The sequence below is a fragment of the Hyperolius riggenbachi genome, chromosome 1, assembly GCF_040937935.1.
Source record: "Hyperolius riggenbachi isolate aHypRig1 chromosome 1, aHypRig1.pri, whole genome shotgun sequence".
Classification (NCBI taxonomy): Eukaryota; Metazoa; Chordata; class Amphibia; order Anura; family Hyperoliidae; genus Hyperolius; species Hyperolius riggenbachi.
This window is the reverse complement of record NC_090646.1, coordinates 516,111,948-516,172,895: the sequence shown is the minus strand read 5'-3', so window position 1 is coordinate 516,172,895 and position 60,948 is coordinate 516,111,948. Positions and strand designations below refer to the sequence as shown.

Genomic DNA, 60,948 nt, shown 5'->3' with positions numbered 1-60,948 from the left:
TCACCCAGCCATCCTTGGGTGTGCAGAAGCCTTCAGGAGATGATGGCAGGCACATGAGAAGGGCTCTGTAACGGATCAGAAACTGACCTTAAGAGCCAAAGTGATCAGGCCCAACGGGTCGGCAACGGATCTATTTACCTTAAGTGCCAATATAAACCAGTCCTCACACTTCTAAAACTTAGTATTTTCATATATTTATTTATACACCCTTCACTTTGTAGACAGAGGCATGAATCCATATGACTGGCTAGAATATGTCAGTGGCCTAAGAATTATACAGAAACCTGGGGAAAAAAAGTTTGGTTTTGAAATAAAGCAGGATACCCTCATCCCTCATTCTTTCCTGACCAGGATGTACACCGTGCCAGCAAAAATAGTCCCATTCTGATGCGTCATCTGGCCTTACATCTTTTAAAGATGTTAAATTAAGTGTCTGAACCAGCGAAGATATTTCTGCAGTGCTTTTAAATCAATTACAATCCATAAGCTTATAAAAAAAAAAATAACTAGCAGCAGACTGCTTGATGGAATATTAGGACAAATGGTTAAAATTCTCTCAGAAACTGTGATTAGCATTGACCTATTTGCTGCTGTAAAAGTCAGCAAAGCAGCTGAGTGTGATGCATGCAAATGCCCCACCATACAGGTTACATAAAGAGAAGATTATGCAGTGATTGCTCTTTGCTGACATCCATCTTCTGCTCTCTTTTATTCTCTTGCAGTCACATTAGCTGCTTTGAGCCCATACGTCACAAAATGGCTGTTAATACTGACAAAATCATTCATCCGAGACATAAACCCTGATCACACTGCGTGCCTCGCACCTTTACTAGGGGAGCTAAGCAGAGCCTTTTAATGGCTTAAAATAATTTTAATTGAAGGATTTTATGTACTATAGATCATTATTGTCTTTTTGTACTGAGAGGAAAAAAAAAGTGTACAGCAATTCAGGCTCTGTGACAGATTACTACTTCATTTCAGCATTGCCTGGGCTCCCCTGAAGGGGTGCATTGTGATGGCAGGTGGCAGAAATTATACAAAAGGGCATTGAGGATGCATCCTCCTCTCTGCAAGGCGACCATCTTTTTCTTCCTACAGCAAAAGAAATTGTTCTACATAAATTATGTATGCATTTAATACTGTCCATGTGACAATTGTTTCAGCCCCCTGACTCCCCAATAATAATCACTCCATTCATTTTGTCATAAAAATGTGAAAACTTAATATAAACTGAATGAGATTAGCATGTGGCATGTTAAAGTTGGAGCAAAATTAAAAAAAATATATATAAAAAATATTTATATTTTTTTTCTAAGTTTTGTGTATTTATTTTTTTTCAGCTGTTAAAACTGCATCTTGTATGTCAGTTAAAAAAAAATACCTAAAAAAAAAAGTTTTAAAAATAAGGCGTGCCACGCCATTGTACACACTTTGTATTCACACTTTCAGTTAACTCTTAACATCCTCTTTGTGAAAAGAGAAAAAAATATCTAAAGTGTATAAATCCCGCCGTAAAAGGACTGCTTGCTGCATTGCTTGGGGCATTTAGCTCCCTGGGGGGGTTTGAGGTGTCCCGGGTCGCTGCCTGGAGCCCGTGGCGGGCGTCTGGAGCGGTCCTGGCATTGTGGGTGTCAGTATAGAGTGACGCCATATTTGCCGGTGCCGTCGCTGTAAACAACAAAAAGTGTCTGTGGGAGACAGACAAGAGACGCTTCAGTGGATTTCAGGACATTTTATTTGTTGTTGTGGGTGAATTGCTCTCCTCTCGGCAGTCATGTCTCTAGGAATGGCTTTCAAACCTAACCAGCAGCTCGCTGGCAACCACGGCAGCCCGGGTAAGTGACTGGGGAGGCAGCACGGCAAGTTATTAGCAGGGGGGGCGGCCGGGGCCCGGCGGATTTAGGGGAGAGAGCGGGATCCGGGCGGAGGATACCTGGGGAGAGTTCTGCTGGCCGGCGGAATAAGGTCACATCCTGCCACGCTTCGGCTTACCCACAGGCGGCACGGGAAGCGCGGCGCATTCGGGCGACTATACGGGGGGATTGGAAGGGCGGATGGGGGATCGTGGCCCCGGTGACAAGCGCGTCATGCACGGATCAGCAGGAGCCCTTTGATCAAGTCCGTTTCGGCGCCTCCATGATCGGCTCCCCAAGGGCTGCTGATTGATCTGAAACAAGCGAGCGATGCTGAGACCTCTAGCGGAGGCTTGTGTAAGTGCAGGATGCTGACTGGTAGGGAAGGATTACATGTAGGCTATTAGCTTGCAACAATTTATTATTTCTCTTATTTATAATTCAGTAATATGAAGTAGTGTCAACATTTTCCATTTTAAATAAAATGTATTGATAAAATTATAAAAAAAAGAAAAAAGTCATGATAAAATTATGACTGTTGAAGCATAGCTAAACCCAAAACTGAGCAAGACAGATTTCTAAACCATAAACCTTGATTAATGTATGGTATAAGTGGTAACTTTGGAAAAAAAGCTTTTATTTTCTCTTTTGAGGCTAGGTTCACAGTGGGACGTTGTGTTTCCTGTGCTAATTGGACCATGCCTTGTAAGGGTTTTTTCACCTTCCTCTGGATCAACAGGGATATGTGAGGGAGCAGGCTGGTGTTGTACTTTAAAAACAGGGAACACCAAGAGCCCCAATAGTGTAATTCGTACTGGACAAGGTGGCAATAAGTTTGTATTGCTAGATACTCACAAGTCAGGGTCACCAGCAGGCAACCACTGTAAAGGCAGGTGGGGAGATTGTCCTGACCCCACTCAGGATTAAGAAGTCGCTCTCTGTAGACAGGAAGAAAGGGTAGCAACCCTCCACCAAGGGTGGACTCAAAATTGTATACAATGAACAGAGGCGCCAAAAGTATAAGATTAGATTAAATGAGCTTAAAAACCAACTTAAATGGCAAAATTGAAGGAGGAAGTGGTGGTCTTACCTCCCTCAAGCAGACACGACAACGACGGTGTTTGGTGTTGTACTTTGTACTGGTTGAACTCGATGGACGTATGTCTTTTTTCAACCAAAATAACTATGTAACACGAATGCAACAATTCAACAGAACAAAAAAGTCATACCGCGCATTACCGCTGTGTTACTTTGCATACAGTGAAGCACCCATACAACGAAGAGTATGCTTCCCTGTACCTGTTAAATTGCGTGTTTAACGGTATCTCACTGCAGCAGTGCGTTACTATAACGCAACACGTTACACCGCAATGCTAACATTGCATTGTGAACGTCACATAGACTTAACATTGCAGTGCGTCCCACTGTGAACCTAGCCTAAAGCATTGTGTAGCTGCAAATCTTTGAGTACACCTGAAGCAATAGAAGGGGAAAAAAAAAGATTCTTTCCTCAGTAGGGAGTCTGGATAGCCCAGAGGCTTCCCCCATCATCCTACTCCCTTCACAGCATTCCGGTGCTGAGAACCTTTTCACAATATTCAATACTGCACAGTGGGGTCGCACTTGTATATGGAGGGGAGTGCAGCTGCAAGAGAAGAAGACAGTTCTGGCTGACAGTGGAGGGGTTGTGGAGGATCAGAGAAGGCTCTGAAGCATCCACTGACTACTGTTAGTACTGAATCTCGCTCCATAAATATTTTGATACAGGCTAAATTTGAAGGGCAGCTGAAGTGAGAAGAATGTGGTGGCTGCCATGTTTAGTTCCTTTTAAAGAATACCAGTTGAAGGGCAGCCTGCTGGTCTATTTGGCTCCAGTTGTGTCTGAATCACACCAGAAACAAGCATGCAGCTAATCTTATCTGATCTGACAATAATGTCAGAAACACTTGATCTCCTATGCTTGTTCAGGGTCTATGGCTATAAGTATTAGAGGCAGAGAATCAGCAACATAGGCAACTGGTATTGCTTAAAAGGAAATAAATATGACAGCCTCCATATACTTCTCACAACAATTGTCCTTTAAAAGAAATCAATATGTCAGCCTCTGTATTCCTTTCTCTTCAGTTGTCTTTAAAGCATAACTGAAATGAGGGGAATATGGAGGCTGACATACTTATTTCCTTTTAAGCAATACCAGTTGCCTGGCTATCCTGCTGAGAACCCCCTAGAATTTGCATAAGGCTTTTCTTTAAAGGGAACCCAAGGTGGGAGGAGTATGGAGGCTGCCATATTTATTTCCTTTTAAACAATACTAGTTGCCTGACAGTCCTCCTGATCCTGTGACTAATACATTTAGCTATAGACCCTGAACAAGCATGCAGCAGATCAGGTACTCTGACTCAGGATTTACTAGATTAGCATTATGCTTGTTCCAGGCTTTTGACTTAGACACTACGTACGCCAGAAGATCAACATGGCTGCTAGGCAACTAGCATTGTTTACAAGGAAATAAATATGTCTCCATATCCCTCTTACCTTGGGTATTCTTTAAAGGTTTGCCTAGTGTTGGCAGTGGAACCAGCTGATTCCAAGTAGAGACAATCATTTGGACTGAATGCCTAAAACCGGCCTTTTTTCTTTTAAATCAGTTGATGGATGAGGAGTGGTGTAAAATCCTTATTGACGGAGCAGTTGTCTATTTGAGCAAAGTGATGAATAGTGGAGGGTTGTATAGATTTCAATCAAATTTCTGCTGAAACATCAAAGTCAGGGCTGCAGTGTGGTGCATCAGTCAATACTCCCTGACTGCTATATCAGTCCAGGAATATTAATCATGAAAGGGAATATTCAGTTCTTGGCCTGGGCGTGATCAGCTTAATTTCACAATAATCTCAGATTGGTCTTGGGTTCTCTGATCCTGGTATTTGTAGTTATCCCCTACAGTAGTGCTCATCGGTTAGCTTTATACATACTGATGAATAATGCTGATGTACACGAGCAGATGTGCCCATATTCACTCAATATTTATAACTAGAGTACTACAGTGCATGAAAATAACTATTTGGGCCTGATGCACAAATTGTACTTACAAATGGGGAGTGGCTGGATGGCACAGATAGATGAGGCACACAGACAAGGCAGAAAAGGTGGCACAGTTATAGGCGAGTGCACCTGTGGAAATGTACTTGCAAGTTTAGCTTAAAAAAAACCTGTACTGAAAAAAGTTCCCCTGGGGAGTACTCACCTCAGTAGGGGGAAGCCTCTGGACCCTATCGAGGCTTCCCCCGTCCTCCTGTGTCCCACAGCGATCTTGCTGCAGCCCACGGAACGCACAGGCGACAATTGTCGGGCTGTGCAATATTTACCTTTACTGGCTCCAGCGGGGGCGCTGTTGCGGCTCTTCGCACGGAGATAGGTGAAAATAGCTGATCTCCGTCGGGTCTGCTCTACTGCGCAGGCGCAGGAGACTTGCGCCTGCGCAGTAGAGTGGCCCGACGGAGATCGGCTATATTCACCTGTCTCTGTGCAGAGAGCGGATACTGCGCCTGCGCTGGAGCCAAGAGGTAAATATTTACATCGCTGCTGCTCCGGTAGGATTTTCGCCGCCGCCGTGGGACCGAGGAGGATGGGGGAAGCCTCAATAGGATCCGGAGGCTTCCCCCACCCGAGGAGAGTACCTCCCAGGGGAGTTTTTTTCATTACAGATTTTCTTTAAAGTGTACTTGAAACAAACACATCACAGGGGCTTTTTCCAGTGTAGTCCATCCAGTCCCCTCTGTTCTCCCCCAGTCTGCCCTGTTAAACTCCCATAGCTGAGAGTGTTTTGCACATTTGTAGTTTGCTAAGAATGTAACTACGCTTGCACAGAATGCTCCTGGACATGAGAGCTCGACAGAGAAGACTCATGACCTGGAATGGCGCATACACTGTGGCTGGATTTACCATTAAGCACTGTAGTCGTGCCTACAAGCGCCTGATGGAAGGGCTGCTCACTCCCCTCCCCAAGCGTCTCTCTCCCTCCTTCCCTATGCAGAGTCCCGATGAGAGTGCAAATGGGAGGTTACTCACCCTGGTCTCAGCATTCCACTGATGAGATCTCCCTTCAGTCAGGAGCACCACTAGGCCACTGAATTCTTCTAGCTACCTAATACTGGGGGCACATCTAGTTACTTAATACTGAGGTTCTTCTAGCTACCTAATACTAGGGGCACCTCTAGCTACTGAATACTGAGGTTGTTCTAACTACCTAATACTGGGCAAGGGAAGTAAGAGAGAAGTGACAGCTGGGACAACCAGCACACTGGCAGTTCAGTGTGGATTTTTAGGTTCATAAAGGAAGAAGTCTGAGGTGCCAGGACATCTGTGCCTATAGGCTCCTGTGCAGTAAATCCGGGCCTGGCATACGCAGTGACCCACAACCCAGCAGGGGGGTCATGGACTTCACAGGAGGACAGGGAGGGAGCAGAGGGACTACAGGAGGCTGGAAGAAGCCCCAAGTATAAAGCCTTGTGATATGTTTTTCTCAAGTTTCTTTAACCTTCCTGGCGGTAACCCCGAACGTAGTTCGGGGTAAGCCGCGCAGGAGGTTTTCTCAGGCCCTGCTGGGCCGATTGGCGCAATTTTTTTTTTTTGCTGCAAAGTGCTAGCTGCGTGAGCACACCGATCGCCGCCGCCCCGCGCTGATTCGCCACTATCCGCCAAGCCGCAGAGCCCCCCCCCCCCAGACCCCGTGCGCTGCCTGGCCTATCAGCGCCAGGCAGCGCTGAGGGGTGGATCGGGGCTCCCTTAGACGTCATGACGTCGGTGACGTCATGACGTCGGTGACGTCATCCCGCCCCATCGCCATGGAGGGAAGCCCTCCAGGAAATCCCGTTGTTTGATCGCCGGAGGCGATCGAAGAGGGTAGGGGGATGCCGATGCCGCTGCCCTAGGCTCGCTACATGATTTAAAAAAAAAAATAAAATTCAAAAAAACGGCTGCGCTGCCCCCTGGCGGTTTTTAATAGACCGCCAGGAGGGTTAAGAACAAACCTACCGTAGTTTCTTCCTTGTTTGTTACAATAATGTAGATGTGGAGAAATGTTCAAATTACTTTAAGAATGGCTTTAAAATGTGCCTCTATTGAATTTTTCTAAGCTAAATTAATACTAGAATCTTATTGAAGCATTTGCGTATGAAAATATTTTTTTCCTCATCTTTGCAGCCTCTTCTCCTGCACAGCCAATACGCATAACTGCAAGTTTTTTAAAAAAAAATGTGCCAAGTACCTTATTCTCGCCCCTTATTGCCATGGTTGCATGACTTGTGCAGCAGTGCCACTGTGTTTCACAGGGTGTGGTCTATTGTCACCCACCCTCCTCTCCATCTACAGAGGGGAGCATGGTGTTTTTTTGTTTTTTTTTTAACAGATTGCCTTCTTGGATCGCTGCCACTTAGTTTATCTTCTTTTGGGATGTACTGAGAGGAGGAGCAGCCATGTGGAGAAGAGGAGGGGGAATGTACTGTATATAAGTAGGAATGATCAATGAGATGCAATTTTTTTATGCAAATGTATGCAGTTTGAAAATGGACCAATTAAAGGATTACTGTGCGGTGGGCTGCGTTACAGGCTGCTCTAACGTCCCACTGTGAAAGCAGCCTAAAGGATACCCGAACTGACGTGACAGGATGAGATAGACATGTGTTTGTACAGTGCCTAGCACACAAATAACTATGCTATGTTCCTTTTTCTGCCTGAAAGAGTTAAATATCAGGTATGTAAGTGGCTGACTCAGTCCTGACTCAGACAGGAAGTGACTACACTGTGACCCTCACTGATAAGAAATTCCCCTTTTTACCTCTTTCTTGCTCTCAGAAGCCATTTTCTGCTAGGACAGTGTTTTATAGTTGGAATTTCTTATCAGTGAGGGTCACACTGTAGTCACTCCCTGTCTGAGTCAGGACTGAGTCAGGCACTTGCATACCTGATATTTAACTCTTTCAGGCAGAGAAAGTGGAAAAAAAGGAACACCGCATAGTTATTTGTGTGCTAGGCACTGTACATACACATGTCTATCTCATCATGTCACGTCAGTTCGGGTATCCTTTAGGCTGCTTTCACAGTGGGACGTTAGAGCAGCCTGTAACGCAGCCCACCGCACAGTAATGAAAAATTAATGGGCTGTTCACAGTGCCCACGTTGCGTTACATTGTAACGCTAGACGTCAAGAGAAAGTACTGCATGCAGTACGTTATAGGCGGATAAGCCGCGTTAGACTGCTTGCACATGCTCAGTAATGTTGGGGAGGAGGGGAGAGCGGCCAGGCACATGGCTAATTAATATTCACTGCACTTTGTGACGTGCAGTGTTTACTTCCTGGAGCGGCCGCTTTTTGCAGCGTTTGGCTGGTGGGACCACGTGATGCCGCATGTGTCACAAAGTACGCATCACGGACGCCAGAGTGAGCTGCACAACGTGGCTCACTCTGGCGTCCACATCCAACACCACCAGGTGTTGCGTTAGGGGCAAGTTATGCGACCTTAACGTCCCCTAAAACGCAACGTCTTGGTGTGAAAGTAGACTTAGGCTTCTTGCACACCAAGACGTTGCATTAGGTGGCACGTTAAGGTCGCATAACGTGCACCTAACACAACGTATGGTGCTGCAAGAGCCGACGGTAGAGTGAGCCGCGTTAGGCGGCTCGAGTCCTATAATGTCTCCCAGAGTGGCGCTGATTGGCCAGCGGGACCACGTGATGCGGAGCGAGACACTCCGCATCACGTGGTCCCGCCGGCCAATCAGCGCCCGCCAGTGCAGTGAATATTAAGTAGCCATGTGCGCAGCTACTGTAGCTGGCTCTCCCCGCCTCCTCCGCCCCCCACTGCGCATGTGCAAACAGTCTAACGCGGCTATAGCCGCTCCAACGCCGTAGCATGCTGCACTTTGCACAGAACGTGCAGCGTTACATGTAACGCAACGTGGGCTGTGTGAACAGCCCACTTGTGTTACATTGCTGTGCGTTGGGGGAGCGTTACAGGCGCACTAACGTGCGCCTGTAACGTCTTGGTGTGTAAGCAGCCTTAATGTAAACCCAGGTATAAATTAATTGGTCAATTTTCAAGCTGCATATATTTGCATACATTTGCATAAACTCTGAAGAATTTGCATATCTGTGATAATCCCTATTTATAAGTATTAGTACATCTGTGAGGTTTTCTTCTGTGTTTGCTTCTCGTTTGAGCTGATTCTGCTCATCTTCTCAGTCCCGGTAGGGATGGCCCTGCCTAGGAGAACTCATTGAGAAGCATGTGATCAGTTTGATCTTTTAGATTGTAAGCTCACAAGGGCAGGGCTCTCTCACCCTTTTGTGTTTTGGATTTTGTTACACATTTATTCATAATTCATATCAATTATGTCGCTGTTATTACCAATTCTGTACTTTGTACCAACTCTGTATTTTGTACACTAGTGTATATCATTGTCTGTATTATTTTGTACCATGTTTGTTTCTTAGGCCTGGTGCACACAAAAACCCGCTAGCAGATCCGCAAAATGCTAGCAGATTTTGAAACTTTTTCTTATTTTTCTGTAGCGTTTCAGCTCGCATTTTGCGGTTTTTGTGAAGCGTTTTTGGTGTAGTAGATTTCATATATTGTTACAGTAAAGCTGTTACTGAACAGCTTCTGTAACAAAAACGCCTGGCAAACCGCTCTGAACTGCCGTTTTTCAGAGCGGTTTGCGTTTTTCCTATACTTTAGATTGGAGGCAGAAACGCCTCCGCAATCCAAAAAATGCCTCACCCCGGGAGTATGCGTTTCTGCAAAACGCCTCCCGCTCTGGTGTGAACCACCCCATTGAGATACATTGACCAGGCGTATCCGCAGCCGCAAGCGGCTGCAAAAACGCCGAAAAACCCGCTCGGTGTGCACCAGCACTTTGTACAGCGCCAGAGAATATGTTGGCGCTTTATAAATTAATAATAATCAGCTGATAGATCTGTAAGGTTCTGATTTGCTGCGATGACTGCCTGGTTTAACTTATGATCATGACCAGCCAGTCAGGCTAACAAATTTATCAGCCGATCAAACTGATCATGTGCTTCTCCGTGAGTTTTCCTAGGCAGAGCCATCCCTAACTCCCGGCCCTAGTTACAAGGTCTCCAGAAACAAGAACTGAGAGAAAATCTCCCTGTCTCCCTGAATTGGAACATAGACAACAGTAAATCCCTGACCTGTTCTAACCTCCCACCAGGTTCGTAGCAATAGGGGGTGCAGAGGTAGCGACCGCATCGGGGCCCTTGGGCCAGTGGGGCCCTCCCTTAACTGTAGTGTTGGCTCTCTATTGGTCCTGTGCTCATAATAATCACTCCTATAGATACTTTGAATAGTGGTAATCATTAACAAACTGTTTCCCATCCCCCTTCTTGCACCTCTGACACTGTAGTTTTGGTGTGTTGTATCAATTGTTACGTATAGAGTGCTTGGGGCGGGGGGCAATGTAAAACTTGCATCAGGGCCCACAGCTCCTTAGCTACACCACTGCCTCCCACACTTTATGTAAAACTCACCAAACATTCTGGCTGGAGTTGCACTTTAAGCAGACATTTCAATAAGTACATGAGATATGTGCTCACTTGAAATGCTCTGTGCAGATGCTTTATAAGTGCATGAGTCTAGAAGCTGATGAAAGCATGTGCTTATTCAACTTGTTTTTCCATTTCTACTCTCTCAGCATGGATATCTTTCCAGACCCACTGGCTAAGCTGAGCACCATGGAAACTATGCTCCATTGTGATGGTTTAGTGGAATGACAATGATGCATTTGTTCTTTCTGCATGATATGTCTAGTAAATGCTGCTTTTTCCATATTTTTACTGTTTGATTGTTTTTTTATATTTTTTTCCCACAGCTGTAAGTGTAAGTGCTCATTCTCCCTCAACTAGCATAGCATCCTCTGCACAGTACAGACAGCTGGTAAATGACTATGGACCCCCTTCTTTAGGGTATACACAGGTAAGAAGGGTTAAAATCTGTTTATTTCTTTACCACAAGTTGCAATTTTGCCTGGCTGTCAGAATGAGGCATAGGTGTTTTGCCTATCTAATTTAGTGGCCTCCTTTACTAGAAAAATAATCTATTTCCTCTTGGCCATGAGTCAGATACAGCCATTGCCTGAAGCAGGTATATGACTGGTGGGTGTGGGGAAGTGACACCTGTTCTAAAGAACCGCACTGTACAGAGTCTGAAGAACAGCACAGCACAGACATCTAGTGTTCTGTTTATTTCATCAGCATGAGATGCACCTTAGCTTGGCTCCCAGGTGCAGCCTGTATGTGCAAGAGCCTCTTCTTACTAACAGTCCTCTCTAACATACATAGCTCTACACACGTGAAACAGCCTCTCCTCAACATAAAACAGTTCCCATTTTCACATGCAGCCCCCATTTACAGCAGTTGCTCTTCCACATAAAACAATTCCCTCTACCATGTAGCCCCCTCCTTTGGGTAGCGTCTCCTCTCATCCACGTGCTTAACATGCACCATTCCTATTCCATTTTTAGCTTCCTTAGTGTGCAGGATCACCCTTTTGCAGCCCTTCCCCTGGATAACAGCCTTTGTAGACATCTATCTCTGCTGCAATAATACAAATGATTAATTACTAACCTTTAGCAACCCTTGCTATATTATGCTATGACCTTGATCAGAGTTGCAAACTTGTCTGCTAATAATACACTCTATGTAAGTAATCTAGGCCATGCTCTCACACTGTTTTCGAGCTCTGGGAAGCCTTGAAAAACAGACACTTCTGTTCACAATATTCATGATTATTTTGTCTGAATCTGCCGGCAGCTAGACAGTTCATACACTGAGCTGCTTGTGCTGTCCTGTGTACAGGAAGCAGGAAGCTCCCATCAGCACCAAGGAACAAAGCTATGGGCTGAAAAGTTGCTTCAGTATGGATGAGTGCAGGTGACAGGAAATGTGTACATGAAAAAAAAGTGACCAGAAATAGACGATAGTAGAATATTGGTAAACTTATTGATAATATACTCTTGCAGTGCCAATGATGATAGTAAAATATCCGCAATAGATACCGATATTTTACTACAGCTAAACCTAACCCTATTCTCACACTTAACCCACCCTCTACCGATGCTGAACCGTAACTCCCCCCCCCCCCCCCCATATGTCTAGCCTTAAATACCCATGCTAACCTAGAAATAAAAAAACACATAAAAATACGCACGCACGCACGCACACACACACACACACGTACGTTCTACTTGCATAACGTGTATTGTGCTACACACGTAATGATTCCTGTGAATTTTATAAAGGAAAAGAAGAAAATCCTATTCTAGACAGTGGCCATCTTGGCTAAGCCAATACTGACATCATAACCTCCCTTACTCTTGTCCCCCCCCCCCCCTCTCTTGCTCATTGTGTATTCATTAGCTGCCCTCCTCCCAGAGTCTTCAGACACTCCCACTGCAGCAGCAGATAAGCAGATAGGCAGGGAAATTAATGGAAGAGGAATATATAATCGTCTAGATAAAAAGAACCCCCAGCATTCAACTGTTTGGCACTGACTACTAAAGGGCCAGTGCTCCTTAAGTATGTGATAACTCCTAATCATAACAGCTGGGACACAGCAGCATGTTCTCTGCCTTATGACATACCTCTGTGTCCTCACACTGGCGCTCTCTGCCCCCTCACCGCTGCGCTATAGCCCCCCGATATTAGCGACAATATTTGACACTATCTTGGAGGTAAACACAGGGAGAGGGATTCCCTGTTCAAAACGTCCGCCAGGGGTGTTCCTGCTGGGTTTCCACAGCTGCCATAGGGCAGCTCTCTCTCCCTGGCTGCGCCCCCTGCTGCTCCCCTGGCCTCACTGCATGCTGCGAGAGACACAGTCTCTCCTTGCAGCGTTGTGACCTATAGGTCAGGAAAGTGAAAGTGAGCCAGTGCGGCGGGGAGTGGCTACCTGATCCGCTTACCCCTCCTCCGCCCAAGATCAGGTAGCCTATTTATTTATTTATAACCCGCCTCGGGCTCTCTTTAACGTCTCCCCATATATAATGTCTTGTCAGTAACTGTCCCTCAGGGGAGTTCACAATCTAATCGCTACCATAGTCATATGTCCGTCATAATCTGGAGCCAATTTAGGGGGAAGCGAGAGCTATATGGAGGCTGCCATATTTCTTTTTTGTTAATCAATACTAGTTGTCTGGCATCCTGCTGGTCCTTTTGGCATCAGTTTTTCCTGGATCAGACACGCTATATTTATATAGAACCAACATATTATGCAGTGCTGGACAATAAATAGCAATACATATAAAATTAACAATGGGTGTCGGAGAGGTAGCACAATGTTGTATAACGTAGCACAAGGTTATACATGCAAACCGGGTATAAGATGCATGATTATGCGATTTGGCAGCTGGTTACAGAGACCCAACTATTAATATTAACTATGCAGTGAATCTTGTCAGATTTTTGTCAGAGACATCTAATCTGCATGCTTTTTCAGGGTCTATGGCTAAACGTATTAGAGGCAGAGGCTCAGCAGGACAGCCAGGCAATATGCATTGTTTAAATATGTCAGCCTCCATGTTCCTCTCACTTTATATTCCTTTTTTAAATAACATATTCAGTTGCCTAGCTGTCATGCAGATCTGTTGTCTTAAGTCATTTTTGGTTTCTACCTCCAACAAACATGCATGCGTCAATGGTGGAACATGCATGCGTCAAGTCATGGGTGGGATCAGAACACCTGATGTCCAAATGCCATTCAGCTCATTGACTTATATATAACTATACTGGCTAAAGACTCTGTGGCTCCTGTTATTTTAATTATTGATATGTTTAGCACTAACATCTTCTGTAGAACTGTACCACTAAATAATATATAATGATCATTATTACCGTATTTAGTATTTATATAGCACCAACATCTTTGTTTATTGTATTATTTATAGGGCACAAACAGCAACCAGGTACCCCAAAGCAAGTATGCAGAACTCCTTGCCATCATAGAAGAGCTGGGTAAAGAAATTAGACCAACCTATGCAGGCAGTAAAAGTGCAATGGAAAGACTAAAACGAGGTAAGGATGTATGTATGTTATGTAAATACAGCGGAATCACATAGATGGCATTAAAGGGACACTGTAGGGGGGTCAGGGGAAAATGAGTTGAATTTACCCAGGGCTTCTAATGGTCCCCCGCAGACATCCTGTGCCCGCGCAGCCACTCACCGATGCTCCGGCCCCGCCTCCAGTTAACTTCTGGAATTTCAGACTTTAAAGTCTGAAAACCACTGCGCCTGCGTTGCCGTGTCCTCGATCCCGCTGATGTCACCAGGAGCATACTGTGCAGGCCCAGTATGGTCTGTGCTTGTGCAGTACACTCCTGGTGACATCAGCGGGATCGAGGACATGGTAACACAGGCGCAATGTTTTTCTGACTTTAAAGTCTGAAATTCCAGAAGTGAACCGGAGGCGGGGCCGGAGCATCGGTGGGCACAGGATGTCTGCAGGGGACCATTAGAAGCCCCGGGTAAGTTCAACTCATTTTCCCCCGACCCCCCCCCCCCCCCCCCCTACAGTATCCCTTTAAGTTATATACAAGATCGGCCTACTGACATTTAAATCTCTAAATAATCTGGGCCCTGGATACATGAAAGAAATGTTACAGCTGTGTAGTAATCCCTGCAATGTCAGATCCACAGTTTCTAATAATCTAGTCATATCCAGAGTCCACTTGGAAACCTTTGGTCCCAGAGCCTTCTGTTATGCTGCTCCTACGTTTTGGAACTCCTTACCTCAGCAGATGAGGACAGCTCCATCCCTGGACGTGTTTAAATCCAGACTAAAAACCCACCTGTTCAGTTTGTCATTTGCAGAAATATAACTTTTGTTGTGTGAATACTTCATCCTACTACCAACTACTGAATCTGAGAGAGCCTAAGCGCTTTGAGTCCTATGGGATGAAAGCGCTATAGAAATGTTATTGTATTGTAACATTAAAGTGGGACTCTAGAAACACACATAAAGCCACAATCCGTTGCTGAAATGTGGAGGAGGCAGAGATCAGAAAAAGCCGTGTGGAAGAAACTACATGTGACTGTGTCATCAAGCACAGTGATTGAATGGTGGATGTGTAAGTGCGGCTTCCCATTCCTGACTGCCAGCCCACACACCAGGCCTGCCCAGCTAGTTCCAGCACTGCTATCCAAGTCAGAGGTGGCTTTGGTACAAGGGCCTCGACAGCACAGAGCACACACAGATGGGGCAAACTAACTACTTACATTTTTTAAAATACATGTGTACATACTTTTAAAAAGTAAATTTATCCCAGATTAAAATGCACTAAAAGTACATTTTTCCTATGTTCCTGTTGCTTACAGTAGGCAGTAAAAATAAAAAGTAACAGATCTGGCAAGTTTTGGACTAATCCATCTCCTCATACGGGATTCTTAGGATTTTCTTTATTTTCAGGGTTGTTTTACACTTGGTGCGGTGTGACTTGTGCATACAAAAATGGCTACCACATGGGACTGCACCATGACACTCGCCATTACTTCACCTTTGTTACATGCTGCGGACTGCATTGACCGGAAATTTGGAGGCAACCTGCCTTCAAAAAGGTCACATGCATACTGCTGGACAGGAAATACTTCATCTGAAAATCTGCATATGTGCAGTTACCACTGACTTTTATTGCTTCCGGTGGTGCATGATAATGCACTGTAGCTTCTCCGTCAGCTGAAGCACTTCTGTTGCATAGAAGTGTGTCATGTTCCATTCACTTTAATGGCCATTGCAATGAGGTGCGTTAGGTGGAAGCGATGCAGTGTGACGCATTGCGGTAAGTGTAAATGGGGCCTCAAAAGCACTTCCTGAAGCCCAACTTCCAAAATAGTGTGCAAAAGAGTAGGCAGGCTGGCTGGCATCTGTCTATAGATTATTTCTAGGGATTGCTTTAGTAAAGAATAAATGAGAACCCCCCCCCTATGAAGAGTTGGACTATTTCAAAACCTGTTCGATCTGTCAGATTTTACTGCCTACTGTAAGCAACAGCAACATAGAAGTAAGTTAGTGTTTTTTTATTTAAGAGAAATGTACTTGTTATAAATATGTTAAAGTGGACCTGAACTCAGAACTCCTCTCTGCTCTAAAATATACACAACAGCATAATAACCAAACAAACCAAAAAAAAACCCATTTATTTGTTACAGCTAATACAAATCCTGCAATACATCTGCAGCGTGTCTACTTCCTGATTCATGGAAGCAGACATATTGATAACATCCTGTGCTTTCAAATGAGCTTATCTGCCATCTCTCTGCTGTGGCAACCACCTAACCCAGGGGAGAGATCACATTACAACTTGTTATTAGACACAAATAAGGTGGGATTAAACAGGCTAAACTCTCTAAATACATACAGGGTGCATTTCTCTCTGTTTTCCTTCTGTCCTGTGCAAGAGTTCAGTTCCACTTTAACACATGTATTTTACATTTCAATATTTTTGCAGTAGTGGTAGGGAGCAGTCCATGGAGCATATGCATCCTTCCTGTCCCCCTAACTCATTTCACACCTGCATGGCACTGGCTACCCACTCCTACAGGTACCCCTCAAACCCCCTCTTCTCAAAACACTGCCCAATTACTGATGGGGAGGCAAGGCTAGGAATGTAGCATTCTCAAAAGCAGTGGTTTTGCAGAGACACCGCTCCATGAGAATAATGGCCAAGTGAGCAGCACAGTGTGGCCCAGAAATCACGGGTAGACAGCTGATCTTCAAGCAGTCACAAGTGGACCCTCTGCCATCTACCAGCAATGAGACATGGCTCCATAATCTGCCAGCAGTCACAAGTATCCCTGCAATCTCCCGGCCAGAGCCGGGACAAGGTCCTCCAGCACCCAAGGCTGAGACACCAAAGTGCGCCCCTTCCTCCCTGCCAATCCAGCCGTCACACACTGATTGCTATTAGACTAAGAGGCGCCACAGGGCCCACAACCTCCCCAACACCTTAATATCTAGTTATCTGGCTTGCAGTCACTGCCATGTATCCCCTTTTCTTATTTATTTCTGCTTCAAACACAATTAGGAATGACAGCTGAATTAATTCTGCGCCCCCTCCTACTCTGCGCCCTGAGGCTGGAGCCTCTCCAGCCTATGCCTCGGCCCGGCCCTGCTCCCGGCAGACACTGCTGGCCTATCTGTCTGCAGTCACACATGCCTCCACCACACTAATCTGACAGTAGTCAGTAGAGAGCATTTAAAACTCTATTAAATAAGCAGGTTGTAATCATTCAAATTCTAAATAAGAATGTATGCAATTGTAATACAGTAACCATACCTGCCATTTTTACAAGGGGCGTCTCCACACGCTGAAGTATTTTAACACAAGCTTGCATGCACAGTACTTTAGTGTTCACTATACAGATTAGACATGAACATGCTCCTGCTACATGTGGTTTTCTGAGCACACTATTGTATCGTGCACCCACAGATTTGAGTGCGCAGTAACGAACCCCCAATCTGCTGCATTGTGCCCACTGTCCCTCCAATCTGCTAGCAGTCACAGATGGTCCTCCATTTATGAGTGGTCAAAAGTAACTTCTGACCTCCAATCTGCCATCACTGAACGGTATAGTTTTGTTCTTTGTGTACAGCAAGGGTACACACACGGCATACCAATGTCTTTAGCTGCGAGGCAGGAACTAAAGACAGATGATTGTCTTTAGTTCCATCTTCGTCTTACTTCAGTTATCCTTGAAAATACCTTATCAAATATCTCACACCCACAGTCAAACATGAGGGTGGGAGTGCTATACTACTAAACAAGAATGGCTAGCTAGATGTTTTAACCCTCAATCTATAATTTCTTCTCTAAAGTTACAAACACTGTATTTTTTTCCTTGCTCAAAACCATCATGGTTGGCTGAAAGTCTAGAGTGTATACAGTACAGATGTCATTCAGGCAGGGAACACACTTGACTGTTTTCGTACGCGTTTTCTGCACAGAAAAACTGAGAACTCCATATTAATCAATGTGTTAGTACACACTTACTGTGTTGTTCACCCGCAGAAAAAAAAACTGACATTCTGCATCCTGATTCTGCACATTTTGGCAGTTTTCTGTATCAATTACATCAGCTGCTGTGAAAAATGTGCGCGTTTTCCTGCATGGAAACACACTTAGTGTGCAGAAAAAGTATGCAGAAAAACGCGTGCGGAAAACTGAAAGTCAAGTGTGTTCCCTGCCTGAGTGTTGTTGGTTTCCCCTTTAGTAATCTGGCAGAATGGGCAGCCGGTTTTGGGGTAGATCTTCACATCTTTTTCCCAATAGAATAGAACATGCTAGGAGCCGAGTGTGTCTGTACAACATTCATTTCTAAGCAGCAACTTTGAAGCTATTACTAAATATTCAGCAAACTACGAACATTTGTGGTCTTCTTGTGAGAAGCATGACAAAATTTTATCTCACAGTCCAGATGCAGAAAACATGCAATGCAGCTCCCAGGGATGTCCCCCCCCCCCCCCCCCCAAATAAACTCTTGATATTTTTATATAGATTTCTGCACATGGAAATCTTGTTCCCTTCACAAATGCATCTACCTTACCTGTAATGACTTAGTTCATAGTAAATAAATAAGAAAGGCTTCGCCTGTGCTGGGTCCATATGGAGTGTATGCTTGTGGCTGTAGAGTACTGGGTAAGGGCTCTGCCTCTGAGGCAGGCGACCTGGCTTCAAATCCCGGCTCTTCCTGTTCAGTAAGCCAGCACCTATTCAGTAAGGAGTCGTTGAGCAAGACTTCCTAACACTGGTAGCAGCTGCAACTCAACTCCATGCGTGTATACAATGCACAAAGGATTTAACTGGCGTTACACAAACTACTTAACACCTATTACATAAATAGCGTAACTTGTGTTATACAGTACACACAATGCATACGTTGCCTGTATAACGAGTAGTACTGGCTAACACGCTGATCAAGTCAGCTATTAATGTACATTATACATGCAGTGCATGCATTAATTGTATAACAAGAGTTAAGCTATTTACGTATGTGTTGCGTAGTTTTTGTAAACACTACCCCCCCCCCTCCAAAAAAAACCAACAACTTTGTGTGCAGAAAACCCACAAAATTTATGGTACATAAGTGAGCACATCCCTATGCCTCATACTTTACAGGATGCAGTTTTCAAACTTTTGACAGGCAGTGTAAACAATAGGACAAATATCTATTCCAGGAGGGTGAACTGTAATTGCCACAGCAGTTTTGGAGTGGATGTCTGTGACTGGTTCTGTTTACTTTCTCCTCAGGAATCATCCATGCCAGGGGTCTGGTACGAGAATGCTTGGCTGAGACAGAGCGAAATGCCAGATCATAGCTGCACCCAGCACCACGTCTCTGCACCATACAAAGATATATCTTGTTTCTGGATTTATAATCCTTCAGGGCAGTCTTTCGGATTATTTAGTTTGTGGGATTCACATTGTTCTTTGGGATCCCTCTAATGTACTGTAAAGCTGCTAAACCTATGATGCAATTTTTACTAGTAAACAGAATTTCCATATATATGTACGAGACAGGATAACTAGTCAGGTTTATATATATACACATTTGACTCTTTCAGATTCTTTTTCTAAGAGTCCAAGGAAATTCATGATATGTATCATAAGCTACCATATATTTCCTTTTATCCTTCTGGTACACACTTCCTGTTACAGCAGTGTTATTGCATTATGATCAGACGCTTCATAACCTGTTTCTTTCTCTTAGTAAAATGCATGTTTTTTCTTTGCGAATATGAATCTGTTTGTTGAAGAACTGTACCTTTTAAAGTATTCTGGATAGGATGTGTTAAAAGGACATCTTGGTCAGTAATTTAGATATATTGCATTATTCATTTTGTCCCCGCTCTGGGAAACCCCTACATAGGGGCAGCGCTATACATGTCAAAAACAGCAGATAGTCCCTAAAATGCTGCATTCACTTCTTCACCTTCTGAATCCCTCAAAAGACTACATTGCCATTGACTTCTATAGGTAAAATTTTACTGGATTTTCAAATCAACCAGGAAAATGCAACATTTGAGAAAGTCCTATAAATGGCTTTTTTTTTTTTTTTTTGCAGTTGGCTCTGGCTGGCATACAACAACTCTCAGCAGCACTTTTAATATGTATAGTGCTTATTATGCAGACATTACTCTGAAATATGGTACAATCCTTAATGCAATATATCTCCATTATCAGACTTTGCTTTTCAGTGCTTTAAAAAGTACAGTTTTTTTTTTTAATTAAAGGACCAATAAACCTAAACTACAAGTTGGACTAAAGAAAAGTTGAGGGGATATGGAGGCTATCATTTTTTTCCCTGGCTGTTGTGCTGGACCTTTGCCCTTTTGGAGTCTACTGAAGCTGCAAGTGTAATAGCCAGGTGATATGCAAGGGAGCAATGATGGCAGACTGTGTGATCCTTTTACAACAGATTTTTTTTATTTTTATTATAGTGATTCTGACCTCACTTTCCAATAGCACCCTATAGTAACATATCTGTTCTGACAACAGTGAGTGCTGTAATCCTTCATTGCACAGAAGCACACAGAGCATCTTTCAGTATGAAGCTCCATGCCTTGGCAACCAAATGCTCTGAGCATAGTCACCTATGAGTTCAGAGGCGTTAACTCAAATATTCAGATTAGAGTTGATCAAGGGGACAGTGCTAGTATTGTGATAGTGAGGAGTTGTGCATGAAGATGGCAGGAATACTGCACAAATTCTACATAATCACAATGTTACTGCAGTATTGGCACCATCTCTGTCCTTTTGCTCACCTCTAACTGAACCCAGCAGTTCTGGTATCTGTCCATCAGTTGGAGGCAGTGGCCACTTCTAGCAGCTGGAAGATTGATGCGCACTTGTCATGATTCTGGCCTTTACATTAAGAGATGCTTTATAATGAACCTGAAACTGCAGAAATATGGGTAGCAGTACTGCAGAGTGTCTCTTTGACACTTCTAGTTATATAGCTGTGAGGCTGACTTTATATCTTCAGAATTCAGTCTCTAATTATTGGTGACTGTTTCGGCCAATTGTCTGCAGGCAAGCCGCGATAGTTCATGCATGCTGAGCCAAATGGCATAAACTGGCCTCTACTGTCCTGTGGAGAGATTGGAATTTCTTTGCAGCAGACAAAGCAATTGGGCCCCCAAAAATTGTAGCAGCTGCTTTTTGCCGAGGTTGTAAGAGGTGCAGAAGAAGGGGGAGACTTGTACAGACATCAAACGGACTGCTAAAATGATCACAAACAATATTTTCCCCTGTCAGATGTTTAAGCCCTGTATCATTTATATAATGTGGTATATCTACAGACAATGGCATTTCAATAACAGATTTATAAATGTTATAGCTTCTGTATGTGTGCTAATTTGTAGTATAGCTTGATTGGTCCTTTTATGTTATGGTACTTAGTTAACTGTTCATTATGTCCTTGCTTGCCTCTTATGTAAATCTCCACATATACAAGTAAACGCCCATAAATAAACTCTTCTGCCAATAGGGAAATGTTACTCCTGATCAGCCAGACTTGTGATTCACACTTCTGTGCCAGACTGCACAGTCTGTACAAGAATGCGGTTACGTATTGTTTCAGCTGTGTAGCTTGGTGTGTATCATTGGACAATGAATCAGCAGTGCCATTATGTTGGTCCATTGTCCAATGAGCAGCCAGATGACACAGAAAAGTGCAGCCTTATATGGCTAGCTATGCAGTTTGTTAGAGCTGCATGAATCACTAGACTGGCTGTACAGGGAAGGCCTCGTTCACATCATACGCGCTTCCGTGTGCATTTGGAAGTGCATATGATGTGCTGAAACGCAGGAACGGCAGAAGGGCATAGACAGCTCTTCTACTGTTCACATCTACTGCACTGCGCAGCAGTACGATGCGGTATGAAGCGCTTGCGTACTGTTGCCTGCAAGTGCAGAGCTAATCCCATCACTGTAAATGGAAGGGATCAGCAGCGCAGCGGGCAGCAGTACAGATGGTGTGCGATCGTACGCGCTGCGGAGATGTGAACGAGGCCTAAGACATCCTTGCACCTTTGCATTGAAGTCTGAAGTTCAGGTGCGTACACATGCTCTACTAAACTCGGCTGAGAATTGCATGTATGTATTGAGTTTACAGTGTACCTGAGATGCTTGGCTGAGAATGTCCTCCTAGCCACCGCCGTTGACCCCCGTAACATAACCAACAACAGCTTTGGGGATATGTTTGTGTAAAAATGCGGCCGTATGTAAACTATTATTTATGGTCATGCCTGCGCATTAAGCAGAAACCGTTCCACCAGAAGTGGCTCTGTGCTCCTGCGCAGGCACAGTATGGCCACATTAGTGCACAAACAGGAGCGCTGTCGCAATCTTAAAGGGAACCTTAACTGAAAAGGATATGGATGTTTCCTTTTAAACAATACCAGTTGCCTGGCTATCCCTCTGACCTCTTTGGCTGCAGCAGTGGCTGAAACACACCTGAAACAAGCATGCAGCTAATCCAGTCTGACTTCAGTCAGATCTGCATGCTTGTTGAGAGGCTGTGGCTAAAAGTATTAGATACACAGGATCAGCAGGAGAGTCAGGCAACTCGTATTATTTTAAAAGGAAAAATCCATATCCTTCTCAGTTTAGGGTCCCTGACAATGGTGGCGGTCTACAGGAGTTTATAGGAAGCTTTTGGAGGATCCAGAGGCTTCTCTCTTCTTAGGCATCTGATTTTTCAATTTTAATCCACCTAATCTTCTCTTTAAAGATCCAGTCTGTAAAAGAGAGTGACCCCTAAGATGTCCCTCCTCCCCCCTTCATGGCAACAAACGCCTCACCCTGCTCTGCTACAGCAGAGCAAGGCATCTGTACAGCACTGTCACTCAAATCCCTTCAGGCCTCAGCAGTATTGCGTGTGTATGCACCATTCTACTTTAGAATTAAAACCGTGGCATATCTGTTTGTTTTATTTTTAAGACAAATGGCAGCTGTGGAGTTTCACCCTGAGCGGTCTGAAAATTCATAGTGTGGAAATTTCTACAACAGAAATGTTTTTTTTTTTTTTTTTTGCTTGAAATATTTTTGGAGGTGGCTGATTAAGGGCCTGTTTCCACTACACGCAGATTGGATGCAGAAAAACTGACTCCAATGAATGTCTATGGGCCTGTTTCCACTAAACGCGATTTTTCTGATGCAGATTTTCCCATAGGCATTCATTGGAGTCAGTTTTTCTGCATCCAATCTGCGTGTAATGGAAATGGGCCCTTACTAAGATTGGTGTGAAGGAAACTGGTGAAAAAGTGGAATGGTTGCCCATGGTAAGACTTGCAATCTGAGTCCCTGCTCCAGCTTGCTTTGTACTAGTCTTAGTGAATCAGCCCTTAGGTATTCTGTTTAGCTAGTAGGTTTGTTTGAAGGGATTTGCAACATTAACCTATGCATCTGCATGTCCATAAAAGCTTTGCTAGCCATTCAACATGCATGGAGGTGATGCCTTTTCTGCCGGTGGATGTAACTATCTGCCTCATGATTATTACTTCATATTCACAATAGGCTGTAACTCGTTGGAGGAAAACAATGAGTCTATTTGCATCTTTGTATGTATTTATTACTTGATGTAATAAAGCTTATTTTCACTAAGAATTTGTACCGGTGACTACATGTTCTACTTAATATAATTAACACCTGCTGGTGACGAGGGCCATACTGTGCCATCTAATTAGTGCTAAAAACTATTTGCATTGTATCCGGAAATGTTATCAAATTTACCATACATGGCTGCCTGGTCGTAACTTAGATTGATTTCTATCTGGAATCAATCAAAACTATCAATTGAGCAGGCTGGAAAGATCTCACCTGAAAGGGACAATCAGGCGAACACACGGAATCCAGCACCGTAATAGGAATTGCGGCTATAGCGGCGCGCAGTGAGTAACTTCGGCGCCATCAGAAGACTGAGCTGAAGTTCCTTTTAAAACACTAATTCAACCTCCAGCAATAGCATTCTCTACCATCCACGTGGACCTGGAGGGGGAATACAAATTAACGCCGCCGGGACTTGTGCAGCAGTAGGGTAAGCTGTACAGTATATCGGCTGTATCCTGCGCCCAAGTCTCCCGGCGGCGATTTCATTCTTTTATGTGATTTAGAATCCTGTACTGATGTCCATACGTACAGTCCGCAACTTTGAAGATATTACTGATTGAAGAATAAAACAGAGAATCTGTTCACATTAAACCCTGTGCTTCTTGTTTGGTAGAAATAGCTTACGATTTCATTAGTATGCCAATCAGGTGCCTGTGCACTCACACAAACCTTCATGTACTTTGCAGTCAGAATATTGGCATTAAATGTAAAGGCAAAAAAAAAGTTCAATACTTACCTATGGACAGGAAAGACTCTGGATCCTTCCCTGTCCTCTTGTACCCCTCATTCCAGCATTGACACCCCCAATTTGTGTACTTGGCCAATTGGTCAAATACATGAGATACCTTGGGAGGCTTTGGAAGCACTCATCTCCCCGAGTGTTTTCCGAAGACAGGCGGCTCCATACTGCACATGTGAGCACACTTGTGTGCACTCACGCGTGCGCAGTATGGAGCCACCCGTCTTCGGAAGCACTTGTGTCCCTGAGCATTTCTGAAGCCTCCCAAGGCGGCTAACTAAACGAGGGTGACAGTGCTGGAATGAGGGGTACAAGAGAAGACAGGGAAGGCTCTACAGGATACAGAGCCTCCCCTCTCCATAGGTAGGTATCTAACTTTTTTTTCTTTTTGCCTCTTCGTTAACTTTAAAGTGGATCCGAGATGAACTTTTACTCATTGCATAATTGTGTTCCTTTCATATAGTTTATGGGACATTCCTCAAGCCAAATACTTTGTTGTTTTAATACTCTAATTCCCTATAAACTGAACAAGCCTTGCCCACAGCTTTTCAGAGAGCCTTGGCATTTTCAGACAGTAGCAAGGGTTCATGGGAGCTCAGTCTGCGCAGGAGGAGGGGGAGGTATTACTAGCCAGAGATTTCAGAGGCAGGGGGATTAGTTTTTTTTTTTATAGGCTGAATGCTGAAGATGCAGATAAGCTTGCCTGTGTGTAATGTTTACAAACAGCATGGCTGCTGTCATTGTATCACAGGAAGAAATAATCATTCTGTTGAAGCTGTTTGCAGCTAGATTTGCTGTGTAAACTAAACTTTATTTTACACAGACTTTAGATAAGATATATAGACAAGTTACTTGCTAGAGTTAGTTTTTCATCTCGGATCAGTTTTAAGGGGCCCATACACTCAGCCGATTTTCTGATCGATCAGAATCGATCGATTGCAAATCGGTTGACTGATCGACCGATTGGCGTCCGATTTCGATTGATTTCAATCGATCTGGCAGGGTGGAAAATCTAGGTCGATCTGTTGAGATTGCTTATCATTTTGCATTGGCCCTAATGGAAATCTGATGGCAAAAAAATGCCATCAGATCGATTTTCAATAGATTTCAAACTGAAATCTATTGGAATTATAATCCTAGTAAAAAATGTTCCTAAACACATCAGATAAGAAATCTATCTGATGATCTATCTGCTGCTAATCTGACGAGTGTATGGCCACCTTTAAGGTAACCAGCACCAGCTGAGCAGTCCTGAGAGGCTTTGCTTTGTCTTGCATGGCCATGGACACTTAAGGTGGCCATACACTTATAGATTTGCAGCAGATTCGTCCATCAGATTTGTCAGATGCCTGTCAAGTCGAATCTGACAGGAATCTGATGTGTGCCACACACTAGGAACAGATTTCCAATAGATTTCAGAATTAAATCTATTGAAAATTGATCTAAATGCATTATTGCATCATTAGATCCAATGCAACTCTATGGGCCATCGATCTGCTGCCAGCAGCAGATAGACCTAGATTTTCCGTCCTGTCGGATAGATCAAATTGATCGAAATCCATCGATTTGCTGGTTTGAAAGAATTGATTTTGGATCAATCGATTTCTATAAAATCGATCGATGGCTGAAATCAACCTCTGTATGGGCCCCTTAATACCTTTTGGAATTAGTATATGTATTGTATACATGAAACTGATTATGGTACATTCAGATTTTTTTTATCGCTCATTTTGTAGCTTGCATTGCTTTATTTTATATATGACAGTAGGCACAGTCCGTGCACTAATAATGAACTGATAGGATCTGAGAAGTCATGCCCTAGTTCAGAAGTTGTGCTCTCCCAGGAGAGGTTATCATCACTTGGAAACACAGTACTTATTCTTAGATATTTTTGTATTATGAACTGCTGGAATCAATCTGGAAAATACAGTTTATTAAAATGTGTAATTTATTTAAATAACAGTAACTGATTTACAAACATGACTTTCTTCTTTTTCAAAAAGTAGCTTAAAGTAGATACAAGATAAACTCATAGGAATCCACCAAAAAGAGAGCAGTAGTAGTTTAAAAGAGGTCAAACTATTTATTCTGTAAGTTGTAACTGCATAAGAAATAAATCACTTACAGTGCATGTTACTTTGGGCAAAATGTAAATCTTATATAAATGTGTATATAGATATATGTATATAACCGTTTTTTGTCACAGTAGTCCGTTAAAGCTGAATTTTGGGCAAAAAGAATAAAACTTTATAATCACTTGATAATGCATGCATGAACAGAATGGACACTGCTGGAGGAGGCGGCCTGAGCAGGTAATTAGAGGGAACTGCAGCAGAAGCACTTCAGGGCAGTTGAGATATCCAGATCCTCCAGCAGATGCTATACTCTAGTCTACATTGAACAAAACCAGGGCTTCCCACAGAGTAAAATCTGTGGACATTTACATGTTTATCCTTTTAATAGGTGGGACTAAAACTAGCCCATTTTCATGAATTGTTTATAAATCTATGGGTAATTGGCATGGCAACGCTGGACTGCATTCCCTGATCATAATTCATCCTAAGTGCTGCTACTCACTAAGAACACTCTTGCTGTTCTTACTCCAGTGGATCCCTATGGGGGTAATCCTGCTAGCAGCGTGTAATGGCAGCAATTGCATCAGTGGCTACAGTAGCCAAATCCGGATCGCCCCACGGAAACGCTGTGAATTTGAGGCACCTCCACACACAATCTGCTAAATCACAGGCGCTTTGCATTAGTGTGGCCTAATGCTGCCTAGTGTTCTCATTTAACTGCATATCATAAAGGCAGGTGTGAACTTGGGATATGAAGTCAGAAAAGAGAGACCACACCTACATGGAAAACATTCATTCTGATTAACAGGGCTCCTGTGACCTCTATTCTGAACTTGAAATTCAGGTATTTAAAAGCCTACAGCCTTTTTATAAGGTGACAGTGCTATAGAAACGTATCACTGGGCTATGCAGCAGTGCCTTTACTTTTAATCATCATGCAGTACAGATTCAAATGGTGCAGAGCAAAAAGTATCATATTTTTCTGACAGTAATGAGGCTTTTATTGCTACATTGTGTGTGTTCAGTGCTTTTCAGCTAAAGATACTCAGAATATATAGGGTATATTTTTTCACTTGCTATAACAATTTGATTTGTGCTTGGCTGGGTGAATGAAAAGCAGCTGCTGACGCCCTGTGGACACGTTTGAGTAGCACAGTTTCATTCAAAGCATTTCTTTATTTTAAAATAGGATGGCATTGTTGCCATATTTCAAAACGTACGTAATAAAGTCACCCATCTTCACAATGAATGTTTCTTCTGCTTCAAAGGGAACTTGAGGTGAGGTGAATATGGAAGCTGGCACGTGTATTTCATTTTAAACAACACATTTTGCCTGGCTGTCCTGCTGATAATTTGCCTCCATTACTTGTATCCATAGACCCTGAACAAGCATGCATCTTAGATATTACTGACAAAAATCTGACAAGACTTGCTGAATATAAAGACAAGATCCACTGGGGGGGCTAATAGACCCTAAGCGGTACTAAAAGGCCCTGAACGGCTCTGACTTGGGCTATATGGGAGTGGTGGTGACATGCTGTGTGGGATATAATGTGTATTGTATTGTATATACTGTAAGTAGGTGGCACTTTTTACCCCAATTTGCACTACTGACGACGCCCTTCGGGGTGAAACATGTAGAGTCACAGGTTTTATTGTCTGTTCACTGCATATACATATGCGCACAATAAGAATTAGTGTATCCTCTACACCAGAGTTCCCCAACCCTGTCCTCAAGGCCCACCAACAGTGCATGTTTTGCAGAAACCCACCAACATGCACAGGTGAGGTAATTAGTGCCTCAGTAGAGTTGATTAACTACCTGTGTGGACTTCCACAAAACATGCACTGTTGGTGGGCCTTGAGGACAGGGTTGGGGAATGCTGCTCTACACCACCCTGGGCTGACAAGCAGTTCAGTGGAATTGGCTCATTAGTAGTTTGTGGTGGGTTACCAATTGTATGAAAATTGTACAACCCGACCGAGTTATTTCTATGTTTCACGTTTTTACTGGTATGAGGTGTTGTTAGGGACCTGTGGGATCGTTACTCCCCACTCTGGGGGGCACTCTTTTTTGGAGTGGTGGGGGATAAGCAAAGACCCCCCCCCCCCCCCCAGGTTCCCTTTGACCTTTTAATAACATTTTTATGTATTTGGTACCATTTAGGGCCTATTAGTCCCCCAGTGCCACTTGGACAGCGAGGTTAGCGGCTTCTTTGTACAGGAGCTGCCCACCTTGCCAGGTCAGCAGCTACTACGGAGGGGACCCTGGCTGGAAGCAGAGCTGTGGCGAGGGACACATAGGCTGCCAGGAGCTGGAGGAAGCCCCGGGTAAGTAGATCTGGTCTAGGTTAAAAAGCCTGATGTTTCCTTTAAAGGGAAATAAATATGGCAGCCTTCATATACATCTCACCTCAGTTATCCTTTTAATGTATCTTTCCAACGATGGCATAGTTCACAAAGAAAAAACTGCCTGTTTGTGTATGGCAGTTTTGTTATTCCTCCTCTTCTAATAGCTTCATCTCTTTAAGCAGCTTCTTCTTTTCCAGACCTTCTTTGGCTTTTTTCTTTTTCTCTAGTTTTTTTCTGTGTGCTTCTTCTCTCTCTTTGACAATAATGCTACTCTCTCCTTTATAGAAAACATCCACCTTTTCTTGAAGGATGCGTCTTGCTTTCATCCTGTTTGTCTCCACAGACCTGGTTTGATGGCACTATATAAATAAAGACATTTTAGCTCAGACAGAAAATATAGTATTTTATCTGTCAACCTGTGCTATATAAAATGCTTTATGTACAGCTAGAAAAAAAAGCGGCCGCTGGAGAGATATGTAAAGGGCACACTTCCTCTTGCGCAGACTGGCCGTGACTGGCGGAAGTTATGGGACAAGGTACCAGAGCTGCAGGCAGTGGAGGACGACAGCGTGGGAGCGATCCGTGGGCATGGGGCTGGAGGAAACCCCAGGTATGTATAAAACGGTAAGTATGTGTCATCTCTGGTTTCCTTTAAAGCTCCATCCTATGCACTAATCTGTGTAGACACTCATTCACACAGCTGAGCTTGCTTTTGTTTGTGTAAAAATTCTCTGATTAGATGACATAAATAATTTCTAAAATACCTGACCAGGATGCCAGACACTAGCTACTTCTTCCACCACAAACTGTGACAAATTGCATTCTTCTCAGAGAGATTCTGGCTGTGCCTTCCCTTTACCAATCTGAACAGCAGGATGATGCAATTCAAGTAGCAGAAGCACCACCCACAAAGCCTGGAATGAACACTCTTAACTCAACAGTACCTAGTTGTGATCAAAAGACATGATTTGCAACTGTAGCAGCTTTCTTTAACACAAAAATGATATTTTATTTTTTTAAGATCTGCCTGGCGATAGTCTGTAGAGTAAATCTTCCACTTCTTTACCCAAGATAATGGCCTATATATATATATATATATATATATGTTACACTTGTTGCATGCTATTAAAAACTTTTTTTATATCAAACAGCCTGTGTCCAATTGTTTGTAAATGAGTGACCTCATCCAGTTATTAATGACAATGGCTTACTGATCATTATCTACTTCCTTAGGTGGATGCCCATCCCTTTCCCTGAATAGGTCTCTAGGGTCTGCTCTGCTTGGCTCACTATAATGTAGTATACTGACAAATCATGTTATGAGAAAGAGATCTAGAATAAAAAACAAACAGTCAGCAATATCTAATGTGCCATTATTGACTTTATTTTTCTCTCCACTGAATGCACCGCGATAGGAAAAATCTAGAATACAGCAAGACATAGGTTTAACTTCCCACCTTATTCATGAGTGAACATTGTTCCCCCTTCGTTTTGAGTAATTAGCAAAGATGACGCGGAATAGGAGGTCAGAGCTTGCAATTCAGTGCTTGACACTTGCAGTAGTGATACTATCCATAGTACTGATGGTAAATTGTAAAAGTCTGCCACTGCTGGACTGTTCCTCAGAGCGAGCAACAGCAGACCAATAGACATGCAATACAGACCCAGGCTTTCCAATACGCTTATTCACATGTCTTTTCCTATGTTTGGGTTTGTGCCTTGAGTTTACACAGTGTGCAAGCTTTTTATTTAAAAAAAAAAAAAAAAAACACCTTTAGCAGCCAAATAAAAGTAAAACTTTATTTGCCTGCAGGGCTGAATTTTTCCTGCCGCGGCAGGGAACGCTCATACATTCCTGTCCAGATGGCTGGATCGGTTTCTTTTTTTCCTCCACTGCAGTGGCAACCTACTCGCAATATGTCTTCTCGGTTAGATCACATGATAGGACGTGTGATTGGGATGCAGGAGATCATGGCTGCGTTACAGCGCCACCCAGTGGTGCAAGAGAGGTGATCTCTTCCATAACCCCTCTTCCACCACTGGGTGGCACTGTAGCACTGCCATGGTCTCCTGGATCCCCATCACGTCATTTCACCTGATCGTGAAGAAAAGAAGCCTTTCGGAACAGGTAAATATAACTGCTTATGGCCACATACTCGTTTGGCTCTATAGATGCATCATTCTGCTGTTGCCTGGTGATGCATCTGTACAGCACTGGGGTTCCCAAGCTGTGCACGCTAGCGATCACATCCAATCATTACAGACGCACAGGCTAGAAATAATAGTCTGCAACATGCACAGCTAGTATCAAAATATGGCATGTATGACATCATCGGGACCAGACAAAAATTATATTTTAAGGCGTTTTATAACTGTGGCACTTGTCATGTGAAAAATAGGAGGGAATAGGAATAGAAGGGAAAAAAACAAACAAACAAAAAAAAAACCAAACCTTGTAATTTTTGTGTATGCCTGTTTTTTTTTTCGGGGGGGGGGGGGGGGGGGAGATACTACCCAAAGAAAGCCTCTGCTATCCTGATTTTATTTTATTTTTTTTAAAGGGGGGGGGGGGGGAGATACTACCCAAAGAAAGCCTCTGCTATCCTGATTTTATTTTTATTTTTTTTTAAAGCGTGGGGGGTGGGTGTCGGATGGGACACAGAGGCATGTTCTCTGCTCCCATAACATGCCTCTGTCTGTCACCCCCAGACAACACAGACAAGCAGCTTGTTGGCAACTAACGGGGGAAGAGGAGTCCCTTGAAGGAGAGGGACTTCTACAAACGCCCCATCAAGCGTTAGGAACGCCCCTTCCCCAGCTGTCATTGGCCCTACACTGCCTCTCCTCCACCCATTCCCCACCTCCTGCACTCAAACTCCACGGACACAGTACAAATGCATACGAGTGAACTGTCTCATAAATTCATTGAAGACCTTGACCCATCCATTTTCAGTCCACTGCCTGTTAGGTTACAATGCAAGGCAGCAGACCTAGAGTGAACTGAGCCTTAAGGTGCATACACACAACAGACTATAGTCTTTGGAAAATGAAAGATCAGACCAATCTTACCACCCTTCATGTAGTATGAGAGCCATACTCTACACAGTCTATTCTATGGAGCTGAACTCCTCATCAGACAGAAATCTTTGCAAGATGCTGCACACACTCAAAAGATCTGTAGCTGCAAAAGATCTGTTCCTGCCAAAAAATCCATTCCTGCAAAATGCAATGATAGTCTATGAGATCTGCAGATCATCATACACACATGATTTAACTGACATTCATCTGCAGATCAGATCCACCAGGATGGATTTTCAGATCTGCGGATGATTGCTTGATCTGCAGATGAATGTCAGTTAAATCATGTGTGTATGATGAGCTGCAGATCTCATAGCCCAGTGCTGTCCAACTTCGCGGGCATGGAGGGCCGTTTTTTTTCCAGGCCACATGGTGGAGGGCCGGCAGACAACCCCCCCCCCCCCCCCCCCCCCCCCGAAAAAAAAATCTAGCAGCAGTTTCCCCACAAAATGCACTCAGATTGGCTGCAGATGTACCCACAATATGCTGTCAGATTGGCTGCAGATGTACCCACAATATGCTGTCAGATTGGCTGCAGATGGACCCACAAAATGCTGTCAGATTGGCTGCAGTTGGACCCACAAAATGCTGTCAGATTGGCTGCAGATGTCCCCACAAAATGCTGTCAGATTGGCTGCAGATGTCCCCACAAAATGCTGTCAGATTGGCTGCAGATGTCCCCACAAAATGCACTTACATTGGCTGCAGATGTCCCCACAAATCGCTGTCAGATTGCCTGCTGTAATGTAATATTTCCAGCCCCCCTCCGCTCCTCTCGTCTCGTTCCCCCGTGCTGCCACCGCCACACCTCAGATCAGCCGCGGGTAGGAGATAGCAACCAGCATCACCAGCGCTCGGCAGCCGCGCAGTGAATTTAAATGCAGGAAGTGACATCATCGGTCACGTCCCGCATTTAAAGTCCCCCGTGCGGCTGCCGTGCGCAGTGTAGCTGGTTCCTATCTCCTGCTCGCCGCCGGTCTGAGAGTTGAGGCGGCGGCTGCACGGGGGAACTAGGGGAGATTAGCGGAGGGGGGCTGTAATTTATTACATTGGATAACAGAGGAATGGGGGAAAAGGTTTAAAAAAAAAAAAAAAAAAAAAAAAAAAAAGCTCTGGGGACACGGAGGCTAACACTGCCACAGCAGGGGGGCCGCAGCAGAAGGCCTCGCGGGCCGCCAGTTGGACAGCACTGTCATAGACTATCATTGCAATTTGCAGGAATGGATTTTTGGCAGGAACAGATCTTTTGCAGATACTGATCTTTTGTGTCTGTACAGCATCTGTGTGTGCAGCATCTTGCAAAGATTTTTTTCTGATGTGGAGTTCAGCTCCATAGAATAGACTGTGTAGAGTATGGCTCTCATACTACATGAAGGGTGGTAAGATTGGTCTGTGATCTTTCATTTTCCAATGACTATAGTCTGATGTGTGTATGAGCCTTTACTGTGTGTTAATGGGAATCCTAACTGAGAGGGATATGGATGTTTCCTTTTAATGAGACTCTGAAGTCTCCCAAAAATTTTTTATTTAACAAATGTGTTTAAGATGTTTGCCCTAACTAAACCACCACATTCCCACCGCTCTAATCTATCTAAATCACCCCAAACTCCCTGGGGGGAAATCCGGGCAGCGCTTCAGTAAAAGGCAGAGCTATGAGCCACAGCTCTGCCTCTCAGCGCGTCTGTCAGCCCGGATTGCCGCCTCTCCCACGCCCCTCTCAGTCTTCCTTCGATGAGAGGGGCGGGGAGAGGTGGAGATCCGTCGCTGATAGACGGGCATGGAGGCAGAGCTGCGGCTCATAGCTCTGCCTCCTCTAGCAGCAAAATCCACGACCAAGAAAGTCGTGGATTTTGCAGGGGAGAGGGAGGGCGAGTTGGGGGGGGGGGAGAATTTAGATAGAGTAGAGCGGCGGGAATGCAGCGGTTTAGTTAGGGCAAACATATTAAACACATTCATTAAATAAAAAGATGGTTTTGTTTTTGAGACTTCAGAGTCTCTAAACAATACCAGTTGCTTGGCACTCCTGATGATCTATTTTGCTGCAGTAGTGGCTGAATCACACACCTGAAACAAGCATGCAGCTAATCCAGTCTGACTACAGTCAGAGCACCTGATCTGCATGCCTGTTCAGGGGCTGTGGCTAGAAGTATTAGAGACACAGGATCAGCAGGGGAGTCAGGCAACTGGTATATTTTTTTGAAAGGAAAAATCCATATATTTCTCAGTTTAGGTTCCCTTTAAGGTCCGTACACATGCTAGATTAACCACTTCACCCCAAGGCGGTTTTTACCCTAATGGACAAGAGCGATTTTCACCTTTCAGTGCTCATCCCTTTCATTTGTCAATAGCTTAATCACTACTAATCACAATGAAATGATCTATATCTTGTTTTTTTCACCACCAATTGGGCTTTTTGGGGTTGATATTTGTTTTCAGTAATTACTTTATTTTCTATGAATTTTAAAGGGAAATACAAGGAAAAAAAATGAAAAAAATACACTTTCTCCAATTTCATCCCCTATGATTTTAATATAAACACTGCTACTGTATATAAAACCCACACATTTTATCTGCCTATTTGTCCTGGTTGTCCTGGCAGCAGCACTGTCTGACTTATAAAAACGTCCTGGAATGATTAAGAGGCTCTAGCAGGACGTTTTTTTATAAGTCAGCATGTCATTAAGTGGTTAATGTTGAGGTACAGAAACAAGCCACTCAACCGACATTGCAAAGCAATAAGAAAGAAGTCGTTTAAACAACGTTGCTCATACACACTGATGTTCCAAACAATTATTCAATATGGCGATACCTGTTCATCAGATATTTTACATGACAGTTTACATGACCGTTATCTGACGTGTGTACATAAATTAAGACTGCATACTAGGCCGCCGTGTTTCTACTTCACTGTTGCACAGTTTAAAGAGGAACTCCAGTGAAAATAATGTAATAAAAAAAAAAAAAGTGCTTCATTTTTACAATAATTATGTATAAATGATTTAGTCAGTGTTTGCCCATTGTAAAATCTTTTAAATCCCTGATTTACATTCTGACATTACATGGTGATATTTTTACTGTTGGCTGGTGATGTAGCTGCTGCATGCTTTTTTGGCAGTTGGAAACAGCTGTAAACAGCTATTGCCCACAATGCAGCAAGGTTCACTGACAGGAAACTGCCAGGAGTACCACGGTCCTCAGAGTTTATGGTCGGTGGGGTTTCACCACAATATCAGTCATACAGCACCCCCAATGGTCTGTTTGTGAAATGGAATAGATTTCTCATGTAAAAGGGAGTATCAGCTACTGATTGGGATAAAGTTAAATTCTTGGTCAGAGTTTCTCTTTAAACTAAATGAGGCTTTGTTTATAAAAGACCAGTTGCAGTCCAGCTGTGTATACTGGTCTAAGCACCAAACGGCAGAGCATGATTATGTGGGGTGGGGAAATTAGGACTCACTGGGTTCAAAGGTTTTCATTAAACGGTACCAGAGAGCTGTGTGTAAGGCAGTCTAGGGTGCAGCTTTAAATGCAGTTAGGGCTGGTGCACACCGAGCGGGTTCTCAAGCATGGATACGCTAGAGTAATGTATTTCAATGGGGTGGGTCACACCAGAGCGGGAGGCGTTTTGCTTAAACGCATACTCCCGGGCTGAGGCATTTTTTGGATTGCGGAGGCGTTTCTGCCTCCAATGTAAAGTATAGGAAATACGCAAACCGCTCTGAAACACTCCAGTTCAGAGCGGTTTTGCAGTCGTTTTTGTTACAGAAGCTGTTCAGTAATAGCTTTACTGTAACAATATATGAATTCTGCTGCACAAAAACCGCTACCCAAAACCGCAAAATGCTAGCTGAAACACTTCAGAAAAATAAGAGAAAGCGTTTCAAAATCTGCTAGCATTTTGCGGATCTGCTAGCTGGTTTTGGTGTGCCCCAGGCCTTAGAATGTTTCTCAAGTGACTACTGCATCACAAATATGCCCATAGACATGAAAGCATCCAAGCATCCATCCTAAAGGCACTTGTACAAGATGATACTTAGATTTTGCCATCATGGCAGGAGAAGATAGTAATTTGTTCCACCCACAAACAGGATTGTCAAATTTTGACAGTGCTACATATCAACTTCGTTCTGTAATAGAAATGGCTTAGTATGAGCATTACCTTTACTACAATCCCAGATGGAATATGCTTTAAGACAACACAGTTGCTGGTTTTATTAGTAGCTTGCCCTCCTGGTCCACTTCCTCTAACAAACTGTTCTAGTAAGTCTTTCTCATTTAGTTCTATTAGCTCTAAGGCAGCATCCTTTTTTCCTGCTTTCTGGAAAATGATTGCTGCAGTCTGTGGGTTCAGGAACTTGAGCTGCTGACTCCATGGTTTCCAAGACAGCTGAGATAAGCATAAGATGACTGAAGTCATGAATGATATCTGTATAATGTAAGAGAAAATATTAATAACAGATCCAAAAACTAAGAATAAATCCACTGCTACTATTATATATATATATATATACAGAAATTAAGAACAAAGGTGCCTTTTGTATATTAAAATATTACTTTTTTTTCCAATTAGTCTGTCCATAGAATGAAGCACATGAAATACCACATGGTAAAATGTCTTCCCCTTCTTCTTCCTTCCATTCCAGTACACAACTTAAAGGACCACTATAGTGAAAAATGTAAAAGACAAAAATTACTTACGGTAATGTCTTTTCCAGAAGTCGGAAGGACAGCAACCCTGAGACTTGTCTCCATCCAAACTACACTGGACAGGAACTAGATAAAAAAGATTTGCATAATTGGTTAGGCAGGCAGAACATATATAAACCCCTCATGCTCTTACCCCCTCAGTTGGTAAAAAAAGACTCCACACATAATGATGCTTCAAAATAAATTTTAATAGAAACAGCGGTGGGTAGTAAAGGGTGCTGTCCTTCCGACTTCTGGAAAAGACATTACCGTAAGTAATTTTTGTCTTTCCCAGAACGTCTCAGGACAGCAACCCTGAGATGATATACAAGATAACCATTAGGGAGGGACTACAGCCTGTAACACTTTTCTGCCGAAACTTAAATCGGCACTAGATAAGACATCAAGCCTATAGTGTTTCACGAATGTGTTGTGACTTGACCAGGTGGCTGCCTTGCAGATTTGCTCAACCGATGCTCCTGCCCTCTCTGCCCATGAAGTTGATACTGCTCTGGTTGAGTGAGCTTTCACTTTAGCTGAAAGTTGCTTTCCTTGTTTGGTATAAGCGAGATTAATAGCCTGTTTTATCCATCTGGCTATAGTTGCTTTAGAAGCCTGTTTACCTCTGAACTTTCCTGCAAATAGTACCAAGAGGGCGTTCGAAAGTCTCCATGAACTGGTGCGTTGCATGTACTCCATAACACATCTTCTGACATCCAGATGATGCAGTCTTTCCTCCTTTTGGTTTGCTGGATTATTGCAAAAAGAGGGAAGGAATATCTCCTGCGATCTGTGGAATTTTGATACCACCTTAGGCAAAAAAGCTGGATCCAACTTCAGTGTGATTCGGTCATCTGATACAATACAGTAAGGCTCTAGGATGGATAATGCCTGTAGTTCTCCCACTCTTCTGGCTGATGTTATCGCCAAGAGAAATGCTGTCTTGAGTGACAAATGTTTATCTGAACTTTCTTCTAAAGGCTCAAACGGAGGATCACATAACCCTTGCAGTACTGTGTTTAAGTCCCAAGGCGGTACTCTATTCTGAACAGCAGGACGAAGTCTTTTCAAAGCTCTCTGGCGTTGGCGTCACACCAGGAACTATAAACTCTCCATGCCTTATAATAGATCTGACGTGTAACCTTTTTTCTGCTTTGTATAAGAGTCTCTGAAAGTTTGTTAGAGAAGCCTTTCCCCTTTAGTAATCGCCACTCAGGCTCCAGGCAGAAAGATGAAGGAGGTTCAAGTTGGGGTGAACTGCTGGCCCCTGGACTAATAGATCCGAGTGGTCTGGAAGGATTAGATGTTCTGAAGCTAACCTCTGCAACAGTGCAAACCACGGTCTCTTGGGCCAGTATGGGACCACTAGAATTCCCTGAGCTCTGTCTCGATAAATCTTGCTGATCACTTTCGATATCAAATGGTTAGGGGGAAACATGTACATAGTCTGGTGATCCCAATTGATTGAGAATGCATCCAGGGCCCAGGGCTTGTCTTCGGGACACAGGGAGCAAAACAGACGGCACTTCGCATTGGTTCTCCTGGCGAACAGATCCACCTGAGGCACCTCCCACCGGTCTGTAAGTTGTTGAAACACTCGGTCGTTGAGGCTCCACTCGTCCTGTGAAAGCCTCTTTCTGCTCAGGAAATCCGCTAGGCAATTTAAGGTTCCTTTTAGATGAACAGCTTTCAAAGACTGCACATTCTGTTCCGCCCAATGTAGCATCCTTGATGATTGATGTAGCAGCGATCTGCTCCTTGTGCCTCCTTGATGATTTATGTAAGCAACCACAGTACTGTTGTCTGTGCGGATCGTGACATGTGCCTGTAGAATCTGAGTACTGAATACTTGTAGAGATTCCCAAACTGCCTGTAACTCTCTGCTGTTTGAGGACCGAAGACGAGATCTGTTCGACCACTGTCCCTGGGCTGTGTGAGAATCGAGGTGAGCTCCCCATCCCCAAGAACTCGCATCTGTTGTTATGACACACTGTGTGGGGAATTCCCAAAGATTCCCTTTCAGGCGATTTTGAGGCTCGATCCACCAGAGTAAGGATTGTTTTACGCTCCATGGGACTAAGAGTCTTTTGTCCAGAGAGGAGATGCGTTTGTCCCATTTGGATAGAATCCAGGACTGTAGAACTCTGGAGTGAAGCTGACCCCACTGTACTGCCGGGAAGGAAGATGTTATTGTTCCCAATAGTGCCATAGCCTTCCTCAGAGATATTAACTTCAGGTTCTGAAAAGAGAGAACAGACTTTAACAACATTGTTGATTTTCTACTAGGCAAAAAAAGTCTTTTGCTGACTGTACAGATCTCAAACCCCAAAAATTCCATCTTTTGGCGGGGAGTTAGGGCTGACTTTTCCCAATTAATTAACCACCCCAGGGATTGAAGGAAGTTTATAGTGATATTCATTTGGTCATTCACAACATCCAATGAAGGGCCCCAAATAAGCAGGTCATCTAAATATGACATGATCTGGATAGACTGAAGCCTAAGGCCTGCTAATACTTCCGCCATGACCTTAGTAAAAAGCCATGGAGCAGATGATAAACCAAAGGGTAAAGCAACAAACTGAAAGTGCCTTACCTCTCCCTGTAACACCACTGCGAACCTCAGGAACTGTTGAGATTCTAGATGAATGGGTAAGTGAAGATAGGCATCTTTGAGATCCAATGACGTCAAGTAGCAGGCTTCCTGTAGGAGGTTTACCACTGAACGGATGTTGTCCATCCGGAATTTTCTGTATCTCACTACTTTGTTCAGTCTTTTGAGGTTCAGAATGAATCTGTAACTTCCCTGAGGTTTCTTGATGAGGAATACAGGAGAGTAAAACCCTCGTCTCTCTTGACACCTTGGTACTTTCCTGATGACCCTCTTTTCCAGTAAGGACGACACTTCTAGTTGGAGAGCCTTGGCCTGAGCTGACGCACTTGGAGGGGGGGTGATAAAGAACTGGGATGGTGCTGGGGCTATAAACTCTATCTTGTATCCCTCTAAGATAATGTCCAATAGCCACCTGTTTTTGAAGACTGTGTGCCATTGTTCGTAATAGTGGGCTAGCCTGCCCCCCACTGGAATCCTGGCGTCATTGCTTTGGTTGTTGTCCGGAGGAAGCATAGGGGGGGTTATTTCTTGATCGCTGAGTTTTATTAGGGATCCACTTTCTTCTCTGGGAACCCTTAATCGTCTGTTCCGATTTGTCCGTGGCACGAAAGGAACGATTAGGGCGGAAAGTTTTCCTCTTGTACGGAAAATTCTTTTTCCTGTCAGCCGATCTTTCTAATGTCTCCTCCAATTTGGATCCAAATAGCAAGTTTCCTTCACAAGGAATACTACATAATTTCGATTTAGATGATGTGTCTCCCTGCCAGGTCTTCACCCAGATTCCTCTCCTGGCTGAGTTAACCAAGGCAGTGGTCCTCGCTGTGAGTCTCACTGAGTCATCTGCTGCATCAGATAAGTAATTAGTTGCATGCAAAATTTTTGGGAAAAAATTCAATATTTCTTCTCTGGGGATTCCAGAGGCAATCTGGGATTGTACCTCTAACAACCATAACTCCTTGCTACTGCAGTGGAGGCGATTGACGGTTTAAAATTCAAGGATGCTGCCTCCCAGGCCCTTCTTAAGATATTATCCATTTTCTTATCGATTGGGTCTTTTAAACTCCCAAAATCTTCAAATTGAAGATCTGACCTTCTGGAAACTTTCGACAGGGATGGGTCTAACTTAGGTGCTGTCCCCCAACATTTCTGATCTTCCGGACTATAAGGATATCTCTTATTTAATGCTTTTGGCCAAAAAGCTCTATTATCAGGATTATCCCATTCTTTTTTGATAAGCCCCTTAAGACTACTATGTACAGGTATAAAAGCAATCTGAGGGTCAGAAAGGGTTTCATACATCTGGTCGAGGGGAGATAGAGTTTTTCGTTCAATTGTAATACCCATAGCCTGGTGCATCGCTTCTAACAGCTCTTTCATAAAGACAGTTGAAAAAGCAAACTTTTGATTCTTAACAGATTTATCTGTCGATTTTTCAGTCTCTGATGGAATATCCTCCAATGAGGAAATTTCCAACTCCCCCTCTGACATGTCTGACTCAGCTGAATCCTCCTTTTCAAAGTAATATCCTCTACAGGGGCCGGCCCGGATGGACCCGGTCTTTCTGTAATAGGTGGGGGATCTGAAATAGGATCTGATTTAGAGGAAATCTCAGGCGCTTTAATTGTCTGCACCGCAGATGAGATCTCAGATCTTATCCAACCTTTAAGTTCTTTCATCATAGAGGGAGTTTCGTCTCTAACTATCTTCTTTGTACACTCCTGACACAACACCTTAGATGAGGATGATAAGGTATTGCCACAAACAGCACATTTCCTTGACTTATGTGATGATTTTGACTGAGGTAAAGATTTGTCAGGCTTTTCAGGCTTATCTATTTTATCAGCTTTCTCATGTCTTGATCCGGATCTGGATTCAGATCTAGAGTCTGATTTATCCGGTTTAGGCTGAAATACAAACAAAATACCAGCCATTAGCCTGAAGAAACGCCAAACAAACCTCTCTATCAGATATGAAGCAAATAACACATTGCACATACCAGAGAGGGAACGGAGCTTGACTCCACAGAGCCCTGGGAGGAAGATCCAGTGGCAGCCTCCATAGTCACCAACAACCATATGTGACTATAGCCGAGCTTTTAAATAGCTCACCAAATTTCGCCCGCCCCCCCCCTCATACAAGGACTGCCTACCTTGGCGAAAAAACAGCACCCAGAAGCGCTTGTACAGCTGCTGGTTTGCGGAGTCAGCCGCCTTCTCACTCCCTCCCTGCAGCCTCGCTTCAGTGGAGCGCACGCCGATGCCAGGAACTTCCTGCTTCCGGCGCTGGGTCACGTGCGGCGCCGGTCACGTGACTTGGGGGCGGGACTTTCTGAGCCTCCGATCCGCTTCCGCTTCCTCCGCTCAGACCATCCCAGGAAAGGCTGTGCGAGCAGCATGATCCCACGCACTCAAACTAGCGTGTGCAGCCCAGGGGATCATCCAAGCCGCGGCTCCTGCAATCTAGCATGGGTGGCCAGCCCTCCCCGACATCTAGCGTCCTGTGGACAGGAAGACAACTGAGGGGGTAAGAGCATGAGGGGTTTATATATGTTCTGCCTGCCTAACCAATTATGCAAATCTTTTTTATCTAGTTCCTGTCCAGTGTAGTTTGGATGGAGACAAGTCTCAGGGTTGCTGTCCTGAGACGTTCTGGGAAATACATGTAAACATCTATATACAGTGGTGTGAAAAACGATTTGCCCTCTTCCTGATTTCTTATTCTTTTGCATGTTTGTCACACTTAAATGTTTCTGCTCATCAAAAACCGTTAACTATTAGTCAAAGATTACATAATTGAACACAAAATGCAGTTTTAAATGATGGTTTTTATTATTTAGTGAGAAAAAAAAACTCCAAATCTACATGGCCCTGTGTGAAAAAGTGATTGCCCCCCTTGTTAAAAAATAACTTAACTGTGGTTTATCACACCTGAGTTCAATTTCTGTAGTCACCCCCAGGCTTGATTACTGCCACACCTGTTTCAATCAAGAAATCACTTAAATAGGAGCTATCTGACACAGAGAAGTAGACCAAAAGCACCTCAAAAGCTAGACATCATGCCAAGATCCAAAGAAATTCAGGAACAAATGAGAACAAAAGTACTGTAATTGAGATCTATCAGTCTGGTAAAGGTTATAAAGCCATTTCTAAAGCTTTGGGACTCCAGCGAACCACAGTGAGAGCCATTATCCACAAATGGCAAAAACATGGAACAGTGATGAACCTTCCCAGGAGTGGCCGGCCGACCAAAATTACCCCAAGAGCGCAGAGAAAACTCATCTGAGTGGCCACAAAAGACCCCAGGACAACATCTAAAGAACTGCAGGCCTCACTTGCCTCAATTAAGGTCAGTGTTCACAACTCCACCATAAGAAAGAGACTGGGCAAAAACGTCCTGCATGGCAGATATCCAAGGCGCAAACCACTTTTAAGCAAAAAGAACATTAAGGCTCATCTCAATTTTGCTAAAAAAACATCTCAATGATTGCCAAGACTTGTGGGAAAATACCTTGTGGACCGCTGAGACAAAAGTTGAACTTTTTGGAAGGTGCGTGTCCTGTTAAATCTGTCGTAGAAGTAACACAGCATTTCAGCAAAAGAACATCATACCAACAGTAAAATACGGTGGTGGTAGTGTGATGGTCTGGGGTTGTTTTGCTGCTTCAGGGCCTGGAAGGCTTGCTGTGATAGATGGAACCATGAATTCTACTGTCTACCAAAAAATCCTGAAGGAGAATGTCCAGCCATCTGTTTGTCAACTCAAGCTGAAGCGATCTTGGGTGCTGCAGCAGGACAATGACCCAAAAGACACCAGCAAATCCACCTCTGAATGGCTGAAGAAAAACAAAATGAAGACTTTGGAGTGGCCTAGTCAAAGCCCTGACCTGAATCCTATTGAGATGTTGTGGCATGACCTTAAAAAGGCAGTTCATGCTAAAAAAACCTCAAATAAAGCTGAATTACAACAATTCTGCAAAGATGAGTGGGCCAAAATTCCTCCAGAGCGCTGTAAAAGACTTGTTGCAAGTTATCGCAAACACTTGATTGCAGTTATTGCTGCTAAGGGTGGCCCAACCAGTTATTAGGTTCAGGGGGCAATTTCTTTTTCACACAGGGCCAGGTATGTTGCAAGTTATCGCAAACACTTGATTGCAGTTATTGCTGCTAAGGGTGGCCCAACCAGTTATTAGGTTCAGGGGGCAATTTCTTTTTCACACAGGGCCAGGTAGGTTTTGATTTTTTTTTTCTCACTAAATAATAAAAACCATCATTTAAAACTGCATTTTGTGTTAAATTATGTTATCTTTGACTAATAGTTAACGGTTTTTGATGAGCAGAAACATTTAAGTGTGACAAACATGCAAAAGAATAAGAAATCAGGAATTGGGCAAATAGTTTTTCAGTGTGTGTGTGTGTGTGTGTGTGTGTGTGTGTGTGTGTGTGTGTGTGTGTGTGTGTGTGTGTGTGTGTGTGTGTGTGTGTGTATTAGAGTAAGTGCCTCAACCTTCAAACAAGAAGAAGAAGTAGCGCCCTGCCCCCAGGGCCTGTCCAAGCAAGAAGAAGGGGCTGGTCCAAGCAAGAAGTAGTGTCAGATCAAATCAAACCAAGGGCAAATAGGGATAATTTGCATATTCAGTAGCAGTGCATTGTGGGTAACCACAAATGTTCACTTATAGCTGAATTATTGCAGATTTGCTTCTGTTTTAAGAAGGAAAATTACACCAAGCTTTGCTTTTTTAGTAGGAGGGCTTTTTGGTCCCTTTTATCCCCCTATACACTCTTAGTAGTTTGGGTCACCCTGAGCTGCTTGGTTACTCTGTTGTACTGGTCCAAGCCCTATCTCATACATCCATATCAATCCCTGCTATGCACTGATGAGGACCAAATGGCTGAAATAGGCTGTCACATGTGGGTTTGATATGACAGTGTAAAACTTAAAGGGAACCACAGACACCAGAAAAAAGATTTTATGCATATCTGGGGCTTCCTCCAGCCCCATATGCACGGATCGCTCCCACGCTGCCGTTCTCCGCTGCCTGTGTCAGCTGGTTCCGGGTCCCATAGTTTTGGCCAGTCGGCGTCAGCACACGGCCAATTGTCCGCATCACAGGGGCTCCCAGCATACCCTTACGCGTGCGGCTGCATACTGAGCTGCGTCCGCCGGAAGTGACGGGACCCGGTAACGGCGGATCCAAGAAGTGGAGGTTGGCGGCGTGGGAGCGATCCAGGCTCATGGGGCTGGAAGAAGCCCCAGGTATGTATGAAATCTTTTTTCTATGTCTCTGGTTCCCTTTAAAGCTATAGGCTTGCTTGACTTACCAAGGGTGAAAAGGAATAATTGCGGTGCATTGTGGGTAATCACAAATGTTCACTTATAGCTGAATTATTGCAGATTTTCTTCTGTTTTAAGAAGGCAAATTACACCAAGCTTTGATTTTTTTTTTTTAGTAGAAGGTCTTTTTGGTCCCTTTTATTCACCTATACATTCCGAGTGGTTTGGGTCACCCTGAGCGGCTTGGTTACTCTGTTGTACTGGTCCAAGCCCTATCTCATACAGCCATATCAATCCTTGCCATGTACAGATGAGGACCAAAAGTCTGAAATAGGCTGTCACATGTGGGTTTGATATGGCTGTGTAAAATTTAAAGCTGTAGACTTACTATACACCAGTGGTTCTGGATGCTTGCTTGGCTTACTAAGGGTGAAAAGGAATGATTTGCATATTTAGTAGCAGTGCATTGTGGGTAACCACAAATGTTCACTTATAGCTGAGTTGTTGTATACTTCCTTCTGTTTTAGGAAGGCAAATTACACCAAGCTTTGCTTCTTTTTTTTTTAATAGGAGGTCTTTTTGGTCCCTTTTATCCCCATACACATTCCGAGTGGTTTGGGTCACCCTGAGCTGCTTGGTTACGCTGTTGTACTGGCCCAAGCCCTATCTCATACAGCCATATCAATACCTGCTATGTACTGATGAGGACCAAAAGTCTGAAACAGGCTGTCTACATGTTGGTTTGATATGACTGTGTAAAATTTAAAGCTATAGGCTTGCTATACACCAGCAGCTCTGGACGCTTGCTTGGCTTACCAAGGGGGAAAAGGGGTAATTTGCATATTTAGTAGCAGTGCATTGTGGGTAACCACAAATATTCACTTATAGCTGAATTATTGCAGATTTCCTTCTGTTTTAAAAAGGCAAATTACACCAATACAGTGTGCAGCATTGCAGGAAGTGACGACAGTGGAACGCACGATGGAACACGGAAGAGGTGAGTCATCCCGGCCCGCTGCATCTTACGCCACGGCTGCTACTGTGCTTAAGCAGGAGGGGGAGCGCACATGGGGGACCCAGGTGAGGGGAGGTCCAACCCCCCTCCCCGCCGCTGTGCCCAATACCCCCTTCCTGCCCTCTACCCTCTTATGCGGCGTATGCTACGCCGTGGGTTGGCTAGTATACAAATAATAAGTATGTTTCTTCCAGAGTAAAATGAGCTATAAATTAATTTCCCCCTATTTTGCTGTCACTTACAGTAGTTAATAGAAATTTGACAGGGTTTTGACTAGTGCATCTCTTCATGGGGGATTTGCAGTATTTCATTTATGCTTTACAAAAGTACTCCCTAGAAAGCATCTATACAAAGAGGCGGGCTGCCCCACTACCTGTTTGCACACTATTCTGGCAGTTGGACTAAGCAACTGCCATTCACTGTGTACTTTTGAAAATAAAGAAAACTCTAATAGTCTCCCATGAGGAGAATGGCTAGTCCAAAACTTGTTAGTTCTGTTAGCGTTCTACTACCTACTGTTAGTGATAGCAAAATCAGATACAGTATACCACAAACTTTAGTGGTGTAATAAATTGCTTTATCTATTTTTTTTAAATTACATGCACTATAATGCCCACAAGGATAACTACCCTGTAATGATCTATCACCTAACCAATTTCCAGATGTATAATTGTACAATTATTTTTCCTGATACAAGTGCCTCTTCTAATATTAACCAAGAGTGGATGAATTACATTCTCTCTCAACTGCCTTGCCAGAGTAAATGCCACTGGTCTCTAAAACCCTGTTTTATCTTCTCAGACAGTGGAGTGTAACTTATCATTCCTTGCCATCTCTAATGCTTGGCCCACCAATATACGGTATACTGTTTTGTTTTGTTTTTACCTTAAAAACTGCCCATAAAGGGTTGCATTCTGGACATGCTGGGGTGGTAGCTCTCAAAATGCGATAGATGATTAGTGGCTATCTTTTTCTTATAACCTTTTATAAATAACCTGCTGTCCATGACCTCATTTTTGAGGTCCAGATATTCCACTCCGGTGTCCATAAACTGAGCTGTGAATTTCATGTTGATATCAATAACATTAAAGCATTTTACAAACTCAAATAACTCCACTTTGCCACCACATCAGACAAAAAGAATGTCAACAAATGCCGCCATAACTTCAAAGACTCCAAAAATGTATTATCTGGTGGTCAAATTACATTATCTACCCACACAGACAGAAAAAGAGAAGTACCAGTTTGTGGATATAAAAGAGAAGGACCAGCCATGTCCCCATGGCTGTCCCTGAAGCTTGTCTGTACCAAATACCATCAAACACAAATGCATTTTGTTTGAGGATAACCTGTTAGATAAATCCAAAATACTCCTCACTGTTCCCATTTTACATCAAAGTCAAATTAGTACTGCAGGCACCAGCCTGAGTATTGTTAATTAAATGTGAACAAGCGCTGAGGCACTGTTTATTTATGCCTGGTGGAGCAAAGTAGAGAACAATAGACTGAGACTGGTATTACATCCCTTGTCTGGGCAGTTCAGGGGATCCCAGAGTCGGATCTGTGGAGTCGAGTGGTGCAGGAAAAGCCTCTGGATTATCTATAGGCTTTCCTCTGCTGAGGCAAGTATTCATTTGGGGCACCTTTTCCCTTCAGGTACACTTTAAAGGGACTCCGAGCAGTGCAGAAACTATGGAAAGATGCATATAATTTTAAAGCTCTCTTTCTCCTCTTTCCAATGACATATAAACCACCGCCCTACGCCTTTTAGTTTTCGCTATTTTCGCGATTGAAATTGCCGCGGTCGCGATTTCAATCGCAAAAATAGAGAAAACTAAAAGGCGTAGGGTGACGATTTAGGTGTCGCCAGAAAGAGGAGAAAGAGAGCTTTAAAATGATATCCATCTTTCCATAGTTATATTGTATTACACAGGACGACACTTTCCCCAGTGTCAGCAGGTCCATTCAGCAGAAAAAGTCGCCCTGTGTAATACAATATAACTATGGAAAGATGGATATCATTTTAAAGCTCTCTTTCTCCTCTTTCTGGCGACACCTAAATCGTCACCCTAAGCCTTTTAGTTTTCTCTATTTTTGCGATTGAAATCGCGGCTGCGGCAATTTCAATCGCGAAAATAGCGAAAACTAAAAGGCGTAGGGTGACGATTTATATATCATTGGAAAGAGGAGAAAGAGAGCTTTAAAATGATATGCATCTTTCCATAGTTTCTGCACTGCTCGGAGTCCCTTTAAAGGATTTACAAGGCCAGTCAGGCAAAAATAGATCAGTACTTGTCAGCTTTTTGATTCCATAGAGGATGCCATCCTCGCCCTGTTTTGTTCCGCCGCCATTATAATCCTTGTACTGGCCCCAGGTCGGGTCCTGACCCCACCGTACGGGCCATCTTATCACTCCCCTCCTAAGATGGCCGCCGAGCTGAGCCGCGGCTGCACAAAGGGAACCTAAACTGAGCAGTATATATATATATATTTTTCCTTTTAAAATAATGCCAGTTGCCTGACTCTCCTGCTGATCCTGTGTCTCTAATATTTTTAGCCACAGCCCCTCAACAAGCATGCAGATCAGGTGCTCTGACTGAAGTCAGACTGGATTAGCTGCATGCTTGTTTCAGGTGTGTGCTTCAGCCACTACTGCAGCCAATGAGATCAACAGGACTGCCAAGCAACTGGTAGGCCCAGTGCACACCAAAAACCTCTAGCAGATCTGCAAAACGCTAGAGGTTTTTGAAGCAGATTTCAGAGCAATTCTAGGCATGTTTAGAGACGTTTTCTAAACATGCCTAGCGTTTTTTGGAGCGTTTTGGTGTAGCAGATTACAAACATTGTTACAGTAAAAGCTGTTACTGAACAGCTTCTGTAACAAGAATGCCTGGAAAACAGCTCTGATCTAGCGTTTTTCAGAGCGGTTTTCCACTTTCCTATACTTTAACGATGAGGCAGAAACGCTTCAGAAATGTAAAAAATGCTGCAGCCCCCAAATTTGTATTTGTGGAAAAAACGAACCGCTCTGGTGTGCATCATCCCATTCACTTTCTTTAGCCAAGCGGTTTTCCCCCTGTAAGCGTTTTAAAAAACGCTCCAGAACCACTCTGGTGTGCACCAGCTGGTATTGTTTAAAAGGAAACATCCTTATCCCTCTCATTTAACCACTTATGGACCAGAGGCCGCTGGTACAATACCGACGGAATCCCGATGGATCGCCGCGCATACCCGACGCAACCGCCGCGATCCTCCTGACATAGTCTCTGCTGTCTATGACGGCAGAGTCATGTAAGCTGGTCATCAATGTAAGCGGCTTACATTGATAGACACGGCCAGGAGCAAATGAAATCGCCTCCTGACCGGCTCACATAGCTCTGCCGTCATAGAGACAGGCAGAGCCAATGAGCTGCGGGGAGAGACGTCGGGTTTGAGTGGCGCGATCGGCGAGGAGCGATGGAAACGGCAGATGCACGCTACGGCGCTGATTGAAATCTACGCCCTGCCAGCCAGGAGCCCACCAAAACAGGGCGTAGATTTCACCGTGGTCCTAAAGTAGTTAAGGTTCCCTTAAAGCATAGTGGTTCTCAGCATCTGGCTAGAGAGGATGCATTTCAAAATGCAAAATATTCTATGGAATTGGGGGGTGGGGGTTGTCTCATTTATGCAACGTTACAATGGAGGTGCCAAACATTAGTTAACCTAATTCCACCACGGAGATCAGCTACATACTGGATAAGCTTAGATCAACTGTACAGCAATACAGATTACAGGTTACATGTGCAGGATTGCCTTCAAAACCAAAAGTGACATGACAATAACAAATTTATTATAAATAAAAATATGTGGTAAATATAGGTGCGTCTTAAAGCAGGTCTGAATTCAGAAATTCATCTCTGCTCTAAAAGATAAACAACAGCATAATATTCTTTGTTTGCTGGGAGCAGAGAAAGGGTTAACTGTGTTTACATATAGCACCCAGCTAGGCAGACAGTTGACAGCTCAAACAACAACACTAGCTCATTACTTAGTAAGAAGGGAGAATTAGGGCCCGTTTCCACTGGAGCGGAAACCGCTCCGAATCCGCAGAGTTTCCCCGCACACAAATCGCACGGGGAAACTCTGCCATGGGAATAATGGCGCCGCAGGCCGAAGCGCTTGCGCTAGCGATCCGGCTGGTACTGCCCGCAGAATTCGCTCGGGAGGCTGCGAATCCCATATCCGTGCATGGCACAGCTCATGGAATTCGCCTGCAATCCCGCACACCTGGAAGTGCCACCGCGCGTCTCCCTGACGCGTGCGGCACAAGTGGAAACGGGCCCTTAGTCAGGCTGTACTCTATGAACACACACAGGGTGGACTTCTCTGTTTTCCTTCTCTCCTGTTCAAGAAGCATAGATTGGCTGAGAAGTTATCCAAGAACCATTCCATAGTAAGGGACTGAAATTCTTGGGAGACATATGCTTCCTAGTGTAAAGAACAGGGAATGCAGAAGTCTTCACTGGATGGGATAAGGTGTAAGGGGTCAGGCTGTAAAGGTTGGTTAAAATGTGTATGAGAGCTCATAACCATTGCAAGAGATCCTAAAGGCTTACATTTCATGACCGATGGGCAATAAAGTGCAAGCTTCATGGCTTGTATTTGAAGCCCTGGCAATAAAGGTTATAATAGTAGATTGGAGGAGCAGGGAGTGTTGTGTGACTTAGGATGGTGATGCTATCTGGTATCCCTCTTTCCTTACATTAATATTCTGTCTTTGGAACGTCAGCAAGGCAGGGGTAACAAAAGGGAGGTCAGAGTGAATGGGATTTGGAGCCTCTGTGTCACACGAGTGAATGGCCATGACTGTGTGAAAGGAAAAGGTCCCACGATGACAGTACAGGTAATGTTGAGTAAGGTTGGGCAGAACTCCTGACCAGAAAAAGGGGATTATACTATGCTAGGCCAGCCCAATGACAAATGTGGGCCACGCATGAACATCTGGGGTTGCCAGGGGGAAATGGTGTTGAATAAGACACTGGTTGGAATAGTAAGGTGACCACTGTGAAATCTGGTCAGGAACACCCCCATTGTGACTGAAGGAGGTGCATTATAAAGTATTCACCTAATTTTCACTAACTGCAGTCATACAACTATTAAGCTTGTTGTAATGAGAAGATATATATATATATATATATATATATCTTTGGAGCGCAGGTGACTTAATGGACAGTGTGCGATGATAGCTGGCAAAGTGCTTGGAACGACTGCCTTGGTGGTAGTTGTTCCCATGAACTGGATCCTGCCTGCCGAGCCAGGCTATAGCAGAGCAATACTGTAGCTCAATTTTTATGGGGAGGGCAATAGGGTGGTGCACACTGTAGCAACATATGACAGAAGGGCTAAAGTGAAGAAAAATGCGCTCATGGATGGGATGCTGTCGATTAAAGGTCCAGCAGTCCAGGTTTATACAGAAAAACAGCTGCCTCGGACCAGTTCAGTATAGCATGTACATGCTCCTACTCTCAGCATCTGATTAACCCCATTCAAAGTTCCAGTGCAGCCCAGGTGAGATCCCACTCATGGGCCTCAATTCACTAAGCAGTTAGACCAGGTCTAAAAACAGTTTGGTAATAGTGAATTCCATTTTGATGCAACTGACCAAACCATCAGTAGACTAGTCTAAACTGCTTAGTGAATTGAGGCCATGGAGGGGAAAAAGAAACTGAGGAGTCAGAATCCAGATAATATCACTCACTAAAACACTGACTAGCAGTCAACTCTGACGTTCCTATCACCCAGATACTTTTGGAATGCAAATAAAAACAAAGTAATAAAGCTGAAAAAAAATGTTTTACAATATAATTAGCAAAACGTGATATCTGCCTTCTAAAAAAACACACAGCTTTAAATGAATCTCTCAAATGCATTCATTGCATCCAACTTTTATATGTAGCACTGTGACTACCTTAGCGTTAACCCTCTCTGTTCCTGCACCTGGTGCACCAAGGACTTACAACTTCCTCTACAACAGCCACCCCAAGTGTCTGCATAAGGGTTACACATTTTCCTATCTCATAAAGACATGAAGTGTTACAGCATCTTTATAATCAGAAAGTCATGGGCTGAATACTGATTATACAATGAGAACCACTGCATTATAATCTTACTCTGAATTCATGCCAGGACTACAAAGTAAGCAATAATACCCCGTGATTGAAACACTAACTTCCACAGCAATGACATACTCACAGCCACCAGCAGGGCACATGCAAAATTCTAACATGCTAAAGGACCTTAGTGATGTCACTGAATCATGTGACCACTGCACAGTGAGGAGAAGACCTTCTCTTTTCAATGAATCGATTCATTCGATTCAACCCATTAAAAAGAACCGGATCATGAACCGAATCATTTGATACATTTCACTGGGGAGGGTGTAGCTACCCGGTAGCAGTAACATTTCAGAGTTTGTGCTTTGCAGTGGAAAAAGACCCTGTGCAGCTGCAGTTCCAGTCTCATCCACTGAACTGATTTGGTTCAGTGTGATGAGTCGGATCTCTCAACTCAAAGGAAAGAACCTGCTCAAATGAACCAATCACTCATGAACTGGACATCTAATCTATTACAGACTTCAACAGCATGGGTGCAATATTTTTCTCTGTCTCTAGCAGCAGCTGGTGTTTGTCAGAGCAGCTGAAATTAAGTGATATTGCATATGTCTATTTCTCTGATCGTTACCTGCATGGTTCCCCTGCCACAATGGTGGTCTGTTCCTGATCACTTTCTGCCTTTTTCTCTTGTGTAGTAGTTCAGCAAACTTTTAGCAGATTAGTTCTCCTTTCAATTGTGCAGATGTAGCAATGATGTATGTAAAGTGTACCTGTAGTGAGAAAACCGCCTCAGGGCCGGATCTGTATTTTCCAGTGCCCTAGGCCTGCTATCACCAACTGCCCCCCTCCCCCCCAGCCCCCCTCCCCCCCACCACTACCAACAAAAAATATTCTGTCCAACACTCTGACTAGCGATCACTGGTTTGAATGGGCTCATTTCAGTTGTACTGCTCTGCCCCCCCCCCCCCCCCCCATTCAACAAATAATTCCTGTGATTCGCGCTCCTGCCCGAATGTGCACAGCAGCCGATAGTGTTCTGGGCATGCATACTTGAGAAATGACGCTGATGTATGACCAGTACTTGTTAAGAATGCATAACACTATATCGGCCTCGGTTGCTGTGCACATCTGGGCAGGAGCGAGAAATTACAAGAAGAGCGAGTGGCCAGAGCATGCACTGCTTCTTTGTCTTCTGTGAGACTGGCTGCAGTCGGAGCCACAAACAGGTGGCAGGGCATTGCAATGGAGAGAAGCCCATCCAAAACAGAGAACAGGTAAGTAGCAAACATCCTTTCAAGCGGAGCAGTGCTTTTCAGCGCTGCTAGCTTTGGGCGCAGCCAGCGCCGCCATAGACTGTAATAGGAATCAGTCTATAGCGGCGCTCAGTGAGGAAGGTCGGCTCCGTCAGAAGACGGAGCCGAAGTTGCTTAAAAAACACAATAATTCGGCCTCCAGCAATCGCTGGAAGCCGAATTATTTCATTCCCCCACTATCCATGTCGGCCTGGAGGGGGAATAGTAATTAAAACGCCCCGGACTTGTGCAGAAGCAGGACCAGCCATTTAACAGCTGGATCCTGCGCCCAAGTCTACCAGCGCCGTATTCAAATGTACGCCTTTCAAGACCCACTTTGGATGTTCTGTTGTAATTAGAGTGGACCTGAACTAGAGTGACCAGATTTTTGTGGGTCCAACCTGGGACGGGGAGGGGGGCGTGTGGGGGGGGGGGGTGGCGGCGCGCCGCGGCGAAGAGTGGGGAGGACTGAGGAGCGCGCGGCGACGAAGACTGGGGCGGGGGCGGCGAAAAATGGGCGTGGCCATAACATTGTATGGGCGGAGCTAACGTAATGATGTAACAGCGGGGCATAAGAAAGCAGTGTTTACGCCATGATGTGGACAAACGAGACTTTGCATCATGGGTGTGCAGAAACTGTGTGATGCTAATAGTATACCGTAACCACAAAGCAGCAAACATAGCCATCTATGACCATTAAATAATAAATGCAGTAACGGTTACCCCGGACACCAGAAAATAAACGCAATAGGCAACATGTCAGCACAAAATACCCGCAATGCGGGCAACATGTCAGTATAAAATAAATGCAATGCGGGCAAACATGTCAGTACAAAGTAAACGCAATGCGGGCAAACATGTCAGTACAAAATAAACTCAATGCGGGCAAACATGTCAGTACAAAATAAACGCAATGCGGGCAAACATGTCAGTACAAAAGAAACGCAATGCGGGCAAACATGTCAGTACAAAAGAAACGCAATGCGGGCAAACATTTCACCAGAAAAGAAACGCAATGCGGGCAAACATTTCACCAGAAAAGAAACGCAATGCGGGCAAACATTTCACCAGAAAAGAAACGCAATGCGGGCAAACATTTCACCAGAAAAAAAACGCAATGCGGGCAAACATTTCACCAGAAAAGAAACGCAATGCGGCAAACATTTCACCAGAAAAGAAACGCACTGCGGGCAAATATTTCACCAGAAAAGAAACGCACTGCGGGCAAACATTTCACCGGAAAAGAAACAATGCGGGCAAACATTTCACCGGAAAAGAAACAATGCGGGCAAACATTTCACCTGTAAAAGAAACAATGCGGGCAAACATTTCACCTGTAAAAGAAACAATGCGGGCAAACATTTCACCTGGAAAAGAAAGCATTGATTTACTCACCTGGCAGAAGTCTCCGGCCTCTGGCGCGCTGCTCCTGGGACCGTCTACTTCTCCTGCAGTCTCCCGCGCTGACAGGGCTACGGCAAGATGGCGCCCGAAGCCCTGTACTGGAGACACAAATCTCAGTACAGGGCTTCGGCAGCCATCTTGCCGTAGCCCTGCTCTGCTCTGCCGGTGTCGGAACAGACACCGGAAGAGGTGGCTGGAGCGGGGCTGCAGGCAATGAACTGGCACGGCGTCTATAGACGCCGCTGCCAGTTCATTGAGGAGAGAGTGGCCAGAGTCCCGAGGCCGGGACGTCCCGCTGCTGAAAGCGGGACGTTTCCCGGGACCTCATTAAGCCTGGGACAGCGGACCCCGAATCCGGGACGCGTCCCGGTCAATCCGGGACGTCTGGTCACTCTACCTGAACTCAGAACTTGCTCTAAAAGATATGCAACAACATAAAGATCAAAACATCCTTTAAAGAAAAACATTACTTTGTTACAGCTGATACAAATCCTGCAATAAATCTGCAGTGTAGGTAGAAGAGATCAGCAGCACCACGTAGATGTATTCAAGCTCTTTATTACATAAAGATAACGCCCAGGGACAGCGACAGACGCTGTTTCGGAGACAAGCTCCTTCCTCAAGCTGTATAGGCTCACTCAAAAGAGATAACAAACACACATACATTTATATACAGTTTCAATAGGGTCACATGGACCAATCAGATAACATCACAATACAAAAAAACAAAAAAGCATGAATATCCAATCACAGGGCAAAGCATAATGAGAGGACCTGATGGGGAACAGATATGTAAATCAGCAGCCGTTATCACAGCATGATTTAAAAAGTGTCATATCCCTAATGGCCAATGCTGTAGAGTCTACAGCATGAAGCATTGTGATTGGTCGAATATTGTGGGCCTAGCTTACTACAAGCTATTGGAAACCTTAAAGAGAATCTGTATTGTTAAAATCACACAAAAGTAAACATACCAGTGCGTTAGGGGACATCTCCTATTACCCTCTGTCACAATTTCGCCGCTCCTCGCCGCATTAAAAGTGGTTAAAAACAGTTTTAAAAAGTTTGTTTATAAACAAACAAAATGGCCACCAAAACAGGAAGTAGATTGATGTACAGTATGTCCACACATAGAAAATACATTCATACACAAGCAGGCTGTATACAGCCTTCCTTTTGAATCTCAAGAGATCATTTGTGTGTTTCTTTCCCCCCGCATCTCTCATGCACTGAAGTTTCAGGCTGCTCGTTTCTTCCTGCAAACAGCTTTGCCCTTGTCTGTAATTCTTCAGTATGTGAAAGTCCAGCCAGCTCAGAGGACGATTTATCCAGGTTGTAAAAGATAAGAGAGAAGAGAGAAGCTGCTCTAATCTAAATAATACACAGGCAGTGTGCATAGAGGGGCCTGAAGGGGGAGTTCATAGCAGAACCACAACACTGAAGAACTTGGCAGCCTTCCAGACACAGGCTGACAAGTCTGACAAGAGAGAGATAAGTTGATTTATTACAGAGATGGTGATAGTAGAATGTGCTGCAGTAAGCCAGAACACATTAGAATAGCTTTTGGAACTTGTAGGATGATAAAAAACAGGATGCAATTTTTGTTACGGAGTCTCTTTAAAGAGAATCTGTATTGTTAAAATCGCACAAAAGTAAACATACCAGTGCGTTAGGGGACATCTCCTATTACCCTCTGTCACAATTTCGCCGCTCCTCGCCGCATTAAAAGTGGTTAAAAACAGTTTTAAAAAGTTTGTTTATAAACAAACAAAATGGCCACCAAAACAGGAAGTAGGTTGATGTACAGTATGTCCACACATAGAAAATACATCCATACACAAGCAGGCTGTATACACCCTTCCTTTTGAATCTCAAGAGATCATTTGTGTGTTTCTTTCCCCCTGCAGCTATCTTCCACTGAAGTGTCAGGCTATTTCTTCCTGCAGAGTGCAGACAGCTCTGCCTGTATGTAATTCCTCAGTATGTGAAAGCCCAGCCAGCTCAGAGGAGGATTTATCCAGCTTGTAAAAGATAAGAGAGAAGAGAGAAGCTGCCCTACTCTAAATAATACACAGGCAGTGTGCAGAGAGGGGCCTGGAGGGGGAGATGCATCACAGAACCACAACACTGAAGAACTTGGCAGCTTTCCAGACACAGGCTGACAAGTCTGACAAGAGAGAGATAAGTTGTTTTATTACAGAGATGGTGATAGTAGAACGTGCTGCAGTAAGCCAGAACACATTAGAATAGCTTTTGGAAGTTGTAGGATGATAAAAAACAGGATGCAATTTTTGTTACAGAGTCTCTTTAAGCCCAATCTACACGATACGATTCTTTGTACGATTTGATTAAGATTCTATTTACGATCCGATTAAATCCAACATATCCGATCGGGATTCGATTCGCTATTGCAAAACAATGGCAAATCGAATTGAAGCGAATCCCGATCGGACATGTCGGATTTAATCGGATCGTAAATAGAATCGTAATCGAATCGCACAAAGAATCGTATCGTGTAAATTGGGCTTAACAGTTGGAGAGGGTGCCTTTCACACAATCATGTTAGAGGAATTCCCTTATGAGGTTACCTGCATCCAGGAGGGGCCTAATTAAGGAAATGGCAAGCCTCTGAAGGATCCAGAGGCTTCCCTCTCGAGTAAACTATTGTTTTTAATTAAAAACTCATAGGTTTCCTTAACCTCCCTGGCGGTTAATTTTTTTTGCCACATGGGCAAAAATCCTTTTTTTTTAAATTTTATTTTTTTGTTTCATGTAAAGCTACCAGAGTGGTAGCTACATGAAACACCACTAGAGGGCGCATGTGTCCCTATAGTGCGATCGTCGCCGGCACTAATAGCAAACAGGGGAGCGCGTATATAACGCGTTCCCCTGTTTGGCTTCTCCTGTCGCCATGGCGACGATCGGGATGACGTCATGGACGTCAGCCGACGTCCTGACGTCAGGCGCATCCGATCCGGCCCATAGCGCTGCCCGGAACTCATTGGTCCGGGCAGCACAGGGCTCTGGCGGGGGGAGGGCCCTCTTTCGCCGCTGCGTGCGGCCGATCGCCGCAGAGCGGCGGCGATCAAGCTGTGCGCGCGGCTAGCAAAGTGCTGGCTGTGCGCACAGCACTTTGAATGGGGCGAATCACCCCAATAGATGCGGAGAAATCCTCCTGCGCGGCATAGCCCGAGCTCAGCTCGGGCTTACCGCCAGGGAGGTTAAAGGACACCTAAGGCGAAAATAAACAAATGAAATAAACAATTGTATCTATCTTCCTTCTCCTAAAAATGACTTTTTAAGATGTTCCACAGTTTAATTTTATGTTTAAATATACTTTTTAAGTTTTAATGGTTTTATTGTTTTTTCTCAATGACACATTCATTGAATTATACCAGAGCTAAAATCTATGAACTATTGATCCTTTTAACTCTTTCTTGCTCGCAGAAGCGATTTTCTGCTAGGAAAGTGTTTTATAGTTGTCATTTCTTATCAGTGATTGTCACACTGTAGTCACTTCCTGTCTGAGTCAGGACTGAATCAGCCACTTACTTACCTGATATTTAACTCTTTAAGGCAGAGAACAAAATAAAGGAACACAGCATAGTTATTTGAGTGCAAGGCACTGTACATACCCATGTCTATCTCATCATGTCACATGTCACCTCGGGTATTCTTTAAAGTAAATCATAGCTCAGAGTTCCCCAACCCTGTCCTCAAGGCCCACCAACAGTACATGTTTTGCAGGAAACCAAACACAATCACAGGTGAGGTAATCAGTGTCTCAGCAGAGCGGATTACCTACCTCTGTGGATGTCTACAAAACGTGCACTGTTGGTGGGCCTTGAGGACAGGGTTGGGGAACACTGCGGGCGCTGAGCTAAATAGAAAAATAGATACTTACCCGCGGCTTCCTCCAGCAGCATAAGCCCATCTGAGTCCCACACCGTCCTCTCTCTCGGTCTGCCGTTCAGCCGCGCCCACGATTAGCCCTGGTAATAGGCTCAGTCGGGTTCAGTCTGGGTCTTCTGTGCATGTGAGGACGGTGTGGGACTCAGACGGGGGCTTATGCTGATGGAGGAAGCCGAGGGTGAGTATCAATTTTTCTATTTAGTTCAGCTCTGGTACACTTTAAGCAGACCATACACACAGTGATTTCCCTCTGGCAGATTCCAGCAGGCAATCCATTGAAGATCATTTAAGATACTTTGTTGTGCACTACGTGTACCTACCAGTTAAATTAGACAGCTCTGCCCGCAGCAGAGGGAGGTTAACTTACCCATGCAGATGCCATCGCCTTAGCCGATTCATGTTCCACATCGAGTTCCATGTCACCCCTATGCTTCCTCCGTCAACCCGGAAGAAGGAAGCATGGGAGTGACATAGAGCGCATCTACAAAGGAAGTTAAACCCTCCCTCCTCTGCTGCAGGCAGAGCTGTCTAATTTAACTAGTAGCTACTCGTAGTGCACAACCAGAGGGGTAGCTAGGGCTTTTAGCACCAGGGGACAAAGACTATTAATGCGCCCTCTAAGGAGGGACCTGCGGCGTGCACAGTGCGGGGCGACAAAAATGGGCGTGGCCATGCAAAAGAATGTGGGCGTGGTAATGGATGGGGGCAAATATACATGACCTTAGCAGTGGTGTAAAAGGTCTGCCAGGGAAGTTTGAGCTCTGCCATAGTGTTTTCCCCCAAAATATATGTAATCTGACAGCATTTCACCAAAAATACATGTAATTTGGCAGAGGTTCCTCCAAAATACAGATAATATGGCCAAAATAGACATAATCTGGCAGCTGTTCCCCAAAATACACTAAATCTGGCAGCAGCGGTTCCCCAAAAATACAGTTAATCTGGCAGCAGTTCCCCCAAAATAGGTGCCCCCAGTATAGGTAACCAGGTCTATAGGTGTCCCCAGTGGAAGTAACCAGGCCTATAGGTGTCCCCAGAATAGGTAGCCAGGTGTATATGTGTCCCCAGTATATGTAGCCAGGGGTATATGTCCCCAGTATATGTAGCCAGGGCTATATGTCCCCTGTATATGAGGCCAGGGGTATATGTCCCCTGTGTATGAGGTCAGGTGTGTAGCTGTCCCCAGTATATGTAGCCAGGGTATAGGTGTCCACAGTATATGTCGCCAGGGGTATAGCTTTCCCCAGTATATGTAGCCAGGGGTATATGTCCCCAGTATATGTAGCCAGGTAAATAGCTATCCCAAGTATATTTAGCCAAGTGTATTGCTTTCCCCAGTATATGTAGCCAGGGGTATATGTCCCCAGTATATGTAGCCAGGGGTATAGGTGTCCCCAGTATATGTAGCCAGGGGTAAGTGTCCCCAGTATATTTGGCCAGGGGCATAGGTGTCCCCAGTATATGTAGCCAGGGGTATATGTCCCCAGTATATGTGGCCAGGTGTATATGTCCCCAGTATATGTAGGCAGGGGTATACGTCCCCAGTATATGTAGCCAGCCCAGGGGTATATGTCCACAGTATATGTAGCCAGGTGTATATGTCCCCAGTATATGTAGCCAGGGGTATATGTGCCCAATATATGTAGCGAGGGGTATAGGTGTCCCCAGTATATGTAGCCAGGGGTATATGTCCCCAGTATATGTAGCCAGGGGTATATGTCCCCAGTATATGTAGCCAGGGGTATATGTCCCCAGTATATGTAGCCAGGGGTATAGGTGTCACCAGTATATGCACCCAGAGGTATATGTCCCTGGTATATGTAGCCAGGGGTATAGTAGTCCCCAGAATAGGTAGCCAGGTGTCCCCCAGCGGGAGCGTAGAGAAGGGGAAGCGGTAGGCACAGCGGTGGGTAAGGGGGGATGTCTCCCCCCCCTTCCCTCACCCCTCCAGATATCAGCGGCGGGCGGGCGGCAGAACACTTACTCTATTCCCGGCACGTAGAAAGATCTGTGCTCCGCTACTCTGGTCTAGACGCACAGATCTCTCTACTTCGCCGGAAATAGAGTAAGTGTTCTGTCGCCCGCCCGACGCTCATATCTGGAGGGGGGAGCGAGGGAGGGGGAGCCCTAAGGTGAGGGAAGGGGGGGGGGAAGACGTCCCCCCTTACCCACCGCTGTGCCTACCGCTTCCCCTTCTCTGTGCTCCCGCCTCCCGCTGGGGGGGGGGGGGGGGTGTAATAAATAAATATTAAAAAAAAACAAAAACAAACCTCAGGTCATGGCTGGGCACCCCTAGGGACCCAGCGCCCGGTGAGCATTTACCCCGCCCACCCCAAGCTACGCCCCTGTGCACAACACTATATCCAACCTCCTGGCTGTGTGTCTCCAAGCCAGGCTCTCAAGGAACAACATATTTGCCCCCCCCCCCCCCCCCTACAATCTGGCTTCACCACACTTTGAAACAGCCCTTTTCCAGATTTGCAATAATCTGCTCATGGCCAGAGACAGAAGCGCAATGTTCCATCCGGATACTGCTTGATGTCTCTGCAACTTTTGATACAGTTGATCAACCCCCCATGAGAAGTTGGGCTAGACCAAAATCTGTCGGTAATGTCAGGTTTCTTTTTTTGTTTTACTAATATTTATTAAGAGATTTTCTTAACAGACAAAAAATATACAGTATTAGATAAACATAATAACAATGTACAGGGTTAACAGCGCCTAAGAGAGTGCGTTCACTAACTGTGAACATGTCCATAGTCAGTTAATCTCAAGGTTAGTGTTCCAGCGTGGTTGAAGTTCTGACGGCAAGAAATTGTGGAGAACATGTGACCATCTGCTGATAATGCACATATATAATCTTGACCATCCTGCAAAGTGATTGAAAGGAA

The 60,948-nt window shown here is 44.3% G+C and overlaps 2 protein-coding genes across 3 annotated transcripts; one reads left to right on the top strand and one right to left on the bottom strand.

The window, feature by feature from the left end:
* Positions 1-1,532: 1,532 nt before the first annotated feature.
* Positions 1,533-23,527, top strand: CDK2AP1 (cyclin dependent kinase 2 associated protein 1). Its single transcript, XM_068244389.1, has 4 exons — positions 1,533-1,835; positions 10,740-10,843; positions 13,812-13,938; positions 19,169-23,527. Exons 1-4 carry the CDS (start codon positions 1,775-1,777, stop codon positions 19,234-19,236), a joined length of 360 nt encoding a protein of 119 aa, XP_068100490.1. The 5' UTR covers positions 1,533-1,774; the 3' UTR covers positions 19,237-23,527.
* A 2,684-nt stretch (positions 23,528-26,211) lies between these two features.
* Positions 26,212-51,655, bottom strand: MTRFR (mitochondrial translation release factor in rescue). 2 transcript variants are annotated; one of them, XM_068244366.1, is made up of 3 exons: positions 51,589-51,655; positions 35,934-36,200; positions 26,212-29,055 (listed from the first exon to the last, which is right to left on the bottom strand). In XM_068244366.1, exons 2-3 carry the CDS (start codon positions 36,189-36,191, stop codon positions 28,840-28,842), a joined length of 474 nt encoding a protein of 157 aa, XP_068100467.1. In that variant the 5' UTR covers positions 36,192-36,200; positions 51,589-51,655; the 3' UTR covers positions 26,212-28,839. The 2 variants fall into 2 exon arrangements, with proteins under 2 accessions (XP_068100467.1, XP_068100477.1); XM_068244376.1 differs by lacking the exon at positions 51,589-51,655 and adding an exon at positions 51,507-51,584.
* Between the last annotated feature and the right edge of the window lie 9,293 nt (positions 51,656-60,948).

Coding starts and splice junctions, on each gene's coding strand:
- MTRFR (XM_068244366.1), bottom strand. CDS start 36,191: ATGACTTCAGTCATCTTATGCTTATCTCAGCTGTCTTGGAAACCATGG. Junction 29,056..35,933: donor CATCTGGGATTGTAGTAAAG/GTAATGCTCATA, acceptor TTATTTATATAG/TGCCATCAAACCAGGTCTGT.
- CDK2AP1 (XM_068244389.1), top strand. CDS start 1,775: ATGTCTCTAGGAATGGCTTTCAAACCTAACCAGCAGCTCGCTGGCAAC. Junction 1,836..10,739: donor TGGCAACCACGGCAGCCCGG/GTAAGTGACTGG, acceptor TTTTTCCCACAG/CTGTAAGTGTAAGTGCTCAT. Junction 13,939..19,168: donor AATGGAAAGACTAAAACGAG/GTAAGGATGTAT, acceptor CTTTCTCCTCAG/GAATCATCCATGCCAGGGGT.